The 70,184-nt window shown below is 39.4% G+C and overlaps 3 protein-coding genes across 6 annotated transcripts in view; 2 read left to right on the forward strand and 1 right to left on the reverse strand.

Moving 5' to 3' along the window:
* Window positions 1-4,631, reverse strand: part of LOC124399672 (voltage-dependent R-type calcium channel subunit alpha-1E) — an 84,441-nt gene extending 79,810 nt beyond the window's left edge. Inside the window, 1 exon segment of the mRNA XM_046870774.1 lies at window positions 4,495-4,631. Coding sequence (XP_046726730.1) covers window positions 4,495-4,631 — 137 coding nt within the window.
* Window positions 4,632-30,343: 25,712 nt separating this feature from the next.
* cep350 (centrosomal protein 350) lies at window positions 30,344-59,885 on the forward strand. 4 transcript variants are annotated; one of them, XM_046870895.1, is made up of 39 exons: window positions 30,344-30,487; window positions 31,133-31,207; window positions 32,310-32,381; window positions 33,121-33,164; window positions 33,262-33,358; window positions 33,583-33,709; window positions 33,790-34,193; window positions 34,653-34,757; window positions 34,910-35,020; window positions 35,588-35,710; window positions 35,839-36,473; window positions 36,569-36,681; window positions 36,843-37,552; window positions 38,120-38,270; window positions 38,382-38,491; window positions 38,609-38,777; window positions 38,909-39,081; window positions 39,164-39,324; window positions 39,406-39,516; window positions 39,756-39,875; window positions 40,540-40,619; window positions 40,751-40,852; window positions 41,246-41,340; window positions 41,447-41,616; window positions 42,103-42,293; window positions 42,653-42,740; window positions 42,949-43,095; window positions 45,152-45,303; window positions 46,777-46,940; window positions 47,530-47,618; window positions 48,947-49,037; window positions 49,167-49,327; window positions 50,641-50,768; window positions 50,873-50,952; window positions 51,419-53,106; window positions 56,981-57,394; window positions 57,525-57,671; window positions 57,779-57,901; window positions 58,007-59,885. In XM_046870895.1, the coding sequence occupies exons 3-39, from the start codon at window positions 32,357-32,359 to the stop codon at window positions 58,169-58,171; spliced, it is 7,764 nt and encodes a 2,587-aa protein (XP_046726851.1). In that variant the 5' UTR covers window positions 30,344-30,487; window positions 31,133-31,207; window positions 32,310-32,356; the 3' UTR covers window positions 58,172-59,885. The 4 variants fall into 4 exon arrangements, with proteins under 4 accessions (XP_046726851.1, XP_046726852.1, XP_046726854.1 ...); XM_046870896.1 differs by having other exon boundaries at window positions 41,450-41,616; XM_046870898.1 differs by having other exon boundaries at window positions 40,564-40,619.
* A 3,231-nt stretch (window positions 59,886-63,116) lies between these two features.
* qsox1 (quiescin Q6 sulfhydryl oxidase 1) overlaps window positions 63,117-70,184 on the forward strand; it is a 16,745-nt gene continuing 9,677 nt past the window's right edge. Inside the window, exons 1-4 of the mRNA XM_046872010.1 lie at window positions 63,117-63,442; window positions 65,234-65,334; window positions 68,177-68,225; window positions 68,379-68,481. Of these exons, the coding sequence (XP_046727966.1) occupies window positions 63,157-63,442; window positions 65,234-65,334; window positions 68,177-68,225; window positions 68,379-68,481 (539 nt within the window). The 5' untranslated portion in view covers window positions 63,117-63,156. The remainder of the gene's footprint in view (window positions 63,443-65,233; window positions 65,335-68,176; window positions 68,226-68,378; window positions 68,482-70,184) is intronic.

Here is a 70,184-nt window from a genome sequence, read left to right on the forward strand (position 1 = left end):
ACTCCACATTTCAGTTCTCATCAAAACAGGGAGAAGATATTATAGATATTTTTTCATCTCTAGGGCACACATTAATGGAGAACATGTCCTAACATGTATCAGAGCCATGGGACTGAGCTTAGTGATTAATTCTTCCCAGAAACTTAGATGAAGTAATAATAATAACATCCCAGGAGATTCTCACAGCTCATCCCAACATGGCAGGGAGATGATTTGGAATATCTTTAAACAGACTCCATGTTTTTGTATAATTACTAAATAATACATCATTAAAAATCATAATTTGATTGTTTTCTGCCCTTTTAAAGGGATTTCATATTATCATGCATCCCTGATCATCTGTGCTGATTTACAAACCTCTTGAAGTTTCTCCTCACTGATCATCTCACTAGATAAACACCAGATCCATGGAAGTTTGTTTTTTATTCTCCAAAGATTGGAACTCATTTAAACCTTGGTCTGGAAACACCAGGCTCTGCAAATATTAAACAACTTATGACAATTATACCTAATTATATCTATATTTATTTACACTATATAGACAAAAGTTCGCGGGCATCTAGAAATCACGTTTATCATTCTACCTCCAGTTTTGTGGTAACAGTTTGGGGAAGAAACACATATGGCTGAAAAAGTCAGGTGTCCTAATACTTTTGTCCATATAATGATCTTTTATCGTTTGTTTTACTTTCCGCAATAAATATTTCAATCAGCATTTCATTGTTTTTTTATAAGACATCTAGATGAGTGACTGAGCAACATCTTATCATAAACTACATGATATTTCCCAAAGTTTGTGCACCCCTGAAATCAAGCTCATACATCCTTGTTAAACTTTTTATTCCAGATTTATTTCTACTGGTATAATAAGCTCTACTTTTTCAAAAAGACTTTCCACATCTTGAAAAAATCAGAATCTGGGAACACCTGGGAAAAATGTTCATCGAATAAAACCCTCTTTCCGTGTTTCACATTATATATTTAATTTGTCATTATTTAATTATATCTATCATCTATCATAGCCTTACCAACCTGTACATATGTAAATATTTTGCAATGCTATTAATGCACTTCTAGTTAGATCCACGGTTAGGGTTAGAAGGGGTTAGAACTGACAATAAAATTTAATCTAATCTAATCTAAACTAATCTAATCTGATCAAAAGAACACAATATAAGGAATGTAGACACGTCTGGACACTAGAGAAATTAACTGAAAACTATGGAGCAAAGCATATAGAAACATCTATGAAATAATTTAAAATAGAGAACAAAATGCAAGAGCTATAAAAAAAACTTGAAACTCAACAAACATCTGGAATCCAAGTAACAAAAAAAACTAAAAGCAATTTTTTTGTTTGTCAAACCCATTTTTATTTTACTGAGTTCTAAATCCAAAAATCGTTTCTGAGAGCGTCGGGTCTCATCATGTGTTTGCACCAGAAACTGACCTGAAGCCTCACGTCTGCTCTTTTAATTAAGAAGTTTAATAAATAAAGATGAGTGAGAAATGAAGCTGCTCTGATCCCAGTCAACTGCTTTCAACAATTTTTCATCACTGCAATTTTGGAGGCAATCAGGCATGTGGTTGCCATGGTAACTCCGGTGACCTGGAGCACTTTAAAGGATAACAAGGCTGAGGAGAACGAGAAGGATGAGACCGGACCCTTGTTAGCGCCTCCGTTCCTCCTTCAGCATCATATTAACACTGGTTAATCTGAGCCATAATGAAAACCTCAGACATGTGGAAATACATCAACACTCTGTGCTACAAGTCTACTCTTAATGAGATCATGACACAGATGTGAGATGTATGATCATTGAAGGGTGAAGTAAATGTGAGTTTTTATCCAGGTGAAATAAATGAACGAGGGTCAAATTTTGACATAAAGGGTGTGTGCGTGTGTGTGTGTGTGTGTGTGTGTGTGTGTGTGTGTGTGTGTGTGTGTGCGTGTGTGTGCATGCGTGCGTGAGTGCGTGCATGTGTGTGTAGAGGTGATGCATTCATTCACCCCCTGGGTAGCAGTGTAGATCTATCACAGTAATAAAGTGAGACAAAATAGCTGTTATTCTCTCTCTTTCACTTTCTCACACACACACACACACACACACACACACACACACACACACACCGCATTACAAATTTCTACTCTTAAATAGCTTCATTTTGAGTCAGAGTTCCTGCTTCACTTATTTTCCCACTGTCAGACAGAGATGAAACAGCTGTAACAATAAACTCATTCAGTCTACAATATTATATATATTCTACTTCCTGTTTGTCTTGTTGTCATAGAAACTCAGAGTAAGGGACCTTCAACCAAAAGGAAACTAAAAATACCTGGACTCTAAAGAATAAATTAAAGAAGAAAGCAAACATACAAAGAAAAAAACATACAGAAATTGAGGAACAAAAAAAAATCAAATTTGGGACACTTAGAATTTCTGGAAACATATATACTAAGTAAAGTAAGAAACTGTGGAAACCAACATCTGTAAACTGTGATATAAAAATAAGATGGAAAAACAAAACTAGAAAAGCTTACACAATTTGGGAACATGGGAAAAGAAAAATTTTGAAATTAGGCAAAATATATATATATATATATATATATATATATATATATATATATATATATATATATATATATATATATATATATATATATATAGAAACATCTGCAATTAAAAACATTTTCTAGAATGTATGGAAAATGTTTCACATTATGCAAACTAACATCAAAGAACCACAGAAGAAATATGAAGACAAACCACTTTGAACAAAATGAATAATCTAAGAAAATATAGAAGAACTATAGCAGAAACAGCTGGATATATGGGAGAAATTTAATCTGGAACATCGGAAATATAAGAAAATGAATATTAGGAAGGAAAAGGTAAATTTAAAAAAAATTTGGAAATAAGAAAGCATCTGGAAATAAGATTATAAAATAATGGAAGATCTGAAAACTGGAAAAGAAACAAACTAGAAACATCTGGAAAACAGGAGTACTCATAAATAGAAAACATAATTTAGTAATATATAAAAACAGGAAGAAGCTGAAAATATGAAAACTAGTGGAAGTAAGAAAGAAAGAAAGAAAGAAAGAAAGAAAGAAAGAAAGAAAGAAAGAAAGAAAGAAAGAAACTCAAAACTTCTGCAAATTCGAAATAATCAAATTAGGGAACAAATAATTTTTTTAACATATGGAAACTAGAATAAACATCTGGAAATAAAGGAAGTAAAGACACAGATACAGAACTAAAAACATCTGTAAATAAAGGAAACTAGGAACTTCTGGAACTAGAAAAATAGTAAGTGCTAATAAAAATGGGAAAATTGTAAATATCTAAAACCTGAAATATTATGAACAAAACATCTGGATAGATCTTTTAAGCACAAGGGACAGTAGGACCCTGTGTGAGTGCTAGCTATAATATTTGCTACATTCAATTTGGAGCATCAGTGGAAAAAACTACAAAATCAAACTGTGTGTGTGTGTGTGTGTGTGTGTGTGTGTGTGTGTGTGTGTGTGTGTGTGTGTGTGTGTGTGTGTTGCATTAATATTTGCCTGCACAGTCACATCAATTACATGCTGTGCTTTCAAATCAGCTCATTTGTTTAAAAGCCTCTTGCAGCGGAACCAAGTTCTCCTCCGGGCCTCGGGCCAAACACTCACTCCGTCCCACCTCCTGAGATTAACTCCGAGGTTCTGTTCTGAATCTAAAAATAATCCTATGTGAACGCTTAAAGTAAGTAAAGAATATTTGGATCTCACAAACAATGAATATTTGTCAACCAAGGGAAAAAATAAATCTGAAAACATCTGGAAACTATGCAGCAAAATCAGACAACAAGAAAACTCTCAAAACAAATATCTGAAAAAGGAGAACACAAAATCTAAGGGGAAAAATAACAACACAACAGTAAAAACCAACAAACATAAATGAATACAAAAACACCTGGAATGTACTCTGTGGAGTGAGTAAAAACAAGACAACATCTGGAAACCTGATAACAAAAAAACTCTAAGAACCAAGGAACCTAGTGAAAATAGAAGAAGGTTTAAAAATATATGTATTTATCGGTGATAAATAGATAAATAGAAGCTAACACAATAAATCACAAAAGCTAACCATGCAAGTATACAATAATCACATAAAAAAATGTGAAAGCTAGCGGGTAAAGCTAATGTGGTGAGTGAAATTAGCCACATGCTAATTTTACGATGTGCTTGTATCATAAACAGTTCCTTTCTGATATACTAATGAATCATTATTCCTATGGGAAAACACACACACACACACACACACACACACACACACACACACACACACAGGTCCTGGTTCTAAAGAAGACTCTATTTTTGAAGTTGCTGCCTCCCAGGAAGTTCACTGTAGGGTTGACAATCTTAATGAGGTGCGTGTGTGAGTGTGTGTGTGTGTGTGTGTGTGTGTGTGTGTGTGTGTGTGTGTGTGTGTGTGTGAGTGCACTCACTCCCATTCTTTGCGTCGTGCCTGTGGTGTGCTCTGTATCTTGTGAGCCTGATGAGCTTTAATGATGTCCCTCTGCTCGATAAGGCCTCCTCTCCTGCGAGTGAACAGAGTGGGGCTGACCCCTGTTTGCCCCCCCATTCCCCCCATCGCCCCCAGCCCTCCCTCTTCTGTCTGGCAGAGGGCATCACAGCTGGCTGCATGAGGTAAGAGTGGATCGAGCAGCGCCCCGGTGTTTATGCCACCTCTCTGTGTCCTGGCACAACGCTGGCACTGCGAGGACGTTGCTGACTTCCAGCATGGCGCCGCTCTCTCAGCATCACGCTGTGGAAAAACACACGAAAACAGACACCATTTATTCTTAATCTGTGCAATCAGTGCAAAGTGGGAGGGGCTACCATTGGATACAATTTAGGGATGTGCATCTCCATAACTGAGGTTGATGTGGCCACCCAAGAAAAGTTCACTAGTTTCTTTAACTTTTAGGTAACAATGAGAATATTTACTAATCCTTTTTTGTCACTCCTTGACTCTCTCTCTCTCTCTCTCTCTCTCTCTCTCTCTCTCTCTCTCGCTCTCTCTTGCTTAAGTTAAACATGCTACTGAGGTACCAGTGTTTCTGTCCCTTTTATCTTTCAGATCGGCCTGATTCATCCCAACACCCTGCCTCCGGATGGCGTTTTCTTCAATTGGAGACACTGTCCAGGTGAGGATGGTAACACATGAACAGCCTAAAGATCCATGGGGTTCTTCCTCATCTCAGGGAGTTTTTCCTTACCATAGTCACGAGATGGTAATTTAATGGATGTTTAATAGACACTCAGATTTCTTGTGATACAAACAGCTTTCATATTTCACACATCTCTCTGCAGGATCCTTAACATCTGGCACATCAATTAATTTACATTTACAAGTTTGGATGATCCAGATGTGAGACGCCTTTAACATTATTTACCATGATTATATATTTTCCTGTGCAATTGAGCACAACTGTAAACCTAAAATCTTTTATTATAAACTCAACTTCATTAAGTGTGGATAATTGAGCCGTTTACTCACTGAGCTCAGCTAATTGGGCTCTTGTTTAACAAACACACAAATCTCTCTCTCTCCAAATATGCACTTGAGGAGTTCAGTTCTTGTGTTTACCATTCTTCATCCTAACTCTATCAACCTGTCTGGTCCTTCATCCGAACTTGTCCCCCCACAAACTCATCCTTCGTCTCTACTCTGGCCCCCACACTATCCCCGGACAGGGCGGTCTTTCATCCTGATCCTGCCCCCTGCAATTTGATTATTCATGTACATTTTAAATGGTCATTTGGTGTTTTCTCAAGATCTTTTTTTGCTAGTAACTAAAAAACGTTAGCAGATTTATAGCTGAGTTCATGTTGGAAAAAAACCCAACTCAGAGCCATTTGTAGTAAAAGTGCAACAATGAAAGTGAAAGCTCAGCAAAAGACAAAACTCGTTCCCTCCTTCACACAAGAGTAAAAGCTTTATACTACTGCACTGCTGACTTTCAGCCCCAAGCTGCATTCATGATGGGGGCCACAGGTAATTTCGCTGTAATTCAAACACAATGTAGACAAATTACATATGAATGAAAAAGGTTGATGTTCAAGATCAGGACAGAGTCATTTGGAAAAAATGCTAACAGACATTCACAAAACACTTTTTAACATTTGGCATAATTTACCTAAATACACAATGAAGCATAAATTGATCTTATGTGTTTACGCGAGTAGTTTGGCCTAACGAGCAAAACACACACACACACACACACACACACACACACACACAAATGCATAGCTAAAGTGCACTGACTTGGTGTGTTTATTGCGGCCCGGTTAAAGCGACTCAGTGTTAATTACTCGCCCCCTCGTTCATAGAGAGTGTGAAGCAGGACCTGACGGAGCATAAATTAAAACGAGCAGGCAAATAAAGCGACGTGAGAGGGAGGAGAGTGCAGAAATCACTACAGAGTTGAGCTCTGATGGAGACAGAGATGGAGACACATAAACATGATGAACAGCGCTCCCTCTCTCGCCATCTCAGGGATTTCTATTCCTACTGGTGGAGGCGGAATAATGTTCTCTAAAACAGTTACATTTTCTGTTTTTTTTTAACTTCTGCGATAAACATTCTGCTGAGTTTGTTGAACAATCAAAATAATCGATCTGCAGCACTGAGTGTTTACTGAAAGCTCATCTCATATGTTTAATTTCATCCAAAATGAAAAATCCAGCTTCATTTCAAAAAGGTCTAAAAGATGACCATGTTTCAGTTAAATTCTCCTAGAAGTCATGTACACAGAATCATTTATTCAGAATAAACAAGCATATACTCCTCTAATATTACATCTATTCTTCATCCCCTTTACCTCACCCTCACACTAATCCTGCCATTCATCCTAACCCTGCCCTTCATCCTAACCCTGCCCTCACACTAACACTGCTCTTTATCCTAACCCTGTCATCACACTAACCATGTCCCACATCCTAAGTCCACTTCCAAAGAAATTCAATGTTCACCCTAATCCTGCCTCTATTCTAACCCTGTCCTTCATCCTAACTCCACTTTCACAAAAACTTAGCTTACATCATATTGATGCGCCACAGTAACCACGTCTATTATCCTAACTCTGTCCTCACATTAACCCTTACCTTCATCCTAATCTGACCCTCACGCCATCTAATTCTTCATCCTAACTTTGCCCTACAATAGTCCTGTCCGACATTTTAAACCCACTCTCACACTTACCCTGTTTTCACTCCATTTTCATATTTTTATTTCAAAATAAAGATCCTTCCCAACAACACCCCCACATTAATCCACCCTTTAATCCACCCCACCCCACACCCACATTAGCCCTGTCCTACAACCACAATTCCAATTTTTAAGAACAAATTAAGGTCATTTTAAATTTGATGGCTGCAACACGTCTCAAAAAATTTGGGATGGGGCAACAAAAATCTGGAAAGTATGTGTTATTCAAATTAAACAGTTGGAGAACCATTTTGTAACTAATGAGGTTAATTGACAACAGATCAGTAAGATGATCGGGTATAAATAGTCTAGCTTAGAAAGAAAGAGTCTGTCAGAAGTAAAAATGGGCATGATAAGCTTCAACAATCTATGAAAGAGTGTGTTTACAAATTGTGGAACAATTTCAGAAAAATATTGTTCCCCAATGTAAAATTGGCAAAATCTCTGTGCACAAGGTACAAAGGTGAAAATCAATATTGAATTCTTATGATCTTTAGGCCCTCAGGTGGCACTAAATTTAAAACGGTTATTAATCTGTAATGGAAATCACTGCATAGGCTCATTTACATCTGTAGAAATCATTGTATGTGAACATAGTTTGCCATGTCATCTACAAATACTGGTTAAATCTCTATCATGCAAAAAAGAAGGCATGCATAAATATGATCCAGAAATGCCGCCATCCTCTATAGGCCAAATTGAAATTTTAATTTATTTTTTTAAACCATGGACACCATGTCCTATGAACTAAAGAGGAGAGGGATCATCTGGCTTGTTATCATTGCTCAGTTCAAAAAGTCATATCTCTGATGGCCTGAAAGTGCATTACTACCAGTGGAATGGGCAGCTTACACATTTAGAAAAGCTCCATCAATGCTGAACAGTATAAACAGGTATTAGACCAACAAATTCTCTTTTTCAGGGAATGCCTTGCATACCTGAGCTCTATTACTATTACTACATCTATTACTAGTAGAAGAGTCTGGGTGCTGAACAGTCTAGACTAGTGGTCCCCAACCCCAGCACCGGTCCATGGGTCAAATTACCAGATTCTCTCTGTCACATCTGTCTATGATTCACTCTTGATGCATGTCATCGACAGTGCCTCGGTCACATGTCTTACCTACATCCGCTACCTTCCTAAAGGGGCTGCTCCACCTGGTAACACATAATAATATATATATTATTATTATTATTATATATAATATATTACCGCTAAATTGAAACCCCCAAGCTAGCAAAATAAACAAAAAACAACACAGTGGATTCTCGTTTATTATTATATTTAGAAAATACCAGTTTTTATGCAGGTTGTATCATTTTATTTTGTTGTATTTATCCGCCACACCTTAAAGGCCGGTCCGTAAAAATAATGTCTGACATTAAACCAGTCCGTGGCGCAAAAAAGTTTGGGGGCCGCTGGTCTAGATCTTTCACCATTTGAAAACATTTGAAATGAAAAACACAGCAAAGGACACCCAGAACTGTTGAGCAGCTAAAAGACACATATGGGACAAAATTCCTAAAACTCATACCCAAGATGTTTACGTGAAGAAGACATGATTCTACATAATGTTAAACATGGCTCTGTCTCAACTTTTTTGAGACCTGTTGTAGACATAAAATTCTAAAAGAAATTCTTAAAATCGTATATATTCTCAGTTTAAACTTTTGATATGTTTTTGATTTATTGTAAATAGAATATAGATGTATGAAATTTGCAAATCATTGCATTCTATTTTATTTACATTTTACACAGTGTCCCAACTTTTTTGGAATATGGGTTGTACATACTTACTCCACCCCACACTAACTCTGTCCTTCATCTATCATGTAGCAAAATGTAATATAGTTAAACCTGAACCGCAAATTTTTACCATAATAAACAATTGGGATGCTGTTAAACCATGTAACATCAGATCAGGTTCATATAATATCATAAACAGATTATAGTTTGGCGTTGATTATTTTTTTTTGTGTTGCTGAGCTCAAAAGAGGACGTTCATCTCTAACCTGCCCCCTGGTGGATATTGAATTATAGAAGGAACATTTATGGAAGGAGTCTCCAGTACCAGGTCTTTGTAACAATCAGTAGTTTATGCAACATTTATGGAAGGAGTAACTGATTAGGATGGCTGGGTTGACGAGAATGTGTGTTTGTACCTGCTATAATGTAAGCAAGAACTAACAGGAAATAACTTGTTTTACTGACACGGAATTGATTCATTTTAATATTTGTAGTCCAAGACAACAGAGGAATAAATCATATTCCTTAATTAAGGCTCCGACAACTCTTAAATGCATGACGACTTCACATTTCCTTCAGGACTGAGTGACTCAGACAGTCTGAGATGAATTTCCTTCACCAAATCCACACATTTTTAGTTTGGGAGCATTTGTTACAGGAAGCTGGGGGCGGACTGGAGCTCAGGGTTAATAGGAGAGCAGATGCGAGTGCTGGAGATCAGGTGTGTGTGGACACACACTCACACTCTCTTATTTCCTATTGTTCCTCTCTCTGACAGATATTTTACCTGCTGATGTTTTTTAGCCTTCAGGAAGATAATTTATTTTCTCCAGTGTATTGATTTGGAACAGCAGGAGAGCTAAGAGGAAATGAGAAGCTGTTATTATCAGAGATGTCAGACCACTGGATTGTGATTGGCTGGAAGGAAGGTGTGAGTTTAGAGCATTGAGCACACAGGTAGTCTGCGGTCAGTTTAATCAGTGTTTTAAAAGAATGCGCTGCTTATACACGCCTGTAACCATAGCAACATACAGTACTAGGTCCGTGCAAAGTGAGACAGCTATTGTAAGTATTTTCCTAATGACCTTACTGAGCTAGATGGAGGATTTTTTGCGTGGGGTGTAACTTATATGGTGAATACACTGATTTCGATAAATGCATTTGATGAACTAGAAAAGAGGAAACTTTCAGATGAGAAATATGAAGAAAAGCTTCAGGTCTACAGAGAACTTGAACTCCCAGCCACCCACATCACACTTACATACCCAGTCACACAGCTTCTATTGATACATACCTGTTCTAAATTTCACACACCTCTTGCAGACTATTTAAAGGACATTTAGTCATTTTGTTACTCTTATATATTAAACCTTGCTCTTGTGTTTGCATCTTTGGTTTTGATCATGTGTTTTGTTAATGGTCTTGTCTCTGGATTACCCTGTATATGTTGTTTGCTGATTGTCTGAATTTTTGCATGACTTGAACTTAGAATATATTTGGAATTGTTTGCGAGCCTTTCACTAAAAACTGCCTTAACTGCAACTGCATCTGTCAGAGGCTTCATTATCTGACAATGAAGAGTTAGCACCAGCAGCTTAATTATTAGAGATGCGACACAGTGGCACCACTTTATCCCTGTGGATGATTTACAGCAGCAGATTTCTAAATCGTTCTACATATAACGAGCTGTAAATAAAATAGGCTACGAAAATAAAGCGCTACTTTATCCATGCAGTCAGTTTTGCTCTGCAGTCATCAATGACATCTTTGACTTGTCAGTGCTGGTAAGTGACAATGGTGTAAGGTGGTAATCCATGGCTAGGTGTGAGGAGTTACACCATTTTAGAGCACTCTGCTTCACCTCAGGCCATTGATAAACTCCTCTGTGTTGATGAAATCGAAAGAAATAAAGCTACAGATTTACCTCTGACACGCTACACATTTTCCCTATGTGGTACATGAATGCATATCTCCTTTAAAAAACTTCACCAATGTCCATTCATAAACTCTGAATTCTAGTGCTACTTAAATTAGAGAAAAGGCAGGCTATAATTTCTTTAAGAATGGAAGTTAGTTGATTTTAAAACATGTAAAAAATTCACAAGTGCAGTTGGAAAAACCCTCAAAAAATATGATGAAATATCCTTTCATGTGGAAAGTCCAAATTTGAGATTTTTGGTTCTAAACGACATGTTTTTGTTGAACATACAGAGGATGAACTGGCTAAGCCACGCCTCCAACACCAGTTGCCAAAACCCTAAAACAATAGGATGGAACAGCCTCTTATAAGGAAAGGAAGAACAAGAGCTACCTCTGATACAGAGGTTAATTTTATTATAATTACCAGCCTCAGAAATCGCCCATTTACAGAACCGCAGATTAGAGCCTACATTACTGCTTCTCAGAGTTCAAGCTGCAGACATATTTCAACATCTACTGTTCATAGCAGACCACATGAGTCCATTGGTCCATAGTCCAAAAGAAATCACTACTTTAGAAGAACAACAAGCTGAAGAGATTTTCTTAGGCCAAGAAACACAAACAATGGACTAAAACTGAAATTAAATTTGATCAGTGGAAAACTGTCCTTTTGTCTGATTTTTGAGACTTCACCACTGCCCATTCATAAACTCTGACTAAGCCCTGCCCCTAAAACCAAACAGCTCATTCACCCTTCACATCAAAGAGGTTTGATGACTAAACCACATTCAGACTTGCAGGGTCTCTGAGTCCACAACACAACGTCTGTTTCTAAACCTGAAGTTCTCTCACGCTTATTTTTTCAAGGTCCTGAGTTTCTGGCCTTCTACAAGCTGTTACAATAGAAACGATAACGTTATTTTCATATTGACTGTGTTAATACAAACCTGTCCTTCATATTACAGCCGGAAATACAGTCTGAGTCATGAGGTTCAAAAAAAGAAAAAAAAACACATACACTTTCTGACCAATCAGATTCCAGCACAAAGGGAAGAGAGAATTACTCATCTGTGTTATCACCTGGCGATACGAGCAACTTATTCTGTTTCTCCTTACATTATAACCAATATATAAACATACTTAGTGTCTATCTTTCTTCAGAATGAATATCACACATACAAACACACACACACACACACACACACACACACACACACACACACACACACACATGCACACTTACACACACGCACACACAAGCACACAAGCACACATACACACACACATACACAAGCACACACAAGCACACACAAGCACACATACACACACATACACAAGCACACATACACAAGGACGCACATACACTCTCAAAACAAACACTCAGATGTGTCTTTGTGTGGGAACAATGCCGGTTTTACTTTAACAGAATAAACACTCGAGTTTCACAATAAGCATGAGTCAGAACAAACACACACATCTACCAACTACATATGCCTACCTTTTACACACACACACACACACACACACACACACACACACACACACACACACACACACACACACACACACACACACACACACACACACACACACAATCAGTCTACTGTATATGTGCATTTATTTCCACACACAAACACAATTTGTTACAATTTTACACTAAAATCTAAATGATTACTTTCTCATCCATGAGCATAATAGATAGATAGATAGATAGATAGATAGATAGATAGATAGATAGATAGATAGATAGATAGATAGATAGATAGATAGATAGATAGATAGATAGATGGATAGATAGATGGATAGATGGATAGATAGAAACAACCAAAGAAAGAAAGAAACAAAGAAAGAAACAAAAAGAGAGGAAAAGATAAACAGAAGGAGGAAGAGAGAAAACAGTGTGTGAAAGAAAGAGAGAGAGAGAGAGAGAGAGAGAGAGAGAGAGAGAGAGCACTTGTATAATTGTTTAAAAAAAGTAACGAGGACAAAAACAGGGAGTGAAAGCAAGACCATCATTACTGTAGCGCATGTGTGTGTGTGTGTGTGTGTGTGTGTGAGAGACATCTGAGCTGTCAGTTGGAGATAAAAACACTCTGATTAGAATCACACACACACACACACACACACACACACACACACACATCCTCTCACAGGCACGTACATCTGTAACTCTGCGAAGTATTGCCACCCTTCTGACCCATGGAAATGGTTTATTCTCATCACACACACACACACACACACACACACACACACACACACACACACACACACAGACACACTACATTTTGTTCAATTCCCTTCTCAAAGAAACATTTTGTATATATGGATTTATAAAGCTTAGAACACGGTAACTGAGATCGGTGGTGTCTGTGAATGTAGCTTGTACGCTGGTGCAGTTAGCTCACTCTGCTAATGTGATCTGAAAGCGCAGCTAGTATGAAGCTCAGTGTAACATAACAAGTAACACAAGCAAAGAAAACAACTGGAGTGTAACATAAACAGGTTTCTTTATATATTATTCGTGTCTAATGCACACAGACATTTATAATCAGCGCATTGATGAATAACTCGCCATTTCAACACGACGCTATGAATTATTCAGCTTCAACACACTGACATTTAAACCCTGCCGCAGTGACCTGAACTCAGGATTCATATACAATGATGTACAACATACAATGATGAAGAGCAATAAAAACCGAAGCCAATGACTCGATTTATTAAATCAGCTGTGACAAAATAATACGCAAATCATATTTCCAAAAACAAGTTTACCTATCATGCTTCACTAAGCTCTCCATCCAGTACACTATGTTCTAATTGGCTGGGAGCGATGAGAAAGAATGTCAAATAACTTTTCTACTGTTTCAAATCTTTCATTGTCTGTTAGATTTGGTAAATTATCTTATTCTATACACACTCTAGGGTTTTCATCAGAAATGTTTCCAACAAATTTTTTTTTCAATGATTTTAGGATTTATGTCTGTAATTTTATGCTATGCATAATGCAAAGAACCAAAAAGAACTTTGTTACTTGTAGGCGGGGCTTGTAATTGCACAGTACATTTGTTGACTTATGGTATTAAATGTTAGTATTAGATGAAATGGAAGCTAGAAACTAAAACACATATTTCAAACATTGTTCAGAAACTATCAGGGACAGTGAATGGAAGGATCTATCCACACACTCCCAGTAGCCAAGATGAAGCCCAGAAAGAATGTGGTGGACACAGGAAATTCTCACTTCTCAACCTTGACAAACAGCTGGTTTGGAAGCAGGCAGGGGAGAATAGCATGTCCATGGAGATCATGTCCCTCCAGAGATCGGGAGAAAATTAGTATGTAATCCAGGTAGACAAACACAATGCGGTGGAGCATGTCTTGAAAGACCACAATAACCAGAGCCTGGAATACTGCTGGAGCGTTAGTGAGTCCAAAGGGCATGAACGAATATTCATAATGGCCTGCGTGGTGTTAAAGGCCGTCTTCCATTTGTCCTCTTCCAGTATACATACAAGATAATATGCATTACGGGGGTCCAGTTTGGTAAAAACAGTAGCCCCCTGAAGTAACTGAAAGGCCGAGAACATTAGTGGCATGGGGTAGTGATTCTTGATGGTGATGGCATTTAGGCCATAATAGTCAATGCAGCGACAGAGGACCTGCAGAATGCTCACCCTGACAGACTGTTAATTATCGCCGGTGATTTCATCCATGCAGATCTCAGGACTGTGCTCCCTAAACTCCATCAGCATGTGGACTTTGCAACAAGAGGGCTACGCTTGGTTTGAGGGGCAGAACAAGGTGAAGGAGAGGAAGACCACCCCTCTTCCCAGTGACCAGGTGCTATGTCTCAAAACAGCTGAAGTGTGAAAAACTATATGCAGAGTTAACCCACGGAAGTCTGATGGACCAGACAACGTTCCTGACAGATTGCTCAGGGGATGTGCAGAACAGCTAGTGGATGTCTTCACATCTCCATGAGCAGCAACGTTGTTCCTATGTGCCCAAAGACAACGACCATCGTCCCTGTGCCGAAGAAATCTACAGTCTCCTGCCTCATTGACTATTGTCCCATTGCACTCACACCCATCGTAATGAAGTGCTTTGAGAGGCTTGTCATGAGGCACATCAAGACCCAGCTTCCACCCTCACTGGATTCCATGCAGTTTGTGTATCGTCCAAACTGTTCCAAAGACAATGGCATCTCCACAACCCTCCTTCTGGCCCTCACCCACCTAGACAACAAGGACACGTTTGTATGAATGCTGTTCATAGACTTCAGCTCAGCATTCAACACAATCATTCTCAGCATCTGATCAAGAAGCTGAGCCTACTGGGCCTGAACACCTCCCTTTGAAACTGGATCCTGGACTTCTTGACTGGGAGACCTCAGTCAGGCCGGATCGGGAACAGCATCTCCAGCACCACCACACTGAGCATTGGGGCCCCTCGGGGCTGTGTGCTCAGCCCACTGCTGTTCACTCTGCTGACTCACCACTATGTAGCGATGCACAGCTCGAACCACATTGTCAAGTTCACTGATGACACGACCGTGGTGGGTCTCATCAGCAAGAAATACGAGACAGCATACAGAGAGGAGGTGGAACAGTTAACAGCTTGGTGTGAAGCCAACAACCTGCCTCTGAACGTTGACAAAACCAAAGAGATGGTTGTTGACTTCAGGAGAGCACAGAGCAGCCATTTCCCACTGATCATCAATGGATCGTCTGTGGAGATCACCAAGAGCACCAAATTCCTTGGTGTTTTTCTGGCAGATAACCTTAACCTCACTCAACACCAGCTCCAACACCAAGAAATCCCAGCAGAGTCTCTACTTCCTGAGAAGGCTAAGGAAAGCCCATTTCCCTCCCCCATCCTGAATATGTTCTACAGAGGGACCATCAAGAGGATCCTGAGCAGCTGCATTACTGCATGGTTTGGGAACTGCACCGTCTCTGATCGCAAGACCCTACAGAGGATCGTGAGGACAGCTGAGAAGATCATTGTAGTCTCTCTCCCCTCTATCACTGACATTTACATCACATGCTGTATCCGCAAAGCCAACAGCATTGTAAATGACCTCACACACCCCTCACACACACTCTTCACCCTCCTGCAATCAGGAAAGCGGTTCCGAAGCATATGGGCCATCATATCCAGACTGTGCAACAGCTATTTCCCACAAGCCATCAGGCTCCCAACACAGAACTGAACTGAAACTGAAACAACTCAACTTCGAACAAACATGCATTGTTTAAATTCATTGAATAACTACACACTGATCATGCCCTTTGATTAAACTCAATCTAATTAAACACAATCTGATCAATTTCTTTGATTAGACACAAACCTATTAAGCACTCTGATTAATAACCCAACCTAATCAAACCCAATCTGATCAAACATTTTAATTAAACACAATCTGATCAAACACACCCTGATTAAACACTACTGTAACAATCTGATCAAATAGATTCCGATTAAGCACAATCTGATTAAACACAATCTAATCAAACACAATCTAACCAAAGACAATCTGATCAAACACAATCTAAATCAAAGACAATCTCATCAAACATAATCTAATCAAAGAGAGTCTGATCATAATATCATAATCAAATTAAACACAATCTGTTTAAACAATCTACTCAAACCCAATCTGATCAAACATTTTAATTAAACACATTCTGTGTCTGATCAAACACAATCTGATCAAACACTACCGAAACAATCTGCTCAAACATAATCTGATTAAACACAATCTAATTAAACATGTTATACATTTTAGTTCATGACTGAAAATAATAAAGTAAACTTAAGCGTCACAGATTTTTTACAGAAAAATGGTAAATTATGGCTGTAAGGCTGAGATTTATACCTTATACAGTTCCTGACATTTTTCCAGGTGGTTCTGAGCAAATCGGTGCTAAACCACGAAGTTACCGTGAAAATCACGTTTCAGTTTTTTCTGCAGAGCTGTCAACTTCATTCACCATTTCAATAATTTCAGCTGACGTCTCGCTGTCAACCCGCACAGTTTTAAAGAGATTCAAACAGAATATGCCAACACACACACACAAACACATATATGCATTTATACACGCACACACAAAATAATCTCAGCAGGAAGCAAAACACTCGAGCAGCTTCTTACATTGCTTACCATCTTGTTTATAGTATAGTAAATAGTAAAGGGGAGAAACTTGATTTTATGATGAATGAAGGAGGAACTTTAATTTTATAGTCAATGAAGGAGGAGCTTTGATTTTATAGTGAAAGAGGTGGGGGCTATGATTGTAGTGAATGTGGGAGGAGTTTTGATTTTGTAGTAAATTGGGAAGAAGCTTTTATTTTATAGTGAATAGTGGATGAATGTGGAGGGGTTATGAGTTATAGTTATGGGGAGGAGCTATGATTTTATATTTATAAAAGGAGCAATGGTTTTATAGTAAATAGGGGAGGAGCTATAGTTTTTCAAGTAAATGTGGGAGGATCTTTGATTTTATAGTTTTAAGTAGGAGCCATAATTTTGTAGTAAATGTGGGAGGAGCTTTGATTTTAATAGTGAATGGGAAGTAGCTATAAATGTAGTGAATTAGGAGAAGCTATGATTTAAAAGTTACTGAGTTTAAATCTAAAATTTGACATAACAAAGGGAAGAGCCAATAAACTAATTTGAAAGGAGTTTACAATCTTATAGCAAACTATTTTTTTATTATGTTTATTTTTATTTTATTAAATGTAATAAGGTTAATACTGCAACATGAGAAGGCAAACTTTTAATACTTAATCAGATAATGATATTGATAAATTTTTACACTAGTACAATTTATTTATCTTTCATGTGTCATGATCAAACATCTGGCAGAACCTTGTGTGTGTGTGTATGTGTGGATCCCTCATTAATAACAAAACACTTGTTAGGATACAGCATATAAAACACTCATTTATCATTTATAAATCTTCTAAAGGACGGGTTCCCCGTCTGATCTTACTGTTTCAGCTTCTGGTCAGCTGCTGTGCTTTTTTCCTATAACTTTAATACATTAATCCTGATAAAGAACCTCACAGTAAATATATTTTTGATCACAGTGCTGTTGGAATCTTGACTCCGCAGGTGTTGATCAATTCTCTAGAAAAGCAGCTCTGACATGTGTGCAGGGTTGTAATTTTTTCAAAAACATAAAGTAACAAAATTACTACAAAGTGTTTTTTTACTTGAACAGAGAGAATCAAAAGAGACTGGTGAGGGAACAAGTGTTTATAGCTATTCTAATGTGGAACAGAACAGGAACCTATGGTCCAGAACATGTAATGTATCTACAGGGTTAAAAGTATAATGTGTGGTTTAGTAACAAATGACATTTAACTGTTGCTAAATTGCTGTGATGCGAGAGCAATAAAACACTTGAAACACAATTTGATATTTTAGGAAAATAAATCAACATCAGAGTGCTAACTTGTAGTATGGGTAATAACAGTATGAAGAGCAGTATGAACATTGTTGGTACCAATATTGATAAACAAAAGAAATATAAGAATCAACAGATGAAGGTGTTGTTAGTAAAGTTAGTGCTGTTTAATTTTGATGTCTCTCTTTGGATTTGACTGATATTTATCTTTTTCCAGACAGTTTTGTGTTCGTATTTCATATTCATTTAAATAGTGAAAAAAAATTAGTTATACAAGTTTAAAAGTAAAATGGAAAAATAGACTAATTTATTAATATTTATTTACATTTATTACTCTTTTTTATTAATTAATTAATTAATCTAATTAATTATTATTATTATTAGTAGTAGTAGTAGTAGTAGTATTTTAAAAAAATAATTTCATGCCAAGGAAGAGCACCACAGATGCAATATTTGTTTTGAGAATGTTGATGGAGAAGTATAGAGAAGGTCAGAGAAAGTTGCATTGTGTGTTTGTGGATTTAGAGAACGACAGGGTTAGGGTTAGGGTGGAGTTGTGGTATTGTATGAGGAAGTCAGGTGTGTCAGAGAAGTATCTGAGGGTGGTGCAGTACATGTATGAGGACAGTGTGACAGCAATGAAGTGTGCAGTAGGAACGGCAGACTGGTTTAAGGTGGAGATTGGACTGCATCAAGGATCTGCTCTGAGCCCTTTCCTGTTTGCAGTGGTGATGGACAGGTTGACGGACGAGGTCAGACAGGAGTCTCCATGGACTATGATGTTTGCGGATGATATTGTGATTTGTGGTGAGAATAGGGAGCAGGTTGAGAAGAGCCTGGAGAGGTGGAGGTACACGCTGGAGAGAAGGAGATTGAAAGTCAGTAGGCGTAAGACAGAGTACATGTGTGTGAATAAGAGGGAGGGCAGTGGAGTGGTGCAGTTGCAGGAAGAAGAGGTGGTGAAGGTGGAGAAGTTCAGGTACCTAGGGTCAACAGTTCAAAGTAATGGACTGTGTGTTAGAGAAGTGAAGAAAAGAGTGCAGACAGGGTGAAGTGGGTGGAGAAGAGTGATAGCAGGAGTGATTTGTGATAGGAGGGTATCTGCTAAAGTGAAAAGGAAAGTTTATAGGACTGTGGTGAGACCTGCGATGCTGATGGTTTAGATACAGGGTCATTGAGTAAAAGACAGGGGGTGGAGCTGGAGGTAGCAGAGCTGAAGATGTTGAGGTTTTCGTTGGGAGTGACGACGATGGACAGGATTAGAAATAAGTTTATAAGAGGAACAACCCATGTAGGATGTTTTGGTGACAAGGTGAGGGAGGCGAGATTGAGATGGTTTGGACATGTGCAGAGGAGGGACATGAGTTATATCAGTAGAAGAATGCTGAGGATGGAGCCACCAGGAAGGAGAAAAAGAGGAAGACCAAGGAGGAGGTTTATGGATGTGGTGAGGGAAGACATGCAGGTAGTTGGTGTGAAAGAGGCAGATGTAGAGGACAGGGGGGTATGGACACAGATGATCTGCTGTGGCGACCCCTAATGGGAGCAGCCGAAAGAAGAAGAAGAAGATATATTATATTATATAATACTAAAACAAATCAAAATAATTAAATACTGTATACAATATTTTGTATTAAGTAATAAAAAATGATACAAATATCTTTAAAAAAATTAACTTAAAAAAATGTATTCGCTTGAGTCCAGTGTGCATCATGTAGACTCATTACTGTGGATGACCAGCTAGCGGCTAATGTTGGCTAACGGCTCTCGTCCGTTTTAAATTTTTTTCCGACTCCGAACAAATTTTCCTTTGAGGACAGGTTTGTTTATATATGCAAAAATCCTTAAAGTGGGGATCATCTGTATAAAGGTGCATTTGCCATTTAAATAGGCAGAAACTGTGTGACTTATTATAGTCATATCTAATAAAGTACAGCTTTGCTGGATTGTGCAATTTTTACAATATATTTCTTTAATAGTGCTTTTTTAATGGTATCGCTATGTTTTATGAATCAGTATGCTGTTTACTACCTATTATACACCTGGAATAGAAAATAAAGCTGAAACATCAAACCCCTTTGACCTCCACACCGGTGTGCAGAAAACTAATCTGTATTTAATTAACATTTTTATGAAATACATGCGCTTGTCAGTCATAAAACTCCCCTGTGTCAGACAGGAAGTGCTTAAACCATTCAAATCAAAGCCTCTCGACATTTTTCTGCCTCTCCTAACATTCACTTCTAGAATCTCAGCTCCGGGGCCTAATCATCCCGCAATTACACTCTGACAACATCTCCGCCATTTCGAACCCGCTAATGCTCCCAGGCTCCTCTGTTATAACCATAACGCTCCTCTCCAGCTTCTCAAGTGTAACTCTGGAAATTAATAAAAAGAGAGGTTTTTTTTTTTAAGTGCTACGCCTTTTAAACATCTTCTGGCTCTGTGGTTAGCTGAAATGGCTATGATGTAATCACGGAAATCACTTTCAGAGCTTTAAAGGAGGAGGAGGAGGAGGAGGAGGAGCAGGAATTTATAAATGTGCATCAGCTTTATAGTGGGTAGAGCAGAATAAGTGATAGAATTATTTATTCAAATGGGCAGGAGAGGAAAAGTTGCAGCTAAAAAATTAGCAGAAATGACGACCATTTGTTCGTTATAGTAAAAGAAATCTATAGCTTTACCTCGACTGCTTTACCTTGACTGCACTGACACTGGTGACTTTCTCCATAAATGTTACATAAACTATTGTACAATTATTGGCAAATAACTTCATGCATTTTTTGTAATCTGTTTGTTACTAGTACAAACTAGTACAAACACTTGTAAATTAGTTGTTACTATAGAAAAAATACAAAATCAAAATCTGGTGAAACTCCACCTATTTTGAATGCAGTAAACAGATTTCAGCACTATATACATCTTTTCCATGGAAGCATCCATTAAATAGATTTTAATACTAACAAAAACAAACATTATAATAGATAAAGAATTAGAAGTGGATTGGAGCTGTGTAATTTTATTTTTAAATAAAGTAGAATTGTGAACAGAAAAAGAAAAGGATAGAATATGAGATAGGAATGTATGAGTGTAGCAACAGAATAGTAACAAAATTGGATTGTTAGAGGAGCACCTTTTCTAGGCTTAAGCAAACTAGACGCAACCAGCTGGGGGGGAGGCTTCTCAGTGAGCGCCCACTGCCTCGTCGACGCCCATGCTCTCACCTATTTAAATTATTTACTGATTTTTCTGCTGTTTAATATAAAGGAAGTTTAATATACAGTGTATGTTTACATACTTGAATTCAAACAATTTTGCGAGGATTAATTAATGTGTTTCATCGTAATTATTGGAGGTTGCGAATTATTATTATGGTGTGGGGTGGAGCATTGTGGAAGCAGGGCTGACAATAGGAATCTTGCCATGGGTGCCAAAGATGCTAGAAATGGCCCTGACTTAAAAAGTACAAACAAAAGAAGAAAAGAAAGTTATTAATAAAACGGAACAATTCTCTGCTGGCCTAAACACTATCAGAAGCACTGACCTACATTTACAACATAAAATTCTAATATTTGTTCCATGAAATTGTATTTATTTATTCCCGCCAGTTTATTCTCTTCATTTCGTAGAGTTTCTCTTGGCTGCACTGCTTCCAGTACGTGTATGTGGATGTTAGATTTTTTGTCCAATCAGATTTCAAATTCACCTCACAGAATAGCATCAGCATTTTTCCGTCCTGTGATTGGTTGGTCAGAGAGAAACTGTTACAGACAAGTTCAACTGGCAAAAAACAAGTGTAGCACGCTGCACACATTAATACATCAAAGTTAGACTTTTTATGCCTACCGAGGAAGAGAAATTGATTTGGTCTCGGACATACTTAATATATATTTTCAAGAAAGGCTAGACATCGTGAGGAGGTAGGCCAACTCCGCAGCTAGCTAGCTTGTCTCAGCCCGGGAATGGGTTTGTTCACCACTTCCAGACCAGTGAATACGAGCAGTACCACTGCATCTCTGGTGAGTAGGTTGTATTTTATTTACACATTTTTGTCAGGTTATTAGACAAATATTGATTCTGAACTGCTCCAGATGATGTAGGTGTACAGTTGTGGTTGTAGTAAAGAGGTTTGAAGTCTTAACTGGGTTTCTAGCTTTAGTAAAATGGTATTCACCCTCCATATGTGAAATGCCTCTTTCTCTGTAATGCCACGCGTTGTTATATTGCGTTTTTGTATTGTATTGATGGTTTCTATTATTGCGACGTGATAGTGGTGGTATTAAAAGGTGGATTAAGTCGGGTACGTCCCCACTGAAGGCCCAGGTACCAAATGCACGGGTTTGCCACTGCTAATAACCATGATGAAAATTGTAGAGAACTGTGTTTTAATAATGTGTATATAATGCTTCTGTGTAAGAGAAAGAAAATGCAATTTAATTATATATATATATATATATATATATATATATATATATATATATATATATATATATATATATATATATATATATATATATATACATTATATACATTATATACATTATATTATATTCATTATTCATTATATTATATACATTATATTGTTATTACATTATATCATAAGATATCGTAATTATTTACATTTGCATTTACATAAATGTACAGTACTGTGCAAAAGTTTTAGGCAGGTGTGAAGAAATGATGTAATGTACAAATGCTTTAAACATATATATATATTTTCATGGATGAAAAATCCAAATCAAATCAATATTTGGTGTGGCTACCATTTAGCTTTCAATTTTTACACATGCACACTGTCCACTTGCTGGGATTTTATAAGATCGGAGTCAGATAAGTGTATTATTACCCATTTATACCAAGCAGTTGATCATCAATTTAATATGTATCATTCATATAATAAAATTCAGTCATTAATTGAAACAGAAACAGCTGTGTAGGAGACTTAAAACTGGGTGAGGAACAGCCAAACACCCCTACTGAAGTGAGGTTATGACAGTTTTATGTCACAGGTAATACACCATGGAAAGACAGCAACAAGACACAAAGTGGTTTAACTGCATTCTCATGCAAAGATTTAAAGCAGACTGGGGTTTCAAGAAGTGCTGTTGGAATTTCTGAGGACCATATATGCAGTGGTCAGTCAAGAAAACAAAAAAATACATCATGATTACTTCCCTTTGACATTGGAAAATGTCCAGCAGTGTCATCAGCAAAGAACAGGTGGAAACCAGTGGGACCCAGGAACACCCATTTACTAGAAATCAGGCTATAAGTAGTCTTCATGGAAGAATCGTGGCAAAAAGTCATACCTTCTACATGGAAACAAGTCTAAGTGACTCATGTAAGAACTGGGGTGCAGAAAAATAGCAGCAGGTGCTCTGGACTGATCTGAAATCTGAAATATTTGGCTGTAGCTGGTGGCAAGTTGTTTGCTCATACAATAATGAGTGCCTAGAGGCAACAGTGAGGCATAGTGGAGGTTTCCTGCAAATTTGTGGCTGCATTTGTGCAAATAGAGTTGGAGATTTGGTCAGTATTAATGGCATCCTCTTTGCTGAGAAATACATGCAGATACTCATCCATCATGCATATACCATCAGGGAGGCGTCTGATTGGCCCCAAATTAATTCTGCGGCAAGACAATGACCAAAACATACAGCCAATTTCATTAAGAATAATTTTCAGCATAGAGGATAACAAAGAGTTCTGGAAGTGATAGTTTGGCCCCATAGAGTCCTGACCTCAGCATCATTAAATCTTTCTGGGATTACAGGAAGAGACAGAAGGATTTGAGGCAGTCTACAACTACTGAAGATCTGTGGTTAGTTCACCAAAACCCTTGGAACAACCTACCTGCCAAGTTTCTTCAAAACATGTACTGTATGTGCAAGTGTACATAGAAGAATTGATCTGTTAATTACCTTTCTATTTTTTTATTGATAAAAATATAACACTTCTATTTTGTAAAGCATATTTACAGTAGTTTTTACACCTGCCTAAAATGTTTGCACTGTGCTGTATGTCTTGTGCTTTTTCTTATATAATCTTATATTATTGCAAAAGTACATTGCATACAGTTGCATACATCAAAGTACAATAAATTGTGAAATATATAGCTTAATAAAATGCTAAAGAACCAAATTATAATAGTTTAACAGGAAAGAACTAAATTTCAAGATGATAGCTTAATATAATAGATAATTATTGTGTAATAACAGTTATATAAAAATGTAATAGTGTAATAAGCATTTAATAAACTACAGTAAATTTGTGTGAATAGAATAGAATAGAATAGAATAGAATAGAATAGAATAGAATAGAATAGAATACTGCTTATGATTAGAGTTGTATTTTTCTGAGATTGGAATTTATGCACTATATTGTTAATAATGTTTATTATATGATTATAGATTTTTTTTGTTTTTTTTAATTCTACAGCAAATGAAGTTTATGTTCAACAGTAAATTCCACTCATTTCCACACAGCCCTGTTTTCACTCCGCAGGGTTTCTGAAGCGGTCAAACCCTATGTTCACGCCTCATCAAAAGACCAATTAGCACTAAAAAGATGCACAAAACACAAAGATTTCATTCCGTCCCTTGTCTCCATGACGACGTGGAAGCACGCCGGCCCGTCCCACCACGCGCTTGGGATTAAACTGAACGATTTCACTTCTGTGATCTTGGTCATGGAATTAAAGAGCATCTCGTTTAGAAACAAGAGAAAGCGAGTGGTGGTGGTGATGAGAGTGTGACTCAATTGTAACACACACACAAACACAATATATATATATATATATATATATATATATATATATACACTGTAAATTCACACTGATCTTCTCTATAGTAACACATGGCTGTGAGTAAGCATTTGCATAGTTACTCATTAGGTTAGTGTGTGTGTGTGTGTGTGTGTGTGTGTGTGTGTGTGTGTGTGTGTGTGTGTGTGTGTGTGTGTGCGTGTGTGTTACTGGTTAACAGAAATGTATTTGAAATTCCAGTATGCTACTCTAATACTTAAAAAAACTATTTGGTAATCATGTCACATAGTAGAATGCAAAGTTTGTTTATAAACACACTGCAATCAAGTAGAAAATAACTGTGTTATGGCAGCCAATAAAATACAATACTGAATAGAATTGAACAGAGTAGAGTAGAGTAGAGTAGAGTAGAGTAGAGTAGAGTAGAGTAGAGTAGAGTAGAATACATAGAGAAGAGACTGTAGAAATGTAACAATAGAATAGAATAGAATAGAATAGAATAGAATAGAATAGAATAGAATAGAGTAGAATAGAATAGAATAGAATAGAATAGAAGAGTTTATAGTTAGTTTTGGAGGTGTATTATTGTGGTATTGGATGATTGTTAGGGAATCAGTTATTTGTATTTAATTATACTGTAAAAAATATATAAAGTCTCAGCTCAAACACACTCACAATTTAATTCCATTTTGCCTGATGAAATGATAATTGGATTTTTTCAAATGAAAAAAGTGTCAAATATTTCAAATAGATTACAGTGTGTGTGTGTGTGTGTGTGTGTGTGTGTGTGTGTGTGGTGATTTAATGAGGTACTGTATCGAACTAAAACAGGTTGACTGAAGAACATGAGTCACTCACACACACTCATGCTCACACACACACACACACACACACACACACACACACACACACACACAGAGTGAATCTTAATCATAAGAGCATGTACATAGATGGTATGTACGAACACACACACACACACACACACACACACACACACACACACACACACAATCAATCAAATAACTAAGTGAATGTAAATGTAACACAATGAAAAAACAGCTGTGTGTCTGTGTGTGTTTGTGTTTGTGTGTGTGTCTGTGTGTGAGAGAAAGAGATATATAAGTGTGAGAGCTATAAGAGAGAGAGAATGAAGTCTATGTGTTATTGAAGCTCAGGAACGCATGGTTTGTCTAGAATTTACCTGCACACCGGAGTCGCTCACACATCTGGAACCCCTCGGCGTCATCCGATTCATAAATCCATCTGATCTCCTGGTCTGATTTCTTTCCTACACACACAAATGCGTGGGAAAGTGTGAGAACGCAGGCTGATTGCTGATAGATGGGTTAAATGAACTGCTTCTCTCCGACCCTCTTACACTCTCACTCTCTCTCTCACTGTTGCTCACATACACACACACACACACACACACACACACACACACACACACACACACACACACACACACACACACAGTGTCTGTAACAGCAGGGGGCGACACAGAGCCCAATATTAATCATTCAACTCGGTGGAACATGAAATATTAAACATCACAATGTTTACGAACCCTAAATCACAAGGATTGTTTTGTCATTCAAAATATCCCGTACATTTTTATTTACATATGTATATTACAGAATTTTGCCAAAGTAAATATTGGAACAGCCTCACAAACTGTAAAAAACGTATTACAGAAATGATGTTTAGGAAATATCTATTCAAAAACCCTTCACAGTCATATAAAATGAATGTGATCTATTGTCCTAATGTAACATTGGTTAATGAACTTATATGTGTTGTAGTGTAGTGGGGTGGGGGTGTAGTGGTGCTGTTGGGTGTAGTGGTGTTGTCGGGTGTAGTGAGGTAACGGAGTGGTGTGTCAGGTGTAGGGGTGTTGTCGGGATGTTGTGGGGTAATGGAATGGTGTAGTTGTGCTGTGGAGTTTTGTGGGGTAGTGTAGTGGGGTAATAGTTGGTGTAGTGATGCTGTGGGAGTGGTGTAGTGAGGGTGTAGAGGTGTAGTGGGGTGTTAAAGGGGTGCTGTGGGTAGTGTAGTGGTGCTGTGGGGTGGTGTAGTGGGATGTAGTGGTGCTGTGGGGTTGTACTGGAGGTAGCTTAGTGGTGTTATGGGGTGGTGTAGTGATCCTGTGGAAGTGTAGTGGTGCTGTGAAGGTGTAGAAATGTCGTAAGGGTGGTGTAGTGGTGCTGTGGGGTGGTGTAGTAGTGCTATAAGGGTGTAGAGAGGCTGCTGTAGTGCTAATTTAGAAGTGTAGTGGGGTGTTGTAGTAGTGCTGTAGGGGTGTTGTAGTAGTGCTGTAGAGGTGTAGTTGGCAGTAGTGTATTGGAATTAAAGGATGGTGTGTTGGTGGAGTAGAGGTGCTTTAAAAGTGTAGTGGGGTGTTGTAGTGGTGCTGTTTGGGGGTGATGTAGTGGGCTGGTGTAGTGGTGCTGAAGGGTGTAGAGAAGGTGATGTAGTGGTACTTTAGAAGTGTAGTGGGTGTGTTGTAGTGGTGCTGTTGGAGTGTTAAAGTGGTGCTGTAGAGGTGTAGTTAGCAGGCATGTAGTGGTATTATGGGGTGGTGTAGTGGTGGTGTAAGGGTGTAGAGGAGGTGGTGTAGAGGTGCTTTAAAAGTGTAGTGGGGTGGCATAGTGGTGCTGTAGCGTTGTAGTGGAGGGTAATGTAGTAGTGTAGAGTGCTGTGGGAGTGGGGGTGTAGAGGTGGTGTTGAAGGGCTGGTGGTGGGTAGTGTAGTGCTGCAGTGGGAATGTAGTGGGGACTGGTATAGTGGCATAGTGGCGTAGAGAGGTGGTGTAATGGGGTTAGTGTAGTGGGAGTGTTGGGGGTGGTGTAATAGTGCTGTAGCGATGTACTGGGAGTGGTGGTGTAGAGGTGTAGTGGAGATATTTAAGAGTTGCTGTAGGGGTGTAGTGGGCAGTGGTGTATTGGACCAGCAGTTGCTCTATTTTCTTCCATCCTATATCAACATAAACGCCGATTTTATCACAGGATCTCACCATCCTAAAGTAAAATCAACAGCATAAACATTTTTCAGGCCACGTTGATTGATTTCTCTGCCCAAGTTTTCCACTGTAAATAAAACAGACAAATTTGTGATTAACCATGCTTTTGTTGTACCACGGAACATTGTGGCCTGCAGTTCTCCGAATTTTGTCATGCATTCTGTCAACTGATGTGAACAATGTTGAGTTTATCTTCTGGTTTCCAGACAGAGTCAAAGCCAAATATAAAGGTTAAACCAGGATCTGGAGAAAACCCTTAGGTGCACGGCAGCAAACAACCCATCAGTGTCATCCTCATTCCTCCATAACACTCTGCACTCCTTGGCCCTTGAGCTGTCCCCTTTTGAGTGCCAGTTTGGGTAGACACCTGCACAGTTACCACACTAAGAGACAGAAGTGCAGAAACCTTTAGCAGAAAACAAAATATTGATTTGCAATACTAATTAAAAAATGCCAAAAAAAATAGTCAAAGTGTAAAACATCTATTTATATAAGCTATTTTACAGATTAAAAAAAATTAATTAACATTCCTTTATTTAGTTTTTCTTTTCTTTCCTTTTCTTTTCTTTTCTTTTTTTCTCTTTTCTTTTCTTTTCAGAATACAGGAGTATCTGTAAACCATAAGCTCACTAAATGCCCTTTTGCTTTCATGATGTAAATGTAGAGAATGCTGTATCAATCCTGTATTACATTTACTATTTAATTTGTAGTAACTGATTTATACAGTGAACAAAAGCTCTGTATCAAGACCTTTGGTAATAGGTTTTTGTGTTATTCATCACATTCAGTCGTTGTGGAAAAAGGAAAAAAAAATCTCATGCACAAAATGTTTTGTTCAAATGTTTTATTCAGATGGTGATGTGACAGTTTGAGTCATCGAGCGATTTCATTGTGTTCCTGGCAGCTGGATGGAGATTTACAGTGTAACAGAAAATGAAAATTTTTCAAGATTAGGACTGTTTTTATTTGTAATGCAGAAACACTGGTGAAGCTCTCAATTAATTACTAGCAGAGTTATTTTAATAGACAGAGTCGTTCCAAATAAACTCTTCACTTAAATTAAATATATTTTTATTTAAAGCTTAACTATTCATTAATATTTTAGTAATGTTTTATTTATTGTTTTTTTGTTTTTTTAACTGCATGGACTCCTACATCTCATGCCCTCATGTAAATATGAAAAATAATGACCCTTCCAGGGTATATTTATTTATTTATTAATTTATTTTTATTATTCTTTTATTGTTTGCACCTTATTGTTTTAAATTGACTTTATTGTCTTCGTCTTTTGCGTTCTTCTGCAGCACATAAAGAGCATGTTGGGATTCAAAAGATTTTGAAACGTAAATATTAAACCACTAGGTTTAAACCACTACCTTTTAATAGGTTTAAAGTGCTCTTAAAGTGATGCAAAACATTTCGAAGCTACAGTTTAGTATTTAAAGTAACTGGTTCAGATGGTTTTTCATGGCTCCAGTGTGAGAAGTAAAATGGGGCCATCATGCTTGAAAAGTGAAATAATTTAAGTCATTATTTGACTATAAGAACAGAATAAAATATTTTTTTATTTATCTCAAGAGAATAGAATTTTTATTTATCTGAATAAAAGTTTTTATTTATCTGCCTTCTTTTTTCCCTTGTTTTATTTTTCCCCCATCCTATTCCCTTATGCCGGACAGTCGTACAAAGCATTTCACCGCATGTCGTACTCTGTATGTATGTGTATGTGACAAATAAAATTTGATTTGATTTGATTTGATTTGATACGATGTCTGGCTAAGACAAAAAGAGCAGAAAGTATGAACAAGAGGAAAAATAAACTGTAAATAAATTATAGAATTATAATTATATTATACATATTATAGATTATATGTCTTTTAATGCATTTTGCTCTAAGGAATTCTTAATTTCTCCTTTGTTTAATTTACATTCTCTCACCCATTTATTTGCATTTTTTCATTCATAGTTTTCTGTAATGAACCACCTGAGAGCAGTTTTCCAGCATCCCACTGACTCTTAACTCAAACTCCAGTGTTATAAACCAAATTAAGGCATCAAATTTGAATTGTGAAATATTTTAAGGTCTGAGGTCATTATTTGACTCTTATTAAGAAATAATAATACAAAAAATAAGATGTCTGATGTTAATATTTTCAGTACAACGACTAGTATGGATTATTTAACACCATTCGTGAAATCACGCGAGATCAGAACTGAACCGGCAACTCTCGCGAGAACGTCACAAACTTCCTGCAATAGTTGTTTGGATAATGGCGGCGCTTCAGCTAACAGCGCTTCTAACCTTTCATTAAAACCGGGAAATATACGCCAAACAGCGTAATTCGAGCACAATAAACGCTTCTGGTAAGAGAACCCCAAAACCGAAAGACTTTTCCTAAAAGATAGGACTGATCAGGATAACAGGAGAAATGTTTGTTTGCTAATTACCGCTATCGTGAAGTAGGTTAGTTAGCCGTTTGGCTAGCTAGTTGGATAAGTAAGGAGTTATACTATTTAAACGTTTGAGATGTTAATTGTGCATTGTTTCTTTTTGAGCGTAAAACTTAAGTCTTTTGAATGGGCTTTGGGAAGTAGCTAATTAGCGGTGTGTTAAGTAAGTTTTAAATTAGCCGTCGCTGCCCAGTAACGTCAGAGCGACTGCGCATGCGCATTAGTTTTACTCAGGGACCGGTTTTCGCCGTTTCCGCGCATGCGCCGTATCCAGATCTGTTAGTGACAAGTCTGTAAACACAAGCGGCTGATTAAGGTTGAAACTGATGTGTGTGTGTGTATATATATATATATATATATATATATATATATATATATATATATATATATATATATATATATACTCTGAAACTGCAAACGATGATCAATTTTATTATTATCTGTTGTATGGTAAATGTAGATGTGTTAAACATAGAGGTGTTAGTAGTTATGTTAGTAATCAAACTAATTAACAGTAGTGACTATATTTGGATGTTTGTTCACCTTGTTTTTGGACAGTCAGGATCTGTTTCTGATGCCTGGCCTGAGCTGGAGGTTAGGAAGACATGATTTTGTGAGAAAAGCTTCTATAAGGTGAGTACATTTCACATGTTTTGAAATGTTTAGAGTGTAAAATCCTTGTCTAAACAACTCCTCATAAAGATTAATGAAAGCTTATATCTCTGAATTGTTGCATGCATGTAGAAATTGTGATCGATTAAACCATGAAAAGTGAAAAGCTTGTGGGAGACTATTGAAAAGAGCGAAGTTTTCTGAAGTGTTATTATCCGAAAGAAAAAACAGAAACCTATTTTCCTACATCTGTACCAACATCAGAAGGGATAAGTGTATAATATGTAGGGTTAGTTAGTCGAAAACACATCCTGCCTTGGGTTCAGAATAATATTAAATAGGGGTTCAGAATAATATCTAATAATACAAACAGAGAGAAATGCAAAAAAAAAAAAAACAAAACAACACAAAATTAGACCCAAGCATGTTATGACTGAGTGACTTTTGTTGAGTTTTCAGTTGTTGTCACAGCAGACTATCTATATGATAGCAATCTGGACATTCTCTGGAGGTGAATCACTTTTATTGTTTATAACTCCGCCTGCTATTCTAGGCCACACCCCATTTACCAATGTCAGTCATGCTGAAACAGAAATCACTTCATCAAGCCGCTCGAGGAGATCAAGTAAAGTGGTGGTCATATGGCGGCCAAATCAGTGGCCTGGAAGTTTCATTAAAATATATTGGTTGATTAGGTTTAAGGTAAATGTGCAAGGTGTGTGTTTTCTCAGAGTCCTTTGATGGACCTGTGTTTGTGTGTGTAAGACGTTGCTGGAATGTGCAGCATCTGAAACATGAGCTCAGCTTCTTTATAGCTCAGTTTCTTCCTGCTGAGAATCACTTGCATAATAAGGACTATATTGCAATGTTTCGAACGCCACAAAAAGTTTTTTTTATATGTAGAGCATATTTCATTGCAGGTACTATAACATGTGTTTGCTTTTTTTTTTGTTTCTGACTTTCTGACCACCACATATCCAGAAACACTATTTTGGGATTTAAAGTTGAAAGCGCACTCAAGCATCTATTAAATGTCCCTAAGTAGTGAATAGGTTGTACACATGGATTTGGACACTTACTTTCTCTGTTTTTCTCACTGCCTTTTCCTGGTTCCTCTGTGCAGGGGGGAGGAGTATTGTTGTGGAACCAGGAGGAGAGAAACCTCCAGCGATGGAACCACATCAAGCAGAGTACGGTGAGTTCTGATTGGCTAAGATAAGTAATGTGTGGTACACAAAGCAGTGGAGTGGCTCTGAATATATCAGCAGGTTAGACTTTAGATGACGGCATGCTATGATTCGAAGCAAGTAAGGGGTGGAGCAAACGGGTGAAGATTTACACCACTGTAATGTAAATGCAAAATAATGGCAATGAGTTTTGATGTGTATCTATCTATCTAATCTATCTATCTAACACACATGCACACACACACACACACACACAGACATTTACTTTGTACGTACACACACACGTGAAGCCTTCTGGAATGAGCAGGTGCCCGGAAGGAGCTGAACCTGTGGTCAGTTTTCTATTGGTGAATTTTTTTGTTTGTGGTTTCTGTGTCTTTAGCCACTGTGTGTGTGTGTGTGTGTGTGTGTGTGTGTGTGTGTGTGTGTGTGTGTGTGTGAGATATTCTGGTTTGTGATTTGCAACATCTTGTGCATGATTTTTATGCTTTTTTTTGTCTAAGTTAAAGAGCGAGAATAAAGATGCTATAACAACAGTGACGCAACAGTCACTTTCATTATAGCCATTGAATGTAACTAAGTGGAGAAAGTGAGATGTGCTGCTCTGTAGGTAATAATAAAAAATACCTGGTAATACATTTTTGTGGTGAATGAGCAGTAAAAGCACACAAAACAGTGTAGTAATAGTAACTCACACAGCAACACACACTTACAACTCTGACTACCCATTTATGTTTGTGTTTACAGAGCTGTCTTCTGCATGGAGGAATCTGAACCAGAGCAAAGCAGCTGTAAGTGTTTTTTAAATACACTGGTGTGTGTGTGTGTGTGTGTGTGTGTGTGTGTGTGTGTGTGTGTTTAATTGAGGTATTTGTGTCTGTGTTTCAGCTGCGTCACATTGAGAATCATTTGGAGGCGGCGGTCGGTTCAGGAGTTGTCATCACCTCGCTGAACATGGAGAAGACACACAGACACAAACGCAGAGGTATCACACACAAGCCTGACTTAACACGGCCTACATTTAGAATATAGATCATAGTCATTTATCCTGATGAGCAGCTGCTTATGTGGCTGTTTGCTTAATCATTTTTGGTTTGTATTTCTAACGAGCTCTTTTTGGGCAGAAAGTTTTACTGTGGTTGCAGTAGCTGTGGCTCGCTCTTTATAGGTGTTTAGCGTAAATGTTAATGTGTTAAATCTTTTATAAAGGTAGGCGGAGCTCAGAGGGGGATGATGTGGAGGTTAAGCCCCGCCCACAGAGTCGGCGCAGCCCAGAGAAGAGCTCTCGGAGCCCGCTCAGGGCTAGCACGCAGGACAACACAGACACATCACACAGGTACACCTCACACCTTCGACTTCATTTTATTGTGCAAATGTGAGACCTTTTATAAGTGTGGGTGTGTGTGTGCTCTCCAGACCTCCCTCCTTGCCCCCCGATGCATCCTTGAGTCGCCTGGTGTACGAGCGAGACTGTCGTCCCCTCCATTCAGCTGATGCAGACAGCACTCGTTCCTCTGCACTGGACGCCACCACCATACGTGTCCTCAATGACCCTCCGGCACGCCAGAGGTCAGAGGTTACACCCGGGGGTTCAGAGCTCAGTCCTGGGTCAGCACGGCTGGAAAAGCTACGTCAGCGTCAGACGGATGAGAAGCTGGAGAAGTTAAAGGAGAGGATCAGGAGGCAGAGGGAGCAGCTGGAGGAGGCAGCAGGCCATCAGGGTGAAAGAGCATTGGGGGCGGGGCAGGGGAACTCCACCCACCAGCATGTTGCTAAAGTGCGCAAAGTGGCAGCCGCCCCGCCTGCACCGAATTATAAAGGTACACACGTGCAGGAGTAAAATGTATTTTTCCTTTAGTTTTGCTAACGATTGTTAAAGTAACGACCCAGTGGTGCACCTTAGACATATACGCTTTATAATGTTCATCTTTTTTCACTTCTGGATAGGCCTAAAACATCCCATTTGCTAGAGCAACAATTCTGGGATTACTATCAAATACAGAGAAGAGGGAGATGAACAGAAGTTAATGTGAAATAAAAAAGAAAGATTTAATAGCTATGCTGATAATTGGTGATTCAAAATATATCCACATCTAGTGTTCAGAACTGGAACTGCAGATACTTTTTACAGATACTAGAAAACATGTAGGGTCAGTTTGATTTTATTTTCAAATATTTTTATGTGTCTAATATGTGTTACATTGAAGATATATTTAATAAAATAATTATATAAACCTTTTGAATAATAAGATGTGATGTGTATTTTATTTTTTTTGCAGGGTTTAACAACGGCGAGGTGAAGAGCCGCTCTACAGATCCCAGAGCGTGGGGAAATCTTCACTTTAACCTTGAGATTTCTAAAGATCATACAGACAAACTCACAGGTATACATATACGCGCGCACACGTTTTTTTTTTATATATTTTTTTTTATTAACATACAGTATATTGGCAGAAATGCATATACTAATCACAAGCTTTAAACCTTTATGATTTTTGTGGTAGTATTTTTAATATATAATTTACCCCCTTCTCAGAGCGAGCAAAATACAAAACCGCGGCGAAAGAGAAGCAGCAGCAGGAAAGGAAACCGGTCAAACCTGTGAGGAAGATTCACCGCTCTGCGTCTGTTCCTGAATCTAAACCAGGTCTGATAAAGAATTATAGTAGGATTAACCTGATTTAAGGTCAAACTATGATTGTCACCAGCAATGAGGATACACCGGCATGATTAGCAGTTAATTAGCATGAACATCATCATCATTATTATTCTCATCATCCATACTGGAATTATTCACTTATTTAAATCTAACCCTTGGATAGACTAGCAATAAATTATGAATTGTATTAGCATACATTTAAATAGGAAAAGTAGCTTTTGGGAAAATTAGCTATAACATTAAAAAAATGTTTTACAAGTTCTAGGATTTAACCACCATTACACTAGTAGGAAGACAAGTGATAAACAGATATTGGTGAGCATTAGGCAAACGTTACCCTGACGTTATACACGTTAGAACAGTGCTTATGCTAGTCAGAAAAAATTCTATTTAAGCAAGATAGCTAGTAAATTGTGAGACTCATGTTTCAGGATGGAATGGCAGATGTGATGACTTAAGAATACTTATTCAGGGGATTAGGTGTATAAATAAATAAATAAGGAATAAGGAAAACAAAGATCTCATCAGTATCTCCACCCTCTTCCATCTCTGTAGCTATCAGCGCGTCGTCATGGCGAGATGGCCAGAAACTGGTGAAGATGATGCTGGGGCCTTTGCCACGGGGACCTCGTGCACAGTCAGAAGAGAGAGAGAGACGGGCAGGTCAGTACAGAACAGGTGTGAATAAGACCAGCTGGGCTAGCGTTAAATTAGATTAAAAGTTAAATTAGCCAGAAAAAGGATTATTCCAGAAAAAAAAATTATCTTTCTCTCGCTCTTGCTTTTTTTTCCCCCCTTTCTTGTAGGTCCCACATCTCGCTCTGCTTCTGTTCCTCGGCCAGAGTCGAGCCGCCAAAAGAGACCAAACAGCACAGAAAGACCTACTCTCACTCAGCCCTCCAGAGCGGCAGGAGGTGCCAGGGGCAAAGAACAACTCCCAAATCAATCCTCCAGGTCACCAGGGGGCAACAGAGAGCGAGGAACAACAGTAACTCAGATGTCCAGGCCACTAGGGGGTGCCATCACTGTTTCCTCCAGCCTCGACCTGCTCCCTGCAGACATTCGTGGTATCTTGGACGATCTGCATCTGGAAGACGGCGCAGGGTTGCACGACTTGGGACGAGCCGGAAGAAAGAGGGCTGGACAAAGCCCCTCAAAGCCACCCCCAGAGAGCGAGGACAGGGCGCTGCCACGGAAACGGCATTATGACGCAGAAGCAGTGCGGTGCTACATCGCAAAACAGCAGGAGGAGAGAAAGAGGAAGCAGGCGGAAGAGAGGCGAAGTCAGAGGGAGGAGCAAGAGAGGCGGAGTCAGAGACTGCAGGAGCTGTACAAGAAACAGCGAGAGGGTTCGAAGCCACAAGCCCCACCCCCTAATCTCATAAACCCATGTTTGCAAGAGACCTACACTAAGATGCTCATGGAACACACACTCCAGAGGGTATACACAAACGCTCACATACACAGTGTTAGTTGATGATTTGTATTACATAATGTGTGTGTATATAAGTTTTATATGTTGGGGTTGTGTTGTAGACACGGCCTGCGTATCAGCCGTCTGGAGAATCAGACAAGGAGAACAAGAGACTGGAACCGCTCAGTCCTTCCACCAGTGAGCTCTCAGAACACACACCGTCCCCATTATGCAGGTAACACACACACATTTACCTTTACATTTATGGCATTTTGGCAGATGCCTGTATCCAGAGCAGAAACATAGTAATGCTGTTACAAACATGAGTAAGAAAGCTGTAATAACTGTGTGTGTGTGTGTGTGTGTGTGTGTGTGTGTGTGTGTGTGTGTGTGTAGGTCTGATTTGGCTGTGCCCCCTCCTGGTCAATTCTTTTCCCATCTGCTTAGTATGGAGCCAGTGTGTGTTAACCCTACTACACACCTGCGAGATACACAAACTGTAGACACACACCAGGTGAGGACAGTCCCTGCGGATACACACACCGCAAGCAGGATGAACCGCGTGGAAGCCCTGAAGGCATGCGCCGCTTCTCTGTCCAACCGAATCGAAACGGAAGCACGGAAGCTCGTCACCTACAGTGACAACGACGATCTGATCGGCTGCGCTTTTCAGGCCAAACCGCCGAGCCCACCAGAGAGAGAGAGACCCGATTCATGCTCGAGGAGCCACCACGACATGAGCGATCTTCCCGGCATTGGAAACCTCTATAGCTTCATCGGCCATGAGGGCTGGGCTGAGAAAGTTCAGCCACGCTCGCTCCCTGCCGATCGCAGGCTTTCACTCACCGTGCAGGAAGAGAAGCATGACTTAAGCGGAGGCTCCATCAGTGAGGGCATGCTGAGTGACGCTAGTTTTTCCGATCCCGCCGATTACCATGACGAACTCCATGCCCATGACCGCATCACGTCGTTCCGCAAAGAGGCGGAGCTTCACACCCCATATAGACCTGTGGTGACTTCACATCCGCCATGGGAGGAGCTAAATAAGGGCAGCCCTCACAGCGTCATCAACATATTTGCTAAAAACATCAACAAATACAGCAGCGGTAAAGTTAATTTACATATTGTACTCATCACTAGGGTTGAAATAGGGCAGACAATTTCCGTAAACTTTCCATGCAAACCTTTTGGAATTTTGAAAATATTCCAAGTTGAAAACTTTTTTTTTTAACAAATTTCCAATTAATTCCCATAAATTTCCATAAAGTTTTCACACTGGCTCCAGACTTCATTGTTAGTATAATTTTGTTACACAAAAGCTTATACACAGCACAAGGAAGTTTTAAATATTATTTAACATTTTATGTAACTTAAGTGAATACTTGTCAAGATGGACATTTGTTGACGTTATTTTGTGTGCAGGATTTAAATTCAACTGAAATTGCATTAAATCTGGTTGTTTTAAGCAAGATATTAATTTTTTTCAACTACATTTAAGTTCCTTGTTATTGGCTAACTTGGAATTTGTATAAATTCCCAGTTTATTCCCATTAATTCTCATTAATTCCCAAGGAAAGTTTCTGACCTAAAAAATGTATGGAATTTTGCAACCCTACACGTCACTCAGCTCAGGTAGCCACTCTTCCTGATCTTACCTGTGTGTTTGTGTGTAGTGACGGAGACAGACGTAGAGAGATCTCCTCCTCCTCTTCATTCCTCTCCATCCGCTCACAGTGTGGGGAACAGCGTAGTCTATGAAGACGACTTTGTTTCCTCCCGCAGCAGCAGCCATTCAGCATCAAAGAGAACACCTAATGGCATGAGGTGGGTGGGGTTTAGTTTGTTAGTGTGTGTAGTTTGGGACACACCCAAAGACTGGCCTATAAAGTGATGATTTGGGACACATCTTCATTTATACACAACTTATCTGTGCAGTAACGGCCAGAGCTCTGCAGCGGTGGACGAGAAGAAAGAGAGAGAGAGATTTCCTCACTCTTCCACTTCCACCCCTTTGTCTTCACCTTCTTCCACGCATAGCAAGAGAGGTTAGACACATCTACACACACTCTCTCTCGCTCGCTCTCACACACACACACGTACACTCACGCTGTAACTCTGTCTGTTTCCGTTTTTTCATGCTTTTTTCTTTTACTGTCTTTTAGGTTCAGAGAAGAGTTTGGAGCGCACCCTAGTGGACGGACAGAGAAGTGCGGCGTTCACCTCAGAGCATCAGAGTAGCAATGGCAGAAAGAGCAACTCACCTCAAAGCTCTCACAAGTGTGCAGACGAAAACGGCACACCAGGGGGCACCTCGGTACACTCCACCCACAGGTCAGAATGGGCTTTAAAAATTGTGTGTGTTTACTATAAAATTTGTTCAGACTGGAAGGAGTGAAGCTGGTGGAGAGTTTCGTGGTAGAGTTATGTTTAATTTGTGTGTGTGTTTCTCTGTGTTTAAGCAGCATGGTGTCAGAGATCCAACTGTTTCCTAGAAGCCCTTCTGACTCTCCCAGAATCTCCTGCTCTACCTTATCCAGTCCTTTGTCTGCCAGAGACTCCACCCCAAGAACTGGAATGGCCCCTGGGCCAACCTCAAACACAGGACCTGCCCCTGGGCCCACCCACAGCACCACAGGTACAGAGAGTTTATGCTAGTTTGTTAATTTTATTACAGTACAAAGTATAAACTTATTCATGAAAATTGGTGTGTGTTTCAGATCTACTTTTTGCCCCTGCGGTACTGCAGCAGCGTCTAAACGCAGAGCTGAACTTCCTGGATGCGGTCGAGGAGTCCGTAAGACAGCTGAGCGACGTAGAGCGAGTCAGAGCCGTCTCGCTTGCTCAGCAGGAGAGCGTCTCACTCGCTCAGATCATCAAGGTCTGATTTGGGTTTTGAATCCCTGCTGTGTGTGTGTTTAAAAGAGGCTGGTCTATGACACTTGACCTTTGACCTGTACAGGCTCAGCAGCAGAGGCAGGAACGAGAGCTGCAGCTTCTGAAGCTGAAAGCAGAACAGGAAGCACTGGAGACTCAGAGACATGTCCAGGAGAGCAGAGAGAGAGCAGCACAGGTACACGCACACACACGCGCACACACACACACACTCATACTGATGTATAACGTTCAATATTTCGTTAACTTTAACGTTATTTTTGTTTTTGTTTGTTTTATACATTATTTATTATGTTCACTGTTATCAATTATAAATAATCAATACAATTATTATTTTTTTTTTACAATTTATTATATTTATATATAGATCTAAATCTGTGGGGTATAAAACTTGTGTGTGTGTTGTGTGTAATCCAGACCCATGCGGAGCTGTGTGTAAATCTGGTTCAGTCCCATCAGAAGGCTCTCATGGAGCTACAAGAGAGCAGCAACAAGATGATCCACCAACACACAGAGACGGCACAACACCTCAGAGAGGTGGTACAATATATCGCAGTGCTTCATAATACATCACAACACACCCATCAGTCATAACATTATAAACGGTGAAGTGAATAACACTGATTAACTCTTCATCATGGTACCTGTTAGTGGGTGGGATATATTAGGCAGCAAGTGAAAATGTATTCTTTAAAGTTGACATGTTAGTAGCAGTAAAAAGGGCAGAGGGCCGTAGGATTTGAGTGAAATTGTGACGGCTTGACGACTGGGTCAGAGCATCTCCAAAACTGCAGCTCTTGTGGGATGTTCCCAGTCTGCAGTGGTCAGTATTTATCCAAAATGGTAGAGGGAAGGAACAGTGGTGAACCAGCAACATTGTCATGCACGTGGGGAGCAAAGGCTGGTGTGGTCCGATCCAACAGACGAGCTCCTGTAGCTTATATTGCTGTTCATGCTGTTAACACAAAAACAGCACAAGATATTGCAGTATATCACAATACAGCACAACATATCACAATGCAACATAGTAAATCAGAATACAGTGCCATAAATCACAACCCACTATACAATAATACAGTGGAGTTTATTACAACACAACAACAATGCACTAAATAACATCAAACTATCTAATCATTCTTCAGAATTGTGATACTGTTTTCCTTTAAAATTTGCGGTGTGTGTGTGCGTGCATGTTTTATAGATGACCGAATTGACTCGTTCTCAGATTGCCAGTGTTCCCTCGGTCACACCTGTAAGGCAGACACACCCACAAATGGACAGGTATCCATAAACAGCTTTCTTCACTGGTTTATGCATGAGTGATGTCATATCCGTGACATCACAGCATTCATTCATATTAGATAAGTACATCTACTATAAACAGTACGTCTTGTGTGTGTGGTGTGTTTCAGTGTCAGTAGCAGGAGTGAAGTCTCAGCAGCAAAAACACCATCAGCAGACACTCCACAGAGCAGCCTGACTGAGGCTGAGCCCTTTAGGATACACACTGCCGGGTAACACATGCACAGTGAACTCCTCCCATTACATTATTTATTTGTCCATTTTCTGTCCATGAGCTTCTGGATCTTCCTGACTGCAACATCAGGGTTTAAACGAGGTCTAAAGAAAGGAAGAAGTCTAAAATTAAAAAACAACAAAATTTTCACTTTAGGTCTTTTATGTAATTTTAAACAGGTCTTAATTTTTCATTTACCATGTAGCACTACCTTTAATGCTCATTGAAATGCTTGCGCAGCACTTAAGAATGTTTTTGTTTGTTTGGTTTTGTGGTGCTGTAGTTCATTCTTTCGCTGGTCCAAATATAATTCGCTGTATGCGCTACAAATGAGACTGAGATTGGTCAAAAATGGCTGAGTTTAAAACACAACCTGTCTGTGTTTTGCCAGCATGAGACAGGACAACATAGGCAGTGTGGACAGGAGCAGCTCAGTGGAAGAGGACGTAAACACCGCTGCTGACGACTCCCTCCATACCGACAAAGGTGAGAGGTCCAAGGTCATGCCTTACATGGCATTAGTGTGAGATTAAGACTGTTGTTCTTAGGCTCCAGGATCACTATTTCATCTCTCACTCTTCCGTCCAAATAGCAGAGAGTGTATCAATCAATTACTCTCTGAAGTTTGACGAGTCTATGACAGAAGACGAGTTGGAGAAGTCGTTCCGCTCCGTGCTTCCATCCGAGTCTCACTGGAGGGGAACCGTGGACAGGAAACGGCAGTCGGACGAAGAACCACACCCTGAAAAATTGTTTACCAAGGTAATCTCACACACATACCCACACACATCACATATACAGTAATGCAGTGGTTCCCCCAAACCTTTTTCTTTGCGGTCCACATAATTTTTTTGTTCTTTAATGGAGTGCCGGGTCGGTCTGTAACAGAGAATTCCTTCAGCCGGCGTGTTTACCAGTATTATTGTGTAGATTTTTATTATGATTTTAAATGTATTCATTCTGCCTCTTAATGCTAGATTAGTTTTATCTTGTTTTGTACCATGCACACACACGCACACGAGCATTACATTTTAAGAGATACATAGCCTTTTAAGAGCATTATTACTATTATGACTTTTTTTCAAATTCATTGCAATTAAAATCAAAACATTTACTTATGCATATGATTGGTGGGTTAATAATTTGCAAGCACTAGAGACTCAAAGCCAATCAATTATTGATAAGATATGAGTAAAACATTTATTAATAAAAACTTTATTTTTGTCTTTATGTCTGTCTCATGTCCAGAAGGACGGCAGTGTCCCGGTGTTCTCAGCAGATCAGTACAGCTTCTGCGAGTTCACCATGGCGATGGTGAAACAGTGCATGCAGGAAGAAGAAGTCCGCTCTCAGCACCAGAGCTCCCTGTTGCGTCTCCGTCACCGAGCACTGAAGGAAAAAACCCGTGCTGAGCTTGACTGGCTCGAGCTCCAAAAAAGGCAAGAAGCTCCTCCCACATTTACTATTGCATCATGAATATTAATAATGAGCACTTTACCCTCCATATATCTGCAATTACTATATATTGCTGTTTGAAAAATACCCATGATATACACTGCAGGGGTATCGCGCTGCCCACAAATGTAATTTTTCTGAAGCTCCACCCTCATTAATAACTTGGACATTCTTCACCCATTTTTCCTGGAGCTCCACCCAAATCCACTTACTTGGTGTGGGTGCAGCAGTGATCCCTGACACTGCACTTCTCTAATTCCTCAACCGCATGTTATATTTTGTAATGTCACGTAAAGATTCTCTTCTTGTCTGAGTGTCTCACTCTTTGGCTGTCTTTCCACAGGCGCCTTCGTGACAAAGGAGAGGACGATAAAATGCCTCCGATTCGCAAGAAACAGAGAGGCCTGCTGCTCAAACTACAGCAGGAGCAGGTAAATGGAGAAAACCTGTTACAACAACCTGTTACACTCTCAGTGCACTTAGTTAGACCTGTAACGCCCAGTTATACCTGGATCCCAGTATGTTTGGTTCACCTGTAATACTGTGATAGTGATCAGTACACACGCAGTAACACTTTTACTGTTACAGGAAACAGGAAGTTGCATATTTATTTATGTATGTGTGTGTGTCTGAATGCAGGCAGAGATCAGAAGGCTGCAGGAGGTAAACCGTGCAGCCCGGAGGGAGAGGAAACTTTTACTGAAACAGCAAGAGGAGATCGCGAGGATCCAGCACACAACACTGAAACTGAGGAAGAAACTCAGGAACGCTGAAGATACAAACCAGGTCTCAAACCACACATTTTTCTACACACTAGAGGTAGACCAGTTAATTGATTTTACTGATTAATCGGCTCCGATAGTTGATTGCTGGGGCCAACAGTTTTTCCGGCTTCCAGTCCATAGTCTTTTTTGAGAGCGGCCTCTAGAGGCAAATCACTGATGTTACATACTGTTTGTTGTAACACGTGAGGTGGCGCTCTGCATGGTAAGTGCTATATTAGATTTATGTATAATTTATGGATTATATAAATGAGCGGTTGACCTCTACTACACACCGTACATTACTTTCTGAGGTCTATTCAAATTGCTGTATTAGCTTCAATCTGGCTCTTACACACACAATGGTGTGATTGAAATACAGTGAGGAAAATAAGTATTTGAACACCCTGCTATTTTGCAAGTTCTCCCACCTAGAAATCATGGAGGGGTCTGAAATTGTCTTCGTAGGTGCATGTCCACTGTGAGAGACATAATCTAAAAAAACAAAATATCCAGAAATCACAATGTATGATTTTTAACTATTTATTTGTATGATACAGCTGCAAATAAGTATTTGAACACCTGAGAAAGTCAATGTTAATATTTGGTACAGTAGCCTTTGTTTGCAATTACAGAGGTCAAACGTTTCCTGTAGTTTCTCACCAGGTTTGCACACACTGCAGGAGGGATTTTGGCCCATACCTCCACACAGATCTTCTCTAGATCAGTCAGGTTTCTGGCCTGTCGCTGAGAAACACGGAGTTTGAGCTCCCTCCAAAGATTCTCTATTGGGTTTAGGTCTGGAGACTGGCTAGGCCACACCAGAACCTTGATATGCTTCTTACAGAGCCACTCCTTGGTTATCCTGGCTGTGTGCTTCGGGTCATTGTCATGTTGGAAGACCCAGCCTCGACCCATCTTCAATGCTCTAACTGAGGGAAGGAGGTTGTTCCCAAAATCTGCAATACATGGCCCCGGTCATCCTCTCCTTAATACAGTGCAGTCGCCCTGTCCCATGTGCAGAAAAACACCCCCAAAGCCTGATGCTACCACCCCCATGCTTCACAGTAGGGATGGTGTTCTTGGGATGGTACTCATCATTCTTCTTCCTCCAAACACGTTTAGTGGAATTATGACCCAAAAGTTCTATTTTGGTCTCATCTGACCACATGACTTTCTCCCATGACTCCTCTGGATCATCCAAATGGTCATTGGCAAACTTAAGACGTGGCTGGACATGTGCTGGTTTAAGCAGGGTAACCTTCCGTGCCATGCATGATTTCAAACCATGACGTCTTAGTGTATTACCAACAGTAACCTTGGAAACGGTGGTCCCAGCTCTTTTCAGGTCATTGACCAGCTCCTCCCGTGTAGTTCTGGGCTGATTTCTCACCTTCCTTAGGATCATTGAGACCCCACGAGGTGAGATCTTGCATGGAGCCCCAGTCCGAGGAGATTGACAGTCATGTTTAGCTTCTTCCATTTTTAATGATTGCTCCAACAGTGGACCTTTTTTCACCAAGCTGCTTGGCAATTTCCCCGTAGCTCTTTCCAGCCTTGTGGAGGTGTACAATTTTGTCTCTAGTGTCTTTGGACAGCTCTTTGGTCTTGGCCATGTTAGTAGTTGGATTCTTTCTGATTGTATGGGGTGGACAGGTGTCTTTATGCAGCTAACGACCTCAAACAGGTGCATCTAATTTAGGATAATAAATGTAGTGGAGGTGGACATTTTAAAGGCAGACTAACAGGTCTTTGAGGGTCAGAATTCTAGCTGATAGACAGGTGTTCAAATACTTATTTGCAGCTGTATCATACAAATAAATAGTTTAAAAATCATATGTTGTGATTTCTGGATTTTTTTTTTTTAGGTTATGTCTCTCACATTGGACATGCACCTACGATGACAATTTCAGACCCCTCCATGATTTCTAAGTGGGAGAACTTGCAAAATAGCAGGGTGTTCAAATACTTATTTTCCTCACTGTAGCTGTGCGTTTTAAATCACATTCTGTTCACTACAAAGTTTGCTTATCTGGGAGTCTGCTTATTAATCTTACTTTATAACGGTTCTGTGCTTTTAGAAGTCACCCGTGTCAGGTGTGAGTGAGGATATGGGCCCTCCCACCGAGTTAGGCGTGGAGTTTCGTAGCCCCTCCCCTTTATCTGTGTCCGGAAGTGAGACCAGCAGCATAATGAAGAAACTGAAGAAGATGAGCTATCACACTGATGAGAGGTAAATCTCTCTCTCTCTCTCTCTCTCTCTCTCGCACTCACACACACACATACACCCGCACACACGTTGTCTCTCAGTCAATTCTCTCAGTAGAAGGAGTGTGTCTTTCTGATCTTATTTTGTTACCTGGGAATTGTGACTTCGATTCAGAATCAACTCGACTGCAGTTAACTTTTTCTGATCAATGTATAAAACTATTTAAAAAAATAATTGTAATTTTTTTTTAATAACTTGAACATTTTGAGTGTATTTGTGTAATATAGTTGTTAAAGTGTTCATTCATATGCCGTTGTGTACTAGTGTCCTGGCAGAACTGTTGTGTTTGGTGATGTGGTCTTTATTCTTTATTTTCACTGAATCTTGCCAAACGATATAGCCTTATTTCTATTGTCTGAGATTCTTTCATTACAGGAAGTCATGTTCTTTCTCTCTCACGCTTTTATCTTCCATTCATCCCTTCCCGCTTTATTTCTATACATATTTTTTTTGCCTTTGTTGTCTTGTGTACTTTTTAGCAGCTGCACTCCTGTGCCGTGTCTCTTCTCCGTGTTTAGTGCCCTGCACTGGGCTTCTCTGCGTGTGTGTCTCCCTCACTTCCTCGTTATCTACAGTCAGTTGGTCAGGTACAGTACAGCACTCTGCCATGGAGCATGCTGTGTGTACAGGGCATAATAACAATAGTAGTAAGCAAGGGGTGTAACGGTACACTTATTCGTTTTGTTGCGGGGCTTTCAGTTCGGTGCACAAGTGTAGTAAATGCAATCCTTTTTACATGCAGAACATAGTTAAAATCTGAGTTCCATCACAAACTTACTAAGTGGCGGGCTACAGGTGTCACTTTAGTTTTTGTGTTTGTTTTTTTTTTTTAAACTTGAAAACACAAAAATGCCTGGGGTATAAAAAAGTTTATGCAGTGTCACTGTGGCTATTCGCTCTGTACCAGAAATACAATTTGTAGCGTGCTGAAATATCATTTGTAGCGCATTGTAAAACTCTGATTTTATTTTGAGCACGCTTGGATTAGCTGCCACTGCCGTTTCGCGATATGGATATTTTAGCGTTTGCTTCAAGAAAAAATCCTTACAATTCCACATATCAAGAAAGTGAATGTTCTTTAGAAGATTACATTTTAAAGGGGTCTAACAAATAGTTCACATTTAAGTAGTTCACATCCTTTTTTTTAATTTTCTTATTAATTTAATTTGTTTATTCATTAGTAAAATTGAGAAATTATGGTAACGTGAGTTCCATTATGTCTTATGAAGATAAAGATGAGGATGCAATGCAGGTGCACGTTCTGGTGCTGTGAAAGGCCGCCGATGAGAATTGTGTGATTTTGCTGTGTGTGTGTGGGATTGCTTAGAATATCTAATTGGCACTTATTAACAATTTTTTCTCTTTTTCCATCTCTCTGTATCTCTTTTTGTCTTTCTCTGTAACATTTCTCTTCTTCTTTTTCATTCTTTCTCTCAGATTTTTAACGCAACGTGAACTGCGATTGGTCCACTGGCGTCAGCAGGTGGAGGCGGAGCTGAGGCGTACAGACAGGGCGGAGGGTCAAGCACTCGAAGAGCGGCACACACAGCAGAAACACGATCAGCAGAGAAACAGACAGGAGGAGAGAAAGACAGGACAAGGTGAGAGGCGCAGAGAGTCATAGTAACGAGGAGAGAGAGAGTTGGTGAAGTAGGGAAAAAGGATGGAGGGATAAAGATCTGGGAAGAGACAGACCGGTAGAAAGAGGAACAGTCAAGGATGAAGAGATGAACAGAGGAAGGAGTGATAGATAAAGGGTGGAAGGGGAGATATTGATTTATGGACAACTGTATGAGGAAGACAGGTAAACAGAGGTAAACTGATAAGTAGGAGACACTAAGAGACAGTTGGATTGAGGGAGAGCGAGAGAAGATGAGACATATTGATTGATGGACAAACATGAGAGGGAGACAGGTAGAGAGAAAATGTGAGGTGTATAGAGAAACAGAAAGTGTATTTCTTGTTTAGAAAAATAGGCAAATGGAAAGAGCACAGTATTATTAAGTCCTGAAATGTGCACTACCTTGCAAACAGGAAGTGCACTATTCTGGCACACTACTTAGTTTTTTTTTTGTTACCATGGCAGCGGCCCTTTGTCTGGGCTGTATCTTAGACAGAGTAGTTAAAAAAGAAAGTCTGTATCTTTCCTGGTGCACTAATTTACACTTTTCTTTTTAAATGCATGTCCAGAAGTGCGCAGTGAAAACGACTCGTCTCCGGCACTGTCCGTCTCCAGCATACACACAGTACAGGAGTGTGAGAACACACACAGCCGTGAGGTAAGACACGCACACTCTGCACTTCTGTGCATATATATATTATGTAATGACACTTGCAAAGAGGTAAACAAATGGACACTTTTCCAAAGAGACGGACAAATGCATGCTGTCTAAAGCAGACAGACAGACAGGTCAATGGAGTCTCAGGCAGAGAGACAGATGTATTTTAAGGCAGGAAAAAAAAGAGAGATGCAAATAGACAGATTTTCATGCAGGAAATAGAGACAGATATGTTGTAAGTCGGACACAGTAAAACAAAAAATGCAAACAAATGGACTTGTAGACAGACAGACAAAACTTTGTCATTGCGAACTACAAGTACACAGCAATAAAATGCAGTTTAGCATCTATCGGAAGTACAAAAAGTAGCAATTGTGCAAATTGTCAAGTAGATAAATATGTAGCAATTTGTGAGCACCAGTATGGTTTCATGCTGAGGAAGAGCACCATGAACACAATATTTGCTTTGAAAATGTTAATGGAGAAGTATAGAGAAGGTCAAAAGGAGTTGCATTGTGTGTTTGTGGATTTAGAGAAAGTGTATGAAAGAGTGCTGAGAGAGGAGTTGTGGTATTGTATGAGGAAGTCAGGTGTGTCAGAGAATTATGTGAGGGTGGTGCAGGACATGTATGAGGACAGTGTGACAGCAGTGAAGTGTGCAGTAGGAACAACAGACTGGTTCAAGGTGGAGGTTGGACTGCATCAAGGATCGGCTCTGAGCCCTTTCCTGTTTGCACTGGTGATGGACAGGCTGACGGACGAGGTCAGACAGGAGTCTCCATGGACTATGATGTTTGCGGATGGTATTGTGATTTGTGGTGAGAGTAGAGAGCAGGTTGAGAAGAGCCTGGAGAGGTGGAGGTACGCGCTGGAGAGAAGAGATAAAAGTAAGTAGGAGTAAGATAGAGTAAATGTGTGTGAATAAGAGGGAGGGCAGTGGAGTGGTGCAGTTGCAGGGAGAAGAGGTGGAGAAAGTGGATGGGTTTACGTACCTGGGGTCGAGAGTGTGTTAGAGAAGTGAAGAAAAGTATGCAGGCAGGCTGGAGAAGAGTGATAGAAGGAGTGATTTGTGATAGAAGTGTATCTGCAAGAAAGGAGAAGCCGAAAGATTATTATTTATAATTTTTTATTTTACACATACATAAATGTGAAATATTAGTGCAAGATATATTTAAGGCACAATATGTGTAGAGAATGAGGGCAGTTGAAATTTACAATATGCAATATGTACATTGTTCAACTGTTGAAAAGTTATACACAGTGTATATGCATTGTAGTGTATAAGACCAGTGATTTTTATAAATAACAATTTAATGTGTGTGTTAAAGTTTCCTCTGGTTCATGCGAGTTCCAGCAGTAAAGTGGCCTCACACAGCAGCTCCAGAAAGCGAGAACTACCTTCATCAGCTCCTACATCTGGTCAGATGCAAACACACACACACACACACACACACACACACACACACACACACACTTTAACTGTTAAATACTGCATCTAGCACAAAAAAGCTAAATTTGTTCACTAATGTTCACCCTTTCCTGCTGTAGAGGCGGCGTCGGATCAGAGTGACATTGAGGGGCGTGTCCTGGCCCTTAGAGCAGAGCTTCGTCGACGTAAAGCCGAAGTGCAGCGTCTGAAGAAGGAGCAGAGACTGAGGCACAAAGAGCGACTGAAAGCTCAGGAGGCCAGCCTGCTTAAACAGCTAGAGGTTTGAAAGAACGCACACACGCACACATGCAAACAGCTCTAACTGTACTAGGGTTGCAAAATTCCAGGAAATAATTTATGTAAATGAATGGGAATTAACGGGAATAAACTGGGAATTTACTGAATTGCAGGTTAGCCTATAACAGGGAACTTAATTCTAGTTGAAAATAATAACCCTGCAGAATAATCTTGGTTAAAACAACCAGATATAATTCAGTTTCTGTGGAATTTCTACGCTGCACAGTCATCAATCGCATCCACTCTCACATGCACTTTGCATTCCTCCATAACACATCACACATCATTTCTTAAATCCTGCACAAATCCTGGCAAAAATGTTTCCTTCCTTGTGCTTTGTGTAAGTTATTGTGCCACAAAATTATAGTAACAATTAAGTCATAAATGTCATGACAGTTTGCAAAATGATTGTTTCTATATGATACAGTTTATATACATTTCCCCAAATTTCTAATTAATTCCTATAAATGTACATACATTTCAATAAGTTTACATTAACTCCTGGTAAGTTTCTAACTTGAAATATTTCCAGACTTCCCCAGATGTTCTCTTGTAAAATTTTCAGAAATGTACTGGAAACTTTACGCCCCTTTGCAACCCTAATCAGTAGAGGTCGACCGATTGATCAGGCTGAAACTTGGCTTGTACGATCTGTGCTTGAGTGAGAAACGTAACTTTCCCAAACCAGCAGGAGGCACTAGTCTGTATTAAGCATCCAAACATGGAAACCGGAAAAGCTAGAACTGTGAATATATAACGGTAACAGCGTTTACACTTGCCGTGATCATTAATAACGGATTCCTATAACTTTTTGCAAGAATGACAACAAGCATGTCCCCTTTTTTTTTCTTGTAAGCTCATTAACTCATAAGTTTTCTTTCTTGCCGACAATCTCTGCCGCTGCTCAACATGCAGAATCGGCCCATCGACCATCAGCTTGGTGTGTCGTGGGGTTTAAGTTCTTATTATTCATATCTCAATCGAGCCTTATATATTTTATTTGTTAAATATGATTTTGGAGGGAGAATGAGAATAATTCTGGAGAGAGAATGAGAATAATTCTGGAGAGAGATTGAGAGAACATTTTAAGTTACTGTATTTATTAACTGTTAGATTTTATGTGATGAAAGGAAAAAAATAAGAAAAGCGGGCAAAATAAATCTGCATCGTATATCGGCTATTGGCTGCTCTGATTTCTAAATATCGGTATCAGCCAGAGAAAGTCATATCGGTCGACCTCTACTAATAAGTAGCATGTTCTAAAGCTAACCCTGAAACCGTTCTCCATCTTTACAGTCTTACAATGACTTCATTCAGAAGACCAAAGCCGAGCTGAGTAAAGCAGACAGCGTCACTTCAACTATACCTCAGATCAAAACTCCAACATCAGGCTCACACAAGTCCACAACCTCTACTCCAGAGAGGTTAGATACTGTTTTTAGTGCGGGTATCTTTTTCCATCTCAATACTTTCTTTTTCCATCTTAATACTCGATGATCCTAAACATTCCTCTTCCTCTTATTTACAGATCTGAAACTGAGAAGAGTTTTACTGGAACCGAATCAGAAAAATCAGACAGGATACACACCAGATCTCCAGCACTAAGTGGTTCGTAAACTATACAAATTCGATATAAAGGCTAAAATATAAGTGACAAATTTAAAGGATTGCAAATGAATGACATCATTTAAAGTACACCAGCCAATCAGAGACAGTGAATAACAGCATTACAATGCATCAGTTGCCATAGTAATATATGAATCTTGATTTTGATTTGAGTGATTTTCAGGTCTGGATTAGTATTGGCGGAGGACACGGAGTATTGAAAAATATGTGTTTTCATAATATTGCCCTAGTTTTCTAAAGTATAAAATGAAGTATTTGTAAAAATATTTATTATAAAACTAAAGCTACGTCTACACTGATCCGGATACATTTAACGTTTTCATCTATAGTTTTTAAAGCAGCAGTTGCCCCTGACTCAGAAAAAAAATCTGAGATTCTGTCTCTCACATACACATGTAACTTTATGTGCATCCATCTTTATTACTTCCTTCTATCTTTCATTGTTCAGATGAAGATCCTCCAACTGTGACTCCAACCCCAGTTTTGGGAAGCCCAGATCATCTGAGTCCAACTGAACCCCAACATGATGAGCACACCCCCCGCGAAAGCCCTCATAAGCTAGAAACTGACACCTCCACCAACAAGAGCGTAGCCTCCAGCCCAAGGTCAGAGGTTATCGAGGAGCTGGTATCTCCAAGGTCAAATTTGTCTCATTCGGAACACTCGTATCCAGTGCTTAAAGTCCAGGACTTGAATGAGGATTTATCCAAGAACGGACCAGACGCTGTTCTCATTGTGAATGTCAGTAATGAAGAGAAAAGGTTTGCAAACAATTCAGAAGATATCAAATCCAGCTGCTCGCTGGTAACGAAGCCAGAACATGAAGAACTGAAACCTCTAGAGATTCCTTCACCCGTAGAAATCTCTTATACTCCAGATTTTTCCACGAGAAAGAAAGACACGGAAGACAAACCCACTGCGTCCCCATCGGTCCACAGTTACCAAGATGATTTTGAGTCGGTGGCTCAAGAGGAAAATAGAGAACACTCGCCACCTTCCGAAGATACAGAAGAGGAATCTTACAGATTCTCCTTCAGCAGCGGTGAGGAGGAGATAGAGGAGGATATAAGCGTTAAATCTGGGAATATCAGTGGTATCTATGAGCAGGAAAAGCCGTTGGATCTGGACTTGCTAGCAAAGCAGACAAAAGAAAGCGCCAATGACGATGTTCCTCCGACTTCTCTGAAGGATGAGATGCCTGATTACATCATCGGGGACCGGGTTCTGGTGAGCAACATTCAGCCAGGCACTCTGAGATTCAAGGGAAGAACAAGCTTTGCTGACGGATTCTGGGCTGGAGTGGAGCTGGACGTGGCTAAAGGAAGCAACGACGGAACTTACAATGGCGTCGTTTACTTCCAGTGCAAAGAGAACCATGGGATATTTGCTCCTCCTGATAAGATCTCTTGTCTTCTTGAAACGTTTGAAGGCCACATCAGAACCTCGGAAGAGGAAGATTCTTCATTTGATGATTGCTTGAACGAAATGGAGAAGACAAACAATTCTGAAAGCACGTTTCAGGATAAAAAAACTGATCCAGATCCACCTTCTGCAGTGAGAGAACCATCCGAGAAACATTTTGATCTTGATTCAAACCCTTGTGTTACAAAGGAATTGAAGATCGACCCTGCTTCTGATGCTGAGATCTTCGAGAACGTTAATGGAGGAAATCGTCCTGTCTCGCCAGAGAGATTCGGAGACGTCGTCCTGGAATTTAAAGACGTCTCAAAAGTCGAGGAAGATCAAACGCCAAACATTCTGGACCTGCTGAAACATGGTGAGACTTCCACACTGACAGAGGACCTTCAGAAACATTTAGAGGTCTCTCCGGAGAAGACAAGCCAGGACCGTGTGGATGGATCAGATAGCAAATCCCTCACGAGTTTGGCTGATTCACTGATGGAACGCTTCATGAGCGATGCCCTGAAACAGTTTCAGCAGATCAAGAAAGCGAAGGAGGAGAAAATCTCGACTGCTAATCAGCTTGTCTTCCTCGAAGAGGATGAAGAACTCTGTGTTAACAGTGTGTCCCAGATCAGACCATCATCCAGCAACAAGGGCTATAAAGAAAGCTTTCACAGCTTCTTTGACAAGGACCAAGAAGAAGTGTCTTCTCCTGAGCTTTGCAACCGATCGGTGGGTATTCACTTCGTTTGTTTTTAGGGCCCGAGCACCGAGGAGCAGGCCAGAATGGCCTGCACCAGAGGTGCGAAGCCCTATTGGTTTCCTTAGAATTTATTATTTTTTTTATTTTTTTTTTTTTTTTACACACATTGGCAATTTGGGGTCCCTTAACATACTCGAAAACTCTTGAAATTTGGCACACACGTCAGAGTCCTTTGTCACTAGGGCCGGACAAAGGCCGGTATTAAGGCGTGGCAGGGGGGCTCTGTAGCGCCACCTGTAATTCAAAACCAAACATTCGTGCACAGATCGGGCAATTATGTTCGCACATGTACGAGAGTTGGTACGCATATAGATCTCATCGAGCCGAACAACTTTCGCCCTCTAAACTATGAGCTACGCCCAACAGGAAGTCAGCCATTTTGGTTTGTTTTATAAGTGCATGCAGTGAACTTTTAAATACTCCTCCTAGGGAATTCATGCGATTGACATCAAACGTGGCGAACATGATGCCGAGACATTGGACTTGCTAAATTGCGAAGGGATTTTTGATATCTCGAACAGGAAGTGTTTAATAACTAAAGCAAAAAAATGTCTTATTCAGATGACACGCTGTGTATATGTTCTGCCAAGGATTCCGTTCACATCGATGTGCCTATTGTGAATCTCGGACATAGCGCCACCAACAGGCGCCAGGAAGTGTGTCAGTCACAAAAGGTGGATTTTTTGACAGTTGCATGTGGTGAACTTTTAAATACTCCTCCCAGGATATTTATGCGATTGACACCAAACGTGGTCAACATGATGCTGAGACATTGTAGATAATAAATTGCGAAGGAATTTTTAATATCTCGAACGCCGTTCCCATGGCAACGCCTCAAACTTTACTTTCATTTTCAGGCGTATTTAAGCACTTGGCATGCACTTTGTGTGCCTTAACATGCTCAAAAACACCGGAGATTTGGTACAGACGTCAAAGTCGTCTGCCATTAGGACCGCTCAAAGGCTGGAACATAGGCGTGGCAATAGGGCTCTGTAGCGCCCCCTGTAATGTAAAAACAAATATTGGTGCACAGATCAGGCAAACATGTACGCACATGAACGAGAGTTGGTAGGCATATAGAACTCATCGACCCGAACAACTTTCACAATCAAACCTATTAGCTCCGCCCAACAGTAAGTCGGCCATTTTGGATGGTTTCAAAAGTGCATGTGGTGAACTTTTAAATACTTCTCCTAGGGAATTCATGCGATTGACATCAAACATGGTGAACATGATGCCGAGACATTGCACTTGCTAAATTGTGAAGGGATTTTTTTATATTTTGAACGGTGCTGCCATGGCGAGGCGACAAATTTATGGCGAATTCAGAGAAACAGGAAGTGTCTAATATCTAAAGCAAAAAATGTCTTATTCGGATGACACGCAGTGTGTATGTTCGGCCAAGGATTCCGATCGCATCGATGTGCCTATTGTGAATCTTGGACATAGCGCCACCAACAGGCGCCAGGAAGTGTTTCAGTCACAAAAGGTGGATTTTTTGTCTAAAATGTGAGGTTTCTTTCACTTACAGTCCCCAAATGGGTCAGTAACAACATAAAATAGTCCACTGATATTTACCCACTTGATGCACTTGCACACCGTGCATTGTTTTCTGGGGGGCACCGTATAGCGATACACAAATGTGCGAGGGCCCGCCATCGCTGCTTGCAGCTATATTTTTAATTATAATTGCCCCGAAATTAAAACCAGAACTCTGAACACTGGGTTAAATGGCATACAGAAGTCTTTTCAGGTTGACATGCTGACCGTTCAGGAGGTTCTGTTGCTAACTGAAGCACAAGAGATGATGCCATGTTTTTGGAATGGGATGGGCATACTTATTCTCTCTCCTCTGTCAGTCACAGCAGCTTTAGCCAATCACGTATGTCTGTGAGCTTGTAAAGAGCAGCACAAGAAGTGTTCATCTAGCTTTACATGCCTAGCAAATACTCAGTACTGAATCAGTACTACCAGTTCTATATGTATATATTGAAATTACAAATTAGGATAATCCATGTTTAAAAATAAATAGTAGAATTCACATCTAGCTTGTGTTTTTGACTAGGTTTAAATAAATAAATAACTATTTCTAAATCTTCAAAATGTCAAAGTTAGTGAATGATTTATTTATTCATTTATTTTTAACATAAATGATTTACTTGTTTAAACAAGCCGCTGTGATATTAGGTCAAAGTTCATCTGCAGGCTTTGTTTATCATTTATTGATTTATATTAAACTTTTTCTTTTTCTTCTTTTCAGAAACCATTTTTAAAAACAAAAGCAATGATGCAAGATGGGTTATATTAACAATTTTGATTAATCATTATTGGCTGTCAAAATGAACGTGTTAACGCAGATTCATTTCCATTTAGATTCTTAATTTTATTAATTAATTAATAAAAATCTTTTAATTAATGCAGCACGCATTTCTGTATGAAGATTTGTATTAATATTAGGGATGCACCGAATATTCGGCCACCGAAAGACTTTGATCACCGAAACACCACGGCCGAAACAGTTTGTTGTGATGACGCAAACAGAAACCGCTGCCTGCACGTGCATGTCTAAAACAACATGTCTGCGGTGTGGACGTATTTCAGTATATCTGAGAAAGACCCACGGATAGCGATTTGCAAAACATGTAATGCCGAAATTTCGTCTGTGAATACTTTCTCCACGTCGGGTTTAATTTATCACCTGGAATCCAAACATCCCGATCGCTATGCTGAATATGAGAGGAACGCAAACGCACAGAAAAGCAAAACCCCTCCGAGCATGCGCACTCCGTCTGTGGCGGACGTTTTTGAAAAGGCAGGAAGTTTCCCAGTGATAGTGTTGTATTGTTGTATCTTTAAGCAGTTGCACTTGTTCTGAATGCACTTTGTTTTTATGAAAGAACATATTTAATTTAACAACCTTTTAGCAGGCCAGAGGGCCTTCACATTATTATTTAATGTACACATGAGTGCATTAAAGTTAAACATTTAAGACTAAATTTGAATTTATTTTATCCTGTGCATTGCTGCAATGTGCTATAAATAAATATTTTCATAATTTGTATTTGATTAATTCTTTGAAACTTTAATATTAATTTATGCAATTGAAATGCCTTGATTTTAGTAAGTTTAGTAAACAGTCATAGCCATAAATGCAATGGTAATAATAATTGCCATAATTTATTTCGGTGTTTCGGTGTTTTCGGCCTTGCTTTCCTCTTTTTTCGGTTTTCCGTTTCGGCCAAGAATTTTTATTTCGGTGCATCCCTAATTAATATATAAACAATAAAAACAAAGACGAAATTAAAACCTTCAACGTAACATTTATTCTCAACGTCCTTTCTATTATTCAGATTAAAAAAAAAAAATAATAGCAAAAGTTCAGTTTGGTGTACTGATGATTTATTCATTTAAAACACCATAATTACTTTAGATATTACCATTTACAAGAATATTTTCTCTTCATGCTTTATGTTGAGTTTGGTTTCACTAATAATATTTGCATAAAACATCCATATTTGTCCATGTGCATGTTGATTGGATTTAGAAACAAACTTTAAAAGTATTCATTTATCTGTTTTAGAACAGATCAAATTTATTAATCACTAGTTAACACATAACAATCATGCAATAATTCGTGATTGAATATTTAATCGATTAACAGCCTTAGTTGCTGCACTTCAGGATATTACCAGTAGATGGCAATAACTGGCATGAGCTGATATTAGCTAAATCTAGGTTGTTGTTTTTTGTTTTGTTTGTTTTTTGAAAGGGGGGGTATATGTTAATAAAATATAAATAAAATAATTGAATTCTATTTGTAAATTTGTAATCGCTTATGATTAGGAGAGCCCGGTTTTGGGTCAGGAGGAGCTGGTGCAGCGTTTGGCCGAGCTGGAGCTGAACCGCGAGTTCCTGCATGTGCTCGGCGAGGAACAGGACTGGTTCGACGAGGACTTCGGCCTCAGCTCACGCAAACGCGTTCAGCACAAGAACAAACCAAGGCAGGAAGAGCTCACGTCCACGTCTGCAGCTAAACTCCCACATGTCAAACAGCAGGAGGAGGCTGCAGTGGCAATGTTGGTCCCTCACAAAGCTAGAGAGGTGGAGGAGTTGGTGAGCGCCGCCCTGCTGGAGATCTGGAGGAGCTGCGGGATCGAGCGTGGTGATCAGAGTCTGACGGCCATGCCCAAACCTCAGGCTTCAGAAACACTGCTGGGGGGTGAAAGTGGCGAGCAGTGCGTACGCAGCTACAAGCAGGTCAGAGTAGTGCGATGTTTGGAACACTACTCCATTTGGAATACAGCTGAGAATCTTGTGATGCTCACGTACTAATGTTATGGTGAATTTAACATAGGAATAACACATTTCTCCATTGTGTGTGTTGCAGGCGGTGTTCGACCTGGTGTGGGAGTTAATGCAGGAAATCTACGCCGAAGATCCCAACGCTAATCGTCCCCTGTGGATCAAACCACGGCGTGTTAATTCACCCTACATCCATAGAATCGATGACCCCAGTGACCTCGCTAAAGTCCAGGCACGTATATATGTATATGTGTGTATATTTGGGTATGTGTGTAAGATGTTTTTTTTTTATTATTTGTTTGTTTGTTTGTTTATTTATTTTATTTATTTATTTTGTAGGCTTTCATCAGCAGTGAGGTTCTGAAGCTGTTCGGTCTGAATAAAGAGCAGAACCACAGAACCGACTGGCAGAAGATGCTTAAATTTGGCCGAAAGAAGAGAGACAGAGTCGACCACATCCTGGTAACACATACGCACATATAAATATACATACACACACACACAAACCCCTGCCAGCCCACACACATGCGCACATACATGGAAATAATGTGTGTGTGTGTATTGCAGGTACAGGAACTCCATGAGGAAGAGGCTCTGTGGGTAAACTACGACGAAGACGAGCTGCTGGTGAAGATGCAGCTGGCCGACGGAATCCTCGACACGCTGCTGAAGGACACCTTGGACGTTCTTACTAACATCCACGAGAGGAGATGCACACAAACCCCATCCTGATCCTCTTACACACGTCTACTACAACAAGCCTTTACACCCTGCGCCATTGTTCAGGACAGAGCCAGGAACACCGGGTTCCCAGAGAGATCTCTATGGGGCCGTGTTCTGATTTTGCTGCTAAGATCTCCCATCGCTCCCTTTAAAATCCTTCCTGCATTTGGGACTGAACCGGATCTACCCTCTGTACGATATTGGCCTTAGTGCTGTTTTTTTTTTTTTTTTTTATTTGTAAAGAAAAAAAATGTCTTTAAAAAAATATTATGTGAAAAATGTGTAAAGAGATGATTTAAGCGTGCGTGAAAACCACGTCAAAGCACATGCAGAACCGAGAGGAACCGAGCAGACTGAGGACGAGATGATTTTTAGAGATAGATGAAAAAGTAAATTGATCTATAGACTTTAAGAATTAAATGATTTAGAAGTGATCGGGAAATCAAGAAAACGAGTGCATGATGAGGGATTAGTGCTTTAATCGCTCTCACTATTTATCGACCTCCATATTAAGTGCCTCAAAGTTTAGGCTCCCTCCTTTAGGAAGGGGAGAACCGTTTTAAGCCTTCCTCTCTGGTGTGCCGAGCCGTCGTTTTAGAAATTCTTAAACCTCTGCATTAGAACAGCTGTATTATAAATTGGTGGAGTGTGCACTCCATAGTGTAGTGTCTTAGTTTAAATGGGACACATAGGTTAAAGCAAAAAAAAAACACTCCAAGATCAAAACAGGGTCGTGTTCTAATTGTATGGCGCCTTAAACAGTCACGCACTCTCCTGACCTTCATTTGGAACAGAACCTCAAGTGGTCGTGTCCTAAATCGACACCTTTCTTTTCTTTTTCTTTTTTTTTTCAATACAGGTCCTGCATTTAAGATGTCACTTTTCCTTACCCAAGAAATCCAAATAAGCCTTGTCCTGATTCTGCTGCTCACCCTGTTTTTATGCACTCTTTAAATTTACTTGGTACAGACATTCGGCCCTGTCCTGATCCTGCTACTTCGACCCCTATTTCTCACTCAATAGGGATCTATACCTTTCCACGCAGATATTTGTAGCTACGCAGGGACCCAGTTTCACACTTCTGAGAGCACCTCATGTGTTTAGGGCTGAACTGGGGCTTTTCTCTAGTATTCTGGTTTCTTGCACACTCTAGACATTTTCCTAGAGAATGTGTTTAGGACCGAGCCGGAACTCTACCTTTTCACGTTTTTCATGTTTTAAGACTGTAATGGGCCGTGTCCTAAATCGTCTCCACAGTTTAGCTGCTGTGTTATGGAATTTATCATGAATCATGATCTGTAACAATGTAATCATTCCCTGCTCTACTCTCTCTCTCTCTCTCTCTCTCTCTCTCTCTCTCTCTCTCTCTCTCTTTCTCCTCAGATCTGTCCTTGTTAAGGGCTTTTACAAAATGGCTGTCTCTGTTTTCAAAAAGACTCCTAGTAATCAGTCTCCCTACAAGTCCTAGTTTAGTACGGAGCCCGAACCCAGTTTTAACCTTGTGCTAATGAAATGTGTGTTTGTGTGAGAGAACATTTTCGGCTTTTAAGATCTCCCAGCCTCCTGGAAGCATCTCGACTTCTGTATTGAGGAGTGGGGTGGAGTCGGGGCAGAGTCTGGGGCGGAGTCGGGGCGATAGGACGCAGCTCGGTTTGTGCACATGTATATAGTGAACCTTTACACCTGTTTCAAACTGTAAATAAAGCTGAGATATTTGAAGTAACAAACGTCTGCTGGCTTTATTCCGAAAATTTTACACGTCATCGTGGCTAATGAATTCTGGGCCGTGATTGGTTAAAAGTGATGATGATTGTTGATTAATTTTCTATAATTTCTCTTTTTTTTTTTTTTTTTTTTTTTTGCATATTTGCCACACTTAAATCATTTAGAACAACAAGCAAATTAAAATTTTACACAAAGATAACCCGACTAATTACCAAGTGCAGTTTGAAATCATTAATAATCCTAAATTATTAAGAAGAAATAAAGCTGTCCGAATCTGCCTGGTCTTATGTGAAAAGGTCAATGGTTAATAAATTGTTGTGAGACCTTTGGCGGTGGAATCGAACGCTTGCGATAACTGGCAATGAGTTTCACATCTCGGTGAAGGATTTTTGGCCCACTCTTCTTTAAAGAATTGTTTTCATTCAGCCACATTAGAGGATTTTTAGCATAAACTTCCTGTTTAATATAATGCACTCTTTTATCTAGTATGTTGCAGTATCTATAATAACGGGTGTATTAGGGTTTTCAGTGCTTCTCTGAATTTGAAATTGGGTTGTCAACCAGTTATAAAAAAAAAAACGCTCTCTGTGAATGCTATAAAAACCCCACCTCTACTAAGAAGCAAGTGACTAGGAGAACTAATACTAACCACTGTCTCATGTTTTAAATGTTTTATGTATTTTGTTTCTTGTATTGCTCTCTCTCTCTCTCTCTCTCTCTCTCTCTCTCTCTCTCTGTGTGTGTGTGTGTGTGTGTGTAGCAGACGTCTGTTGTGGCTTCATCTTGTTTTAATAAAAGTTCTGTTTAATTTATTCACCAGATGAGTATTTGGGGCACAGCCGATCTCTCTCTTCTTCTCTCTCTTTCTCTGTTTCATATCTGAAGGTGAAATAAAAATCTCCATTGCCACATTTTTATTTATTTATTTTAATGCTTAAAGAATTGTTGACTTTTTGGATCGATAAACAAGCGGACAATCACACACACATATTGACTCAACCTGAAAAGACATGCAGCTAAGAACAAAGTCGAACTGAACTTTTACAGCAGAGCAAAAGCAATAATTTTATTGCATATATTTTTTTATCTATAAAAGAAAAAATAAATTTCACTGCACCATCTATTTACAAATATAAATACCGATATAAATGTTTCTTTGTATATAGATATAGAAATAAATAAAAATCAGTCTGTTTTGTAATATAGCAGATATAAATAATATTTGTATCACAGACACAATTTTTTTATTGTTTAATTTATATTTAATTTATATTATATTAATGTTTAATTACATATACAATATACTGTATAATTTATTGGGTGTATATATATATATATATATATATATACAAACATTAGTCACTCTTTTCACTCTATTCTTTGTTAAATATAATTAAATAGTTTGATTTAATTATCTTATTATATTATTATGCATTATTATAATATAGTTAATATTTAATAAAATTTAGAAAATCTCTCTGCTGTGGTCTCCATCTAAAATACATTTCCTTTCATTCTACAGTGGGAATGTGAGGAGTAAAGTCCAGTCTGGAGTAAACAGTTTTGTTTTCAGGAAACGCTCTGAATCAGTGTTTTTGTGTTGGGTCTGAAGTTCGATGTGAATATATGTGTGGGTGTGCACGCTGTTTATGTGTAACATGTGTAACATAATCTAGGTTCAAAATTGTGCAGATAAATGTCAGAATGGGGATTACAGAAATTACGTTACATTAATGAAACAATGACAGGAAATGGCACTAAGTGAATTCTGGATTTCAGAAATGATTTGAAATGAAATCTGAATTTCACAACTGAGATAAATTCGATCAGGATTACAGAATTGAAAAGATTAAACGGAGATTATATATTTGATTAGAGTTAAATCTGGAATTCAGAAATAACACTAAATGCATTTTTGGAATGCGTTATCAAGGTACGTCCACAGAAATAAATTTAGGATGGATTAAACCACAACATGTAAGAATTGTAAATCACTTTCTCATGAAAGAGCTTGAAGGAATTGTGTGCTATCAGACTCGCATGATAGAACAGCAGTACGTGGCTGTTCTCTGTTTACAGTGTGCGTCTGTGTGTGTGTGTGTGTAAAGTAATGTGTAAATATTTGACAATGGGGAGATCATAAGTTCTGTCTTTTTCGTTGTTTAACGAATGAACTAAGAGACTTAAACCTGTTCCAGCACAACGCGAACTCCATGAAAATATGCTTTACATGAGTTGGAGTGGAAGATCTCCTGCTGTAGAGCTCTGCCCCTCAACCCTATTAAACACCTTTGGGTTGAATGTGATTCATTGCTAAACCCCAGGCCCCCTCACTTCACCTCACCTACACCAGTACTTTACTTTACTAACAGCCATGTTGTTGAATGATCACAAATCTCCACAAACACACTCTAAACTCTTGTGGAACATCTTCCCAGAAGAGTGGAGGTTATTATAACAGCAAATGGGGACTGAATGTGGAATGGGAAGTTCAAAAAAGCACATGATCCAGAGCTGGGTGTGTGATACAGGATGTTACTGCGCAATGTGGAGGTGACAGCAGCCTGAGGTGAAGCAGAAAGCATTAAAATGGTGTACCTCCTCACAACTAGCAGTGGATTATCACCAAACACTACAGTCACTTACCAGCTCTCATTGATGTTTGCAGAGAAACACTGACAGAATTGATCCAAATGATGCATCATGTTCAGTTCATGTACAGCTCATTAGATGTACAACGTGTTTAATAAATAGTTATTAGAGAGAGAGAGAGAGAGAGAGAGAGAGTGTTAAACGCCACACTACTCCATGGAGCTCTAGGCCCTCAGGAGATGTTTACAGCAGCTGTATGGAGCTGTAACTGTATGATGATGTGGTTACAGGTGTTTATGATGCAGGATGGAGGCACGGTGAGAAGGCTGAAGTAACTGTAGTGTCATGTGTGACAATTATTGTGTAATGCATATATAATAACACATTTATGAATTAGGGTTAATATTGTGTTATAATGTAGCTAATGACTGGCATTAATGAGTAACTTATTGTGGGGGTGATTAATTGATTGATTGATTGGTTGATTGATTGATTGGTTTAATCAGTGTAGATTGATACGGAGTAAAACCGAGAGAGAGAGAGAGATTATGAGAGAGAAAGTAGGAGGGAACAGAGGGAGAGACAGAGTGCTGGAGTTTCCAGTATTCTGTGTGTGAGTGTTTGAGGATCTAGAGAGGAGAGAGAGAGAGAGAGAGAGAGAGAGAGAAAGGGCAGAAATGGCGGCGCGCGCTTGCCCCGCCACGTCTCTCAGGCGCTGGAGAATGTGCGGGGTGGCGGCGGCGGCGGTGCGCGCGGTGCTGTGCTGCGTGCTCGTGGGCAGCGGCGCGGTTCGGGCAGGTTTGTACACGGACGCGGACCAGGTCGCCATCTTGACTCCCGACACCGTGGATTCGGTTCTGTTCGGGTCTCCGACTGCAACGCTGCTCGAGTTTTACGCCACCTGGTGCGGACATTGCGTCGCCTTCTCACCCGCGTGGAAGAAACTGGCGCTGGATATTAAAGGTCTGGAACACACACACACACACACACACACACACACACACAGAAAGTTTAATATACAGTATATACAGGCTACGCGCTCATTACACACGTGCGTGCGCGCGCTCTCTCTTTTTCTCTCACACACCTTTACTCTGCATTTCATATTTATTTTTATTAATAAAAACCTCCTGATTAGTTTTTCTTCTTCTACTTCTTCTTTTCTTCTCTCTCTCTCTTCTTCTTCTTCTCTCTCTCTCTCTTCTTCTTCTTCTCCTCTCTCTTCCTCTTTCTTCTTTTTCTTCTTCTTCTCCATATTATTATTATTATTATTATTATTATTATCATCATCATCATCTTCTGTGTATCTGTTGCTGTTTATAAAATAATTATTAGTCTTTTATATAATAAGAGTTGATTATAGACTGCATGGTGATTTAGTGCTGTAGGATATTTTATTATAATTTAGATGCAATTCAATTTTCAATTCATTTTTATTTGTATAAGGATTTTAACAATAAACATTGTCTCAAAGCAGCTTTACACAGATAAAAGACTCTATTTTATTGACTTTTCCTTATAATTGTATGTTTGTCCCTAATGAGCAAGCCTGTGGTGAGAAACAAACTCTCCGGGATAAAACAAGGGAGAAAACTTTAGACAAACCAGATGATAGAATAAACAACCTGTGGTCCTAAACCATTATAGCAGACTGTTGATATCAATTACAGTCCAAATCCATCCATAACGTTCTTATGTTGCTCAATAATTTCATGGAATTTGAGGCTGTTGATGTGGAATCATCTTCAGATGCACAGAGTGTCTCCAATTAAAGAGATCTCCATCGAGAGGGTGTTGGGATGAATCAGGCAGATCCTGACCAATCAGAGTGCAAAGCTCAGCAGCAGCACAGCCAGGGTGTATTCGGAATAGATTAGATTATTTTAGATTAGATCATGAAGTTAGGCATTTTTTAGAAATGTTAGTGGTGAGTTTATAATGATTTTGTATGTATTTACATTTACACTCTTATTTTAGATCACAGACTGACGAGTGTGTTCATGTCGACATGCTCACACACACTGACATTTACACACGTACTCAAACCTACACCCGCTCTTCCGCTCCCCCCCCCCACACACACACACAAACACACACACACACACACACGCACACACACACACAAAGCTTTTTACAGTATTTTTACATTTCACTTTCACTGATTAGTGTTTGTTTCTCGTTATGCTACTCATCCACTTTTTTATCCACACTCTTCCTTCCTTTCTTTTTATCCCCCTCTCTCTCTCTCTCGCTTTCTTTCTTTCTTTCTTCATTTATTTCTCTTTCTCTTTATTTATTCTGTTTTCTCTCATTACTCTTTGTTCTGTTTTTATTTGTTATCTGTTTCTTGTTCATTTTTGTTCCTCTCTTTTTTGCTCATTTTCTTATTCCGTCATTATCTTTCTTTCTGTCCTGCTCCAATTCATTTTGCTTCCTGACTTTTGTCTTTTTCTTCTCCTTCCTTATTCTTTCCTCACTTTCTTCCTATGTAATGTTTTTCTTTCTCTTTTCAATTTATTGATTTATCTTTAACCACCTGTCTAATTAATAATTTTTTCTTTCTCTTCTTTGTTCTTCTAATTGCTTCTTTTTTATTCTTTTGTTTGTTTTGCTTTCATTTTCTCTCTTTTGCTTTTCTCATCTTTTTCCTCTTTCTTTCACCACTTTATTTCCTCTTTTCCTTTCCACTTTGTTCTGTTTCCTCTCCTGTTTTTTTTGTCTCCTTTCTCTCACTTTTCTCTTGTTCCTGTGCAGAGTGGAAGTTGGCGGTGCATTTGGCGGCAATCGATTGTGCGAATGAGAACAACCGAGAAGTGTGTATTAGATTCGCCATCACGGGATATCCGTCTCTGAGGGTACGACACATTTATATACAACTGGAGTGTGTGTACATTTGTATATGTGTGTGTCTATATTTGTGTGTATATGAGTGTGTGTGTATGTCTTTCTTTGTTTTGCAGAGTTACACCCTAAATGCTATTTTTATTCTTATCTGTTATGTGTTACTTTCAGTGCCTCTGTTTGACTGTTCACTCCCCACCATACTGTGATCTCTGTGGTGTGAGTTTGAAAGAGTGTGTGTGTGTGTGTGTGTGTGTGTGTGTGTGTGTGTGTGTGTGTGTGTGTGTGTGTTCAACTCTTTTTGAACTTGGTCACAATTGTTATGCAGAAATGTTATCATGCTGAGAATGATGGAAAGAAACAAAAAGAAAGATAGATAGAAAGAGAGAGTAAAAGAGAGAGAAATACAAACGGCAATACAAATGTCCATATTTGTCATGGCAATAAATCAACTTTTGAATCTGTTGAATCTCCTGAGAGAGAGCACACCCATGTTTCATCACCCAATTTCATGACCTAAATTTAGATTTAGAATTAAAATTTCATGGCTTTATGAAGTTGTAGATGAATCACTCTCTCGGCACGATATTAAATATGATAATAAACTGTTGCTGGATCAAGTGCTATTCTCTGTGCTTCCAAAGAGTCTTGAAGCTGTTTGGTTTAATTCAACTAGAGATGAATGTGATAATTTCTACTACAAATATATTGGTGATCTTCTTCACCATGGGTCCTCTGGGTTTGGCCTTCCCAAAAGTACCTTCATGTAGCTCAGGCATTACATTACTATGTCTTCATTTCTCATTTTCCCTTATCCAAAGCGACTTACAATTATCACATTTTTTAAATACAACTTAGCAGGTGGCCTGACTCCAGGGCCCAGCAGTGGTTGCTTGGTGATGCTAAGATTTTAACTCCATCTGATCTAACATCTTAACCCACAATCAAGTCCATCAGCAAGCGACATATTTTGCCATTTTGGGGGTGTGGAACGTATTTTTGCATTTACATTTACGACATTTTGTTAGACGCCCTCCTTATCCAGAGCGGCTTACATTTATCTCATTCACACAACTGAGCAGCTATGGGGTTAAGGGCCTTGCTCAGGGGCCTATGAGCAGCAGCTTGGTGTGGATGGGATTTGATCTCAGCCTTTCTTATATGATAACCACTAAGCTATGACCTCCACAGTGTTATTGGACTCCTTAGTGTTATCTTTGATCACAGGAAGTACATTAGGCAAGGCTTTCTGTATACTATGTCATTCTAAGAGTTTCTTCTGCTAAAAGGTTCACACCTATTGATTCATCCAGCTCATGGTCACAGCGATGATTCTGCAAATGTGATCAGTTCCTGTTCAGTTCTGCTTTTCTTCTGACATTGCACTCTCACAGTATTATGTTTCATCTGAATCCTATTGATTGGGAAACCTACTAAAAATGTGGATTAGCTGTGGTGGCTGTAGTTTGGTAGATGATCGTTTGTGATTTTTCAGTGAAATTAAGGTCCTGCTGAAATGTCACCAGTACAGTAAACAAACCCGCAGCTGTCTTTTACTTCATATGTTTCTGCTGTTAAAGACAATTTGTTCCATTTTGTAGCTTTTTATTATCATTATGAACGAGATCCACCTTGTAGAGTAACACAGTGAAACGCTACAACATTAATTAAGGACTAAGGCTACGCAAACAGCGTGAGAGAAATACACGTTTTGTTCAGAACAGGACAACCAGCATAGTGATGAACACCTCCTTACAACGATATGATAAAGAAACACTAAAGGAATGGGAAACTCAAGCCATTCTCATCTAGACATCCTCATGGAGACTTGAGTGCAAAGGTGTTTGTGGCGATTTTCAATGTAGCAAAACATTTGGTTTCTATGATTTTACCATCCACCCTAATATTATAGATTTTTTGTGTGTCCATGTTGGAGCCTGTCCTTAGAATGAGCTTGGGGTTTCCAATGAGAATTTTTAGTCTGGGTTTTTTATCCTATTCTCATTTTGGATGTTTATTGAACATTTAGGTGTTTCACAGCGAACATTTACTCTTTTCAACCAATTCTTTTCCATGTGAGCTCAGCGCCCTCGTTATTGAAATCTTCAAGGATGACACAATTTCATAGTTTTTCATAAAGTTCTACAGCAGCGTTCCCCAACCTTTTTTGCGTCACGGTTTTATGTCAGACAATATTTTCACAGACCGGGATTTAATGTCTGGCGGATAAATACAACAAAACAAAATGATACGACCGTCATAAAAACTGGTATTTTCTAAATATAATAATAAACATGAATCCACTGTGTTGTTTTTAGTTCATTGTGTTAGCTTGGGGGTTTCATTTTAGCGGTAATGTATTATGAGCTGCCCCTTTAAGAAGGTAGCGGATGTAGGTAAGACATGTGACCGAGGCATCTGGACATGCATCAAGAGTGAGTCGTAGACAGATGTGGCGGAGAGAATCCGGAAAATATCCAAAATAAAACATTGTTCAGAATTAGATAATAAATAAAACGGAAATCATGTAAGTGATGTATTCTTTCTGTGCAGCCCGGTACCAATTGACCCGGGTGTTGGGGACCACTGTTCTTCAGTATAGATTTAGATATATAAAGCACAAAAACGTTCCTTGGCCTTTGGTTCTATGGCGACAGCAAGGAACTCTGGAAGACCTTAGAGATCTGTTGGAGGAGTGATAGCTGCGTAAGCAGCTGCGTAACTCAACTCTGAACACCAGGAACTTTCCCCACATTAGTACTGACATGATCATTGAACTAAAGTGACTGTATTTTAGTTAGTGGTGGTGGGGGGGTGATATTTATTTTAATCAGATCTTTCTCTCTATCCCCACAGTTTTTCCCAGCATTCTCCAGTAATGATTCTACAGGGGAAAATATCAGAGGTATGAAACCCGTTCAATTATGTATATCACATAATTACATAAAGGTTATTGAGTCTGTTTTAGATGATCATCTGTGTGTGGATATATGTGGATATGTGGATATATATGTGTGTGTGTGTGTGTGTGTGTGTGTGTGTGTGTGTGTGTGTGCAGGCTTCTCCCGTGATGTCACAGGCCTCCGTCACCTCATTATTGATAAACTTGAGTCTCACAAGAACCCGGCACCACCGGCGTGTCCCCCACTGGAAACAACCAGGTGAGATCAATAAAACACTCTGTGTGTCTCTGTGTGTGTGTGTGTGTGTGTGTGTGTGTGTCAAACTCGCTCAAATTTACACTTACACTTGCCCATTTGACAGAATGTTCACTTGCTGCCTAAAATATCCCACCCACTAACAGGTGCCATGATGAAGAGATAATTGGTGTTATTCAATTCACCAGTCATAATATTGTAATACAGTGGAACCTGGTTATGTCGATGTCCTAGAGGGTCGCCAAAAAGCATCGAGGTAACCGATGATCGAGATAAACGAAAATCAAAATAGCGGCAGTATATTAACGTGCTTGAAATTTCTTCATTTCTTATGTACATGATGTGTGTTAATAAATGAGAATGTGCATGCACGTGTTTTTGAAGGTTTTTTTTACACAACAGCGTTGCCGCGATTTGTTTGATGAAGGCATGCTATAAAAATACATACAGTACATGTTTATCTGTCAGGAATCCACCTGCCACGCCCCCTTCGGCCCCCTTCAGCGTGTCAGGTGCTTTCCCGGCTTCAATCGTGCACATATGGTGCTCGTTTAGCATCATCACCAGCTCCTATTTAAACTTCCACACTCTCACTGTCCGTTATTGTTGGTATATGTTGGTTCACGGCGGTCGTTGTTATCGCTCATGTGTATCCCGGTACGTGCCTTCCCACCGGCACTCTCTCAACGGCTGCGCTCCCCCCCCGATCCTGCCGGTGTTCATTCTATGATTTTGGATGGTCATCACACGTTCCGCGCCGCCAAGCGCGGCTTTCGCCTCCCGTTCATCGCATAACATTTAACAACAAAAGGCATATGTGCACTAACTAACAGCAGAGATTCACCAGTATACAATACAACACCTGTAGCAGCTGTAAGGTTTGAATTTTCCGCCACTTTCGCGAGTTCTTCTGCGGCTGCACCGAGATAACCGACGTTAAATGGCAATTTTTTTCCCCCTTGTGCCCGAGATATTAGGGTTCGGCGACATAAAAAAAGTCGACATAACCGATAAAAAATGCTTAGAAAAAGAGAATTTGGCGGTTCCACTTAAAAAACGTCGACTTAATAGGGTTGTCGAGGTAACCGAGGGCGAGATAAGCGGGTTCCGCTGTATAATAATATTATGCCTGGTCAGTGTATGTTACTATAGAAATATTAACATTTTAGAGCAAGTACCTTGATATAAAGCTCCTGTCACAGCTGCTGTTATAGTTCATTAATATCAGTAAAACCTTCTGACTGATCACAATCCAGAACTCTGCAATGGTTGTTTGAAATTCACAAACTCAGATGTCTGTTCTACTTATCATATTTATCTTTTGGATCCTGCAGTTGAGTAAATTCCTTCTAGTATAAGGCCAATTTTTAATGTGAGACAAAGCTCAGAATAATATATATATATACACACACACACACACACACACACACACACACACACACACACACTGCCATGAACTTGAGAACCTGCTGCTCAGGAATGCTTCAGATCTTAGCAGAATTTTTTTTAAAAACAAGAACGGAAATTAGGCCTACAGTTCAAAAGCTTTAATATGAAAGCTGTAACAATTGAATTGCTGAGGGAATCAGAGGTGCAGTGGTGGATGGGGGAATCAGTGGTGCAGTGGTAGAGGACGGAGGAATCAGTGGTGCAGTGGTGGATGGGGGAATCAGTGGTGCAGTGGTAGAGGACGGAGGAATCAGTGG

The sequence above is a fragment of the Silurus meridionalis genome, chromosome 17 (assembly GCF_014805685.1).
Source record: "Silurus meridionalis isolate SWU-2019-XX chromosome 17, ASM1480568v1, whole genome shotgun sequence".
Lineage (NCBI taxonomy): Eukaryota > Metazoa > Chordata > Actinopteri > Siluriformes > Siluridae > Silurus > Silurus meridionalis.

Excerpts from the sequence above, each read along its gene's own strand:
- cep350 (XM_046870895.1), top strand. The coding sequence starts at position 32,357 with ATGGAACCACATCAAGCAGAGTACG. Across the intron at positions 35,021-35,587 it reads TGTTCCTGAATCTAAACCAG|CTATCAGCGCGTCGTCATGG; the intron begins GTCTGATAAAGA and ends CCATCTCTGTAG. Across the intron at positions 53,107-56,980 it reads CTGAGCTTTGCAACCGATCG|GAGAGCCCGGTTTTGGGTCA; the intron begins GTGGGTATTCAC and ends GCTTATGATTAG.